General features: G+C 40.5%; 3 protein-coding genes across 3 annotated transcripts; 2 read left to right on the forward strand and 1 right to left on the reverse strand.

The window, feature by feature from the left end:
* Nucleotides 1-25,068: 25,068 nt before the first annotated feature.
* On the forward strand, nt 25,069-27,297 carry LOC109218536. Its single transcript, XM_019382911.1, has 7 exons — nt 25,069-25,099; nt 25,177-25,261; nt 25,346-25,481; nt 26,080-26,243; nt 26,319-26,439; nt 26,504-26,698; nt 27,145-27,297. The coding sequence occupies exons 1-7, from the start codon at nt 25,069-25,071 to the stop codon at nt 27,295-27,297; spliced, it is 885 nt and encodes a 294-aa protein (XP_019238456.1).
* Nucleotides 27,298-28,600: 1,303 nt separating this feature from the next.
* Nucleotides 28,601-41,721, forward strand: LOC109218537 (protein HAPLESS 2). Its single transcript, XM_019382912.1, has 18 exons — nt 28,601-28,774; nt 28,886-29,029; nt 29,943-30,031; nt 31,465-31,504; nt 31,963-32,020; nt 32,120-32,180; nt 32,483-32,561; nt 34,657-34,791; nt 35,744-35,938; nt 36,481-36,561; nt 36,637-36,737; nt 37,588-37,705; nt 38,437-38,469; nt 38,554-38,647; nt 38,730-38,818; nt 39,723-39,835; nt 40,879-40,985; nt 41,073-41,721. The coding sequence occupies exons 1-18, from the start codon at nt 28,601-28,603 to the stop codon at nt 41,591-41,593; spliced, it is 2,232 nt and encodes a 743-aa protein (XP_019238457.1). The 3' UTR covers nt 41,594-41,721.
* Nucleotides 41,722-41,831: 110 nt separating this feature from the next.
* LOC109218538 (cytochrome P450 87A3) lies at nt 41,832-44,804 on the reverse strand. Its single transcript, XM_019382913.1, has 9 exons — nt 44,150-44,804; nt 43,714-44,035; nt 43,482-43,631; nt 43,106-43,357; nt 42,939-43,028; nt 42,763-42,841; nt 42,557-42,663; nt 42,304-42,431; nt 41,832-42,225 (listed from the first exon to the last, which is right to left on the reverse strand). Exons 1-9 carry the CDS (start codon nt 44,347-44,349, stop codon nt 42,123-42,125), a joined length of 1,431 nt encoding a protein of 476 aa, XP_019238458.1. The 5' UTR covers nt 44,350-44,804; the 3' UTR covers nt 41,832-42,122.
* Nucleotides 44,805-72,089: the final 27,285 nt, after the last annotated feature.

Here is a 72,089-nt window from a genome sequence, read left to right on the forward strand (position 1 = left end):
TTTGGAACCCATCACACTCATCATCAAATTGCTCGGAATTCCCTTGATTTTGTTGCCTCCTTTGCCTTCTCTTGTTGGTAAGCAAATTAACACTTTCCATAGCATTCACTTGGCGAGGGTTTTGGACTTGTTGCAATTGTGCCTTAGACAATTGATTCATAGTAGTTGTCAACTCCGCTATAGCATGTCCATGGTCGTGTAACTCCTTATGCAAATGAATAACCGTAGGGTCGCCTTGAGGAACATTGACCCTACTTTGCCAAGCCGAAGAAGTGTCGGCCATCTCATCAAGAATATTGCTAGCTTCATCATAAGACAACTTCATAAAATTACCCCAGGCCAATTGATTGACTATGCATTGATTTGTAGTATTGATGCCCCGATAGAAGGTTTGTTGAATCATCGCCTCGGTCATATCGTTGTTTGGGCATTCTTTCACCATTGTTCTAAACCGCTCCCAAATCTCATGCAAATGTTCCGTGGGTTCTTGCTTGAAAGCCAATATCTCATCTCGAAGTGCCTCCATGTGCTCGGGTGAGAAGACTTTAGCAATAAATTTACCCGCCAACTCATCCCAAGTTACGATGGAATGATTAGGGAGTCTCTCTAACCAATCCAATGTCTTTCCCTGGAGTGAGAACGGGGAAAGTCTCAACCTAAGAGCATCTTCAGACACATTCGTCTGCTTGCTACCCCAACATGTATCCACGAATCCTTTTAGATGTTTGTAGGCGTTTTGATCCACAGCGCCCGTGAAATACTCACGCTGCTTAAGTAAGGTCAGCATCACATTGGTTATCTGAAAATTGCCCGCCCGGATTCTGGGAGGGACTATAGCACTCGCGTACCCTTGATTTGGTAGCACTCCGGGAGCCACTCTTGGAGGTGGCGGAGGAGGGTCTGGAACATTGTCATTAGCATTGGCCTGGCGGCGTCGTCATGGTCCTGGAGGTACATGAGGCACCTCATTGTCTCCAATATCCTCAACCTCCTCCCCCGCAAGCACGTTTCCAAGAGGGTCGTTCGCGTTTAAAGCCATTGGGTACCTGTAGTAATCACACACACAAATTAGTAAATAAGAAGGAAAGAAGAACAACACACAAAACTAACTAAATAGATAGCCAAAATCGTTAGCTCCCCGGCAATGGCGCCAAAAAGTTGATCACTGCCAACTCCACGCTACAATAAAGTAGGAAGAGAGGGTCGCAATAGCTTTTACCCGATATGAGGGTCGGGATCGAATTCTTGAGAGAGCTAGAAATTGGAGCTGGGTATCTATCTAGACTAGAGTCGTGTAACTGTTCTAAATGTCACTTCCAACATTTTTGGTTTTTTCAATTATAAACTACTATTATCAAACTACTATTGAAACTAGATTATGCTATGAAATAATTGCTAAGGTTGTATCTAATGGGAAGAAGGGCACTAGGGTCGTGACCTTACCTAGGTGGCTAATTGACGGGCAGATGTTACTAAGGTTCGATTGACATAATTGGGGCTTATGCTATAACCGTTGCATAATTTTACCCACTCTCACACCTCTCGGTAGAGAGAGTGATTTTGCCCAATTGACTCTCTCGAGACCAAATGGGTAGGCAAATTAGGTCAAGCAACTAGGGTTCAAGTAGGGTGATTACTCTCTCGAGGTTTAACTCGTTAATTGGGACTATCATTTCTCATGAGTCCATCCCAATTCCTTGTTGGGTCAATTTTGGAGACTTAGACTCTCTTTCTCAAGAATAGTCAAATCCACAAAGCACAAATCAGTGTTTGCAACCACCAATTTATAGATTAAAACATAAAATCAACCCAAATAGCAAACACCCATAGTCAATCTAACCCTAGATGGCAACACCCATCAATTACCCACACTAGGGTTGAGCCACAACCCTAGCTAATGGGTTTAGCTACTCATGCTTGAAGGAGAAAATGAAGAAATAGATGAAGAACAAGACATATTAAATAAACACTAAATTAAAGTACAAGAATCTGTCGTTAATTTGAATCTAAGAAGCCAAAAATGGCTACAAAAGTTGTTCTCACGAGCGTAGCTCAATTCTGATACTAGCTGATGACCTAAAAATGGTAAAACGTTCTTTTTATACTAAGCTGGAAAAACTGGACAAAAATTATCCCTGCGGGGTCAGTGCGGGCCGTACAAAATGGACCGCGGCCGCACAAGGCTCTTGGATTTCAAAACTTGGCTCTCTGAAGTTGGGCTCCGCGGACCGCGCAGAATGGACCGCGGCCGCGGAGGCAGCTAGCGCGGTCCGCAATGGCTTGGAATCTGGAAATTTCAACTCTCTGAATCTCTACTCTGCGGACCACACAAAATGGTCGTGCGGCCGCGGAGCCTTCACCGCGGACCGCGCAATATGAACAGCGGCCGCATTGCCTGAAGCTCGTAAATGCCAACTCTCTGAATCTACCTAGTGTGGACCGCACAGAATGGACTGCGGCCGCACTAAGTGTTTTTCCTTGAATCATACTCTCTGAATCTACCTAGTGCGTACCGCGCAAAGTCGAATGCGGCCGCACTAGGCCTTTTTATCTTCAGTTTGCCTTTGTCTTTTATACTTGAGCAGGTTTCACTCCCTTTTGAGCCGATCCTTGACATTTCATCACTTTCTCGATCAAACCTGCAATCAAGCACACTTATGAGCCTTTTGGGACTATTTTGTAACAATTTATAACCAAAGCGTAAGCAAGAAAGAGCATAAAACATGGCAAAATCCCTAGTTATCACTTGTCCTTAACTTTTGAACTTGTAAGACTAAGTTCATGACCTATTGTCCTTAACTTTTGAGCTTGTTAGTCTAAGTTCAGGACCCAGTGTCCTTTACTTTTGAACTTGTAACTGTAAGTTCAGGACCAAGTGTCCTTAACTTTTGAGCTTGTTAGTCTAAGTTCAGGACCTATTATCCTTAACTTTTGAGCTTGTTAGTCTAAGTTCAAGACCTATTGTCCTTAACTTTTGAGCTTGTTAGTCTAAGTTCAGGACTTCAGGACCTATTGTCCTTAACTTTTGAACTTGTAACTGTAAGTTCGGGACCTATTGTCCTTAACTTTTGAGCTTGTTAGTCTAAGTTCAGGACCAAGTGTCCTTAAATTTTGAACTTGTAATTCTAAGTTCAGGACCGAGTGTTCTTAACTTTTGAATTTGGAACTCGAAGTTCAGGACCAAATGTCCTTAACTTTTGAACTTGTAACTGTAAGTTCAGGATCATCCCTTTAAAAAGTGATTCACGTCTTTGTATCTGTTAAGGTTACCTTCATCAACTTTGTAGCAGCGCCTGAAAAAGTCATCACATCTTTGTCTTTGTCGGTCTTTTATACCAAACCAATCATAGAAAGAAAGAGGATATATCCTTTAAGCTACATTCGAGTTAGTATTAGGTGTTGTTATTCGACCGCTATCGTACGTCTTCTTCTGCTTTCTCTATTGCGACAAACTGTGTTATGCCTCTGCTTGCACATTTAGCTTCAGACCTCGGTTGATGTCGAGTTCATTGATGGAGCTACCTTGCATCTCACTATTTGCTCTACAATAGATTAAAACTAAAGGTGAAGGGCCATGTTCTTCTCCCTAAAATGAAAGAGATAGAAGAAAGAGTAACACAGTCTTTTCATATTAATTTTAATAGACTAGTGGCTACTATTGCTAAGCGTTGAAAATGCTAGATAAAAAGTAAATACCACTTTAAAAAGTGGCTACCCCACATAATTTTTACCCTAAAAGTCCCACGACCTCTCCACCCAAGGCCCAATCAGTTAGAACTAGAAATATTAACACATAACACAAACACTATAGACATTGATCAAGTACTCTGCTCAAGTAAGAGTTGTTGAAAAGATCATCAAATATTTTCTAAACTGCATGCAGCTTCCTCAAGGAAATAACAAGCTCATCAAAACATGAGAAAAAGGAGAACATTTGGACATGCCCGAATTGTCTCCCATCTCCCAAATAAACCAAGTAGAAATAGTTAACGGAAAGCAATTGTCACGACCAAAAATCCATTAAGGGTCGTGATGGCGCCGGACATCACTGTCAGGCAAGCCAACACCAAATAACTAGTAATTTCTCGTTTTAATATTTTTTGAAATAATCACCTTTAAACATTTAAACAATAAATAATAAACTTCACTGAATAAATAGCGATGTCTTTACGAAATTTAACCGCTGAGTAATCCCATAATTACCCCAGAACCTAGTGTCACAAGTGCATGAGCGATTTCTAGGAAAAACAAGATGTAATACAATAACTGTCCGGAATACAAGTGGACGAAAGGGAAAATACAATACAGTACTCTGAAGGAGACTCTGCCGGCTGCGTGTCGTCTTGAGAGGTGCAGCTCACCTAAGTCTCCGTATCGCACATGCCGCTGCGCCTGACTAGGCCACTAGTCATACATGTGCATGTGTAACAAAAATGCACAACAAATATAGTATGAGTACAAAAACAACGTGTACCCTGTAAGTATCCCGTCTAACCTCGAAGAAGTAGTGACGAGAGGTCGACTCCGACACTTACTAGTAATCCAATAATATCGGATACAGTAAAGCGGGAATAAACATAAGACAGAGTAAATATGTGAAATAAACAAGTATAAAATAGGTGATACAATTCCCCTATTTATAATTTAACTCAAGCTCTCAACTAACAAGTTTCCTCCGTAACTGGAGCATATATATAGATATAGTGGATCTCATTAAGGAAGTAGTCATAATTCAAATTAGGAAAAAATCCCTCAGATTTCACTGGCTTCTAGCCAAATATCACGCACGATTCCATGTAAATATATATATATATAGGAAATGCCGAGGCGTACGGCCCGATCCAACATAAAAGTAAACTGTGCACTGCCAGAGGGTCGAATGACGCGAACCATAGAAGCATCTATTAACCTGCCGAGGCGATCGGCCCGCTCCCATGAGAGTAGTAAAAAGTAATACCCTGCTCGTGAATCATACGTGCGGCGCGGTCAAATATAATTTAAGGGACTTCCCCACTCGTGAATCATACATGCGACGGGGTCAATCATAGATTTTCTTAAGTTATTATGATATTTATCATTTCTTTCGAAAATACGAAGTTTAATGGAAACTCTTAAAATCTCAAATTCCTCAATTCAATTTTCTTTCAACCTAATTATCACGCAACCTTAATCTGGTTTCCTCTCAACAAACAATAAACATAAATTAACAACAATATCAATCAAGGCATGATATAAGCCTAAAACTCCCCGGACGTAAGTATAGTTAGTAGCTACGTACGGACTCTCGTCACCTCGTGCGTACGTACCCCCTCAAATAGAAGCACCTATTTAATTATTTCACCTATGGGGTTAATTCCCTCGTTCAAGGTTAGAAAGGAGACTCACCTTGCTCCGAAGCTCCATAAGCGGCATCCAAGCCCTTCCGACGACTCAAACCGATGCGCAACACTCCAAAACTAGCCAATAATCAGGCAAACCCATTAATATACGCTCGAATACTCATTATAACCCAATTTATAACAATTCCTAACCCCGATCGAAAAGTCGGTAAAAATCACCCTCGGGCCCACGTGCCCGGATTTCGAAACTTTTCGAAGATAAACTTTACTCATACCCTCACGAACTCAAATATATAATTTATTCTCAATTCCATGCCCAAAATCGTGGTCAAAATCCAAGAATGCCAATTTCTAGGTTTTTCTTCAAAATCCCAAATTTCTACCAATTTCCATGTTAAAATCTATACATAATCAATGTATTTAACTCATTATAGGTGAGGATGACTTACCTTTCCATCGATGATGAGAACCCCTTCTTGAAACCCTCCAAGAATCGCCCAAACCAAGAGAGAAATGAAGGAAATGGGCCAAATCCCGTTTTTAAAAGAACACACTGCCTCCAGCCTTTCCGTACCTGCGGTCACTTGACCGCTTTTGCGGTTCCACAGGTGCGGCCCCCCTACCGCATCTGCGGTCCTTCACCAGGCCCTCACTCCGCTTTTGCGCTTCACCTTCCGCAAGTGCGGTCCCACTTCTGCAGCAAGATGACCACATCTGCGGTCCCAGCCTTCTCCCTTCTCAACCACATCTGCGCTCCTTTGGTCGCTTCTGCGGCTCCGCACTTGCGGCCAAGACCTCGCAGGTGCGGTTACACCAGATGACAGCAGGTTTCAGCTCTTCCTCCCAACTCCAATTCGATCCATTAACCACCCGAAATCCACTCGAGGCCCCCGGGACCCCATCCAATCACACCAAGCAGTCCCACAACACAACGCGAACCTACTCGAGGCCTCAAATCACATAAAACAATGCTAAAACCATGAATCGCCCTCCAATTCGAGCTTAATGAAATTTAGAATTTCAAACTTCTTCATTCGTTGCCGAAACCCCAAATCACGTCTGATTGACCTCAAATTTTGCACACAAGTCATATTTGACATTACGGACCTACTCCAACTTCCGGAATCGGAGCCTGACCCCGATATCAAAAAGTCCACTTCCGGTCAAACTTATCAAAAACCTTCAATTTCTAACTTTCGCTAAATGACTCCAAAATGACCTACGGACCTCCAAATCGACTTCCAACCACGCTCCCTTTACCAGAATCGCCATACGAAGCTATTCCCAGACTCAGAATCCCAAACGGACATCGATAACACTGAAATGCACTTCAACCCAAACTTATGAAATTCTTCCAAAATACTAACTTACACAATAGGCGCTGAAACGCTCTCGGGTCATCCAAAACCCAATCCGGACATACGACCAAGTCCAAAATCATCATACGAACCTGCCGGAACCTTCAAATCCTGATTCCGAGGTCGTTTACTCAGAAATCCAATCTTAGTCAATTATGCCAACTTAATGCTTTCGAAATGAGAATTTTCTTTCCAAATCAACTCCGAACTTCCCGAAATTCAATTTCAACCATGCGTACAAGTAATAATACCTGAAGTGAAGCCGCTCATGGCCTCAAACCGCCGAAGAACGCGCTAAAGCTCAAAACGACCCCTGGGGTCGTTACATACTCTCCCACTTAAACATAAGTTCGTCCTCGAACGTGCTAAGAACTGCGCTGGAGTCGTCTAAAATCACTATTAAGCACCTAATGCACCTACCCGTGCTACCACCACTTAGTTGAGCACGTTAGCTCGATCAAATCTGAAGATATTCTCTTTTATTCAAGCAAATAAGCTTAGAACCCAAATTTCAACACCTGAAACTCTCTGCCAGGCTTGCTGCCAACTTACGAACACCATATCAATCACCACACGCTGCACCAATACATGATTGCATACCTTTGCTGAATCCACACTATGCGCTACATCATTCACGGACCATAATAACCTTCTCTGATCATACTAACCGACATTTCCTGAATCAGATGCTCACAATGCACCTCATGACATATATAAATCTTGTCCTAACTTTTGCAATACCGCCACGACGGAGGGGAGGTGTAGAAATTCATAACCTACTGCCGAGTCAGCAATTCATTGAGTCTATACTCTTGACAAGAACCATTACCTCATTCTAAACCAATTAATGGTATTTTCTCTTTACAATACTTCATATAATCCGATCACACTGATCCTAGATTCAATAATCTAGCCTCACCTAGTACAAATTGTTCAGGCAATAAACCACCCCAGATATGACCAGAAGTCTCATATAATGCCACAAACTTGAACGTGATACATAAGGGAAACGAACTCTAGAAGGGACTACTCAACTCACGCAACTAATATGAACTTTCCTCAGAAAATGGGAAACAAAACACAAAAAAAAAAAATCAGAATATAGAAAACTGGACCCATCATCACACTGTTGCGGCGTGCAACCCGATCCACACATAGAACTCATATAAGGAGATACACACCGAGCTAAATTGCTCATTACCACTAAATACCGAATATCGGTTGCAAGCACGCTAAGTGCATAATACCATCCCTGGGGAGACAGATAGCGCCATAAGCTATAAAACTTAAGTACAACTGAGGTGCAATATATAATCTGAATCACAAGAGTCATCCTTCTCACATAACAACATCGCTACGCAGAACCTCAACACATAAGAAATTTATCAAGCCGTTTCAAACTCACACGGCCCAATATAGCATTACATGAAATAGCCGACGACGAAATAGCATCCAACGTCTGAATACTCCTTCATAAGGAGCGCTATGCTGAAATGAACACATCCAGCTTGATATAGAGCCCACCTTCATATTTAAATCCATCCACAGACCTCAAGCCGATTCTGATCGCATCGAACTAGGCAAATAACCTTCCAAGGGTCCACAATAACCCCCTCTTTCTCATAACACACAAGAACAACCATCATAACCGGAGCAAACCTCCACAGTCCACAACCCAATAAACCGAGTGTCCTCCAGGCATAAATTCTCAAATTAGTGGTACTATCACAATTTTCACACTTGGTTTAAATCTTTAATGAATCAAGGGACTACATGTCGCTCTTATACAATTTTCCCATGAGATACGCTCCCACGACCTTCCGCATTAGGTAACAATTCTGCACACCCATACCACCGGTCACACTAACGATGTAAAGCAAATCAAGAATCCATAACCAGGATGCAAATCCTCTTTCACAAAAACACCGATCTCAGGTGACGCTAAAGACAATACCAGCTTACTCTAAATATTCAAATCCTTTTTTCTACTGATCCGAGCTCGTGACATCCTTTCCAATACCGAACCGCAACTGATGTTAGGCTAGAAACTCGTGTTTCAGCCATAGTATTACATTCCAGTTACTGCATTTTTACGTGTGCTTGAGCTCAAATGATAGTGAATTACACTTAGTACGTGCTTTATGCCTTGCATGAAGCGATCCCGAGTACAAAAGTTGATTTGGAGCTAAATCGATCAATCTGGAGCTTTGAAGTCTGAGTAAAAGTCCAATACATTAAGTCGGGATCGTGTTCGAAGGTCGTGTACCAAGTTTGGATGTCAAAAGAGGATGAAATAATTTCACTCTGAGAAAATTACACTGCTGTGCCGCACGGGGCGCCGCATGGCGCGGCGCAGCAGTGTAAATAAGTGGCCTGACAAGAAAATGTAAGCCTACTGAATAACTTCACAAGCGTGCCGCACAGTTCGGCGCAGCGTGCGCCGCGTCTTTGGAATTTTCCAGCAGTCTGTCAGAAACAACTCTCTGAACTTCCCCACAAGCATACCGCATGGTGCGTCGCAGCGTGCGGCGCGCCCGTACAAATTTTACAGAGCCAAGTCCTATTTCGCGCAGGAAAGGGTATTTCGTCTAGGCCCGACCCTACTTGGTATAAATACATATAAAAACTCTATTTTGACGACTTTTGAGACATCTGAGACCGAGGGAGACTATTTTGGAAGGGAGAAGACATTTTGGACAATTTCCGGAGGAGATTATCATCGAATTCTTCATTCCTTCATCTTTACTTTGTAAATTAGTTATGCAAATTATTTGGGAAATTGTTACTATGAGTATGAGTAGCTAAACTCATAATCTAGGGTTTTGATGGAACCTGTTGAAGGATGATTTTCTCGTTATGCTAATATAGATTTGCCATAGTATTATCTCTATTTGTTCAACTATATGCTTATTGTTGTTGATTGAAGGGCCCTCAATTAGTTGTTCCTATTTAGTGTGCATTACTCGGGAGAGAGTGTATATTTAGGTAGTTGTTGAACATCATCACTCCTAACGTATATGAGGGATCAATATGAAGGGTTTAAAGGTGGAATTAGGGATAACGAAACCTTGGGTGCAATCTAAGTGAGTTGTACTTAAAGCTAGCTAGCATAATTCGGGAGAATATGTCTAGTATATTTTTGTAATTACTCGGGAGAGAGTTACGACAGTCATAGTGCTCATGATCGATAGAGAAGACTTAGGCAAATTTATAGCAAATATAGCGGAAAGGATTCCGACAACAGGGGAAATCAGAACTTTAGATCGTTCCCATTCTTGCTTACAAATCGTTTAGAGTTAGTTCTTAATTACTGCATTTATATTACGTAATATTTAGTTAATAAACGTCCAATTTTTTACTTAAATATCTCCGAAGATTGAATACGTGAATTTCTATGAGTTCAATAGCTGTGATTGATAGGTTAATTCCTTGTGGGATTCGACTCCGGACTTATTAACCGGAATATATTTATAGTGACCGCTTTGTCCTTTTTATAAGGCATAGTTGGGCATGATCAAATTTTGGCGCCGTTGCCGGGGAATTAACGGTGTTATTAATTGCAGTTAAAAAGAAGTGCAAAAATTCTTACTGTAGTCAAGTTTCTTCAACGTAAACTATCATTGAAATTCTAACGTTTGTAGTCTTGGGTGTTACAGGTGCATGCCTAGAAACTCCTCAAGAACTGGTGAGTTGTTTGAAGCATTATCAGATCCTGAGAAAGTTTTCAAGGCATTGAATCGTGCAAATAAGAAAGCAAACCACAATAGAACTCATCAGAACAAATCGAACCAGACACGGAAGACGATCATCTAAACAACAGAAACAACATGAATGACCCAAACGATCAGGGTGTGGTGCCTCTTGTGCCAGAAGCAGAACTATATGATTGGGCACAACCCACCGCTGACAACTTAGCAACTGCCATTGTAGTTCCTCAGATACAAGCAGATTCATTCCAGATCACAAATAACATGCTACATTTATTGCAGAACAAGGGATTATTCTCTGGGTCATACGTTGAAGATCCTCAGCAGCATCTGAAGAATTTCTTGTCTATCTCTGCCACGCAGAGGCAACATAACGTGATATCAGAAGCAATACGGTTGTTGTTGTTTCCATTCTCAGTGACGGGAGAAGCTCAGACTTGGCTTAATTCACTCCTCATAAACTCCATCACTACTTGGGAGGAATTAGTCAAGCAATTTGTGAACAAATTTCACCCACCCAACAAGAGTGCTCAGCAAATTAATGAGATATTGAGCTTCAGACAGAAACCAATAGAGACGTTATAGGAAACGTGGGAGAGTTCAAGGTTCTGCTGGTTACGTGTCCACATCATGGTATTCCGGAGCAGATGTTGGGGTAGAGATTTTACATGGGTTTGGCAGATAGCTTGAAGGCAAATGTTGATGCTTTAGCAGGTAGAGCATTTTTGAGCAAAACTTTCAGTGAAAGTAAGATCCTACTTGTCAAGATGGCACAAAACTCTGGATGGACAACAAGAAACGCTCCAATCATTCCTGTAGTTCACACAGTGGCATTAGACCCAACTAACTCCATGGCTAAAAATATGGCCACTCTACTGACACAAATGAGCATCCTCACCAAAAAGGTTGATGAATCAGTCCAGAAGCAGCAGGTACACATAGTTGATGCAACTAATGGGGGTTTATGTACATCATGCATTAGTCAACCATATGTCTGCTCGTGGAGTGCTGAAGGTGATAACCACCAATATCAGGAGAACATGAATTATGTGGCCAACTATCGGGGATCGAGACCAGGTGGTCAGAATTGGGGTCAGCAGAATCAACAATATAGACCGGCTCAGCAGCAGTACAACAACAACAACAATAACCTTGGGGCTATGCGACCACAGGGTCAAATGGTGCCTTACCAAAGGCAACAGGGTTATAACCAGCATAATCAGCAGTAGACTTATCAACAACCACAACAACAACAGATGATGAGACACGAAGATGGGTTTGCTAAACTTGAGGGAATGATGCAACAAGTGATTGGGTCCACTAGAAAACTAACTGACAGAGTAGACTCACATGAATCAGCGATAAGAATATTGAGATCCAATTAGGACAGATTTCTATGGCCTTAAATAATCGTCCCTACGGGACGTTACCTGCAGACACCCAAATCGATCCAAAAGAGCAAGGCCCGAAGCAGTTGATGGCAGTGAGTCTCCAAAATGGTAGAGACTTAGATCGGGAGCAAGAAATTGCTTGCGAAAGCAGACCGACTGAGACACTAGTGCCAGTACCCATTGAGATAGATGATTCAGCAAGGTTAACAGAGGTGGCGGTACTGTATGCTAAGAGAACACCAACAAAGAAGAAGAGGTTGCACCAGAACCGACAGTAGAATTAGTGCCTGAACAAGAAACAAATCAAATCACAGGGAAGAAGCGACCTCCAGCGCCATTCCCACAGAGATTGGCCAAGTATCAGAAAGATGAGCAGTACAAGAAATTCTTGGAGATGTTGAAGCAAATTCAGGTAAACATTCCATTGATAGATGCTTTAAAGGAGATGTCTGGTTATGCGAAGATGATGAAGGACTTGATGTCTCGCAAGTTCGACTTTCAAGACTTGGCCACGGTTACACTGACTCAGACCTGCAGTGCTGTTGTGACGAGACCCATAGCTGAGAGGCTGTCTGACCCAGGGAGTTTCACAATCCCTTGCACAATAGGCAACTTTGCATTTGCTAAGGCACTGTGTGATCTGGGAGCAAGCATAAACCTTATGCCCCTGGCTATCTACAAAAGGCTAGGCATTGGAAGAGCTAGACCCACGTCTATGTTACTACAGCTGGCTGACCGAACAGTGAAGAGGCCCTCTGGGATTCTAGATGATGTATTGGTACAGGTTGGGAAGTTTGTGTTCCTAGCAGATTTTGTCATCCTTGACTGTCGGGTTGACGAGGAAATTCCCATAATTTTGGGAAGACCATTCTTGGCCACTGGGAGAGCTTTAATTGATTGTGAAACTGGAGAGCTCAAGATGAGATTAAACAATGAAGAGATAACATTCAATGTGCAGAAATCTATGCGGAGACCGAGTGAATTTGGCAATTGCTCTCTAATAGATGCGGTGGATGTAGTTTTGGAGGAAGAAGATGAGGCACTGAACATTAAAGACCCTCTAGCAGCCTGTCTCATGAACTTAGATGAAGCAAATGGAGAAGAGTTGGCAGAGTGGGTACCTGCTCTTGAAGGCCAAGGTTTTTGGAAAAGGGAGCTCGAATTTGAGCCTTTGCACTTAGAGGAAAGAAAAACTCCTCCAGCTAAGCCATCAATAGAAGAGCCACCAAATTTGGAACTGTAGCCACTGCCATCCCATCTCAGGTATGCATTCTTAGGACCTGACTTAACTTTACCTGTTATTATCTCAGCTAGTTTGTTAGATGTGCAGGCAGAACAACTTTTGCAGGTACTGACTGAGTGCAAGACTGCAATTGGGTGGACCATTGCAGACACTAAGGGGATCATCCCGGCCTTCTGTATGCATAAGATCCTGCTGGAAGATGGGCACAAACCTTCTAGAGAACATCAAAGAAGGCTGAACCCCAACATGAAAGAAGTGGTGAAAAAGGAGGTGATTAAATGGTTAGATGCGGGAATCATATTCCCCATCTATGATAGCAACTAGGTTAGCCCAATGCAGTGTGTACCAAAAAAGGAGGTATGACGGTAGTGAAAAATGAGAAGAACGAGTTGATCTCTACACGAACAGTCATAGGTTGGCGAATCTGTATGGATTACAGGATGTTGAACTTGGCTACCAGGAAGGACCATTTCCCACTACCATTCATTGATCAGATGCTAGATAGATTGGCAGGGAGGTCTCACTTTTGCTTTCTGGATGGGTACTAGGGGTATAATCAAATTTCTATTGCCCCAGAGAATAGAGAGAAAACGTCGTTCACCTGCCCTTATGGTATCTATGCCTTTCGGAGAATGTCGTTTGGCCTATGCAACGCACCCGCCACATTCCAAAGGTGCATGATAGCCATCTTCACAGATATAGTAGAGGAGATAATGGAGGTTTTTATGGATGACTTCTCAGTGGTAGGGAATTTATTCGATGATTGCCTTGTGAATTTGAGAAGAGTTTTGAAAAGGTGTATCGAGACTAATCTGGTACTCAACTGGGAAAAGTTCCATTTCATGGTACAAGAAGGTATAGTCTTGGGGCACCTAGTGTCAAGTAAAGGTATTGAGGTGGATCGTGCAAAGGTTGATGTGATAGAAAAGCTTCCACCACCCACCTCCGTCAAAGCAATCAGAAGTTTTCTTGGGCACGCCGGGTTCTATAGGAGATTTATAAAGGATTTTTCTAAAATTGCTAACCCCTTGTGTAAATTTCTTGAAAAAGATCACCCTTTTGTGTTTTCTGATGACTGCAGGGTAGCTTTTGAGGAATTAAAGAAGAGATTGGTAACAACACCTTTCATAGTTGTGCCCGACTGGGAGCAACCATTTGAGCTGACGTGTGATGCGAGTGACTATGCTGTGGGAGCGGTTCTTGGGCAGCGAAAAGATAAGATCATGCATCCAATATACTGTGCAAGTAGAATGCTGAGTGGAGCACAGCTAAATTACACTGTGACCGAGAAGGAGATGTTGGCAGTGGTGTTCGCATTTGACAAGTTCAGGTCATATCTGATAGGCTCGAAGGTAATTGTTTATACTGACCATGCTGCTCTCAGGTACTTAATTGAGAAGAATGAGTCAAACCCGCGCCGATTCGATGGGTGCTACTGTTGCAAGAATTTGATTTGGAGATCCGTGACCGAAAGGGAACGGAGAACCAAATAGCTGACCATTTATCCAGGCTGGAAGGAGCTGAAAAGAAGGTTGAGGTAGAAGAAATTCTGGAAACTTTTCCAGATGAACAACTGCTAGCCATGAGTCTCGAGGAAGCGCCATGGTATGCAGACATTGCAAACTACCTGGCGAGCAGTATTATTCCTTATGACCTTTTATCTGCTCAAAAGAAAAAGTTCTTTCGTGATTGTCGCATGTATTATTGGGATGAGCCTTAGTTGTTCAGGATTTGTGTTGACAACATGATCCGGAGATGTATCCCCGAGATAGGCCAGTCTTCTATTTTGCAAGCATGTCACGCATCACCATATGGTGGGCACTTCGGGGGAGTAAGGACAACTGCGGAAGTCTTGGAGTCGGGGTTCTACTGGCCAACACTGTTCAAAGATGCACATCTATGGATAAAGGGCTGTGACGAATACCAACGAACCGGGAACATTTCCCGCAGACATGAGATGCACATGAACCCAATTCAGGAGGTAGAAGTGTTTGATGTATGGGAGATCGACTTCATGGGGCCTTTCGTCAGCTCATATGGCAACAAGTACATACTCGTCACTGTGGACTACGTGTCCAAATGGGTAGAAGCTGCAGCACTCACTACAAATGATGCAAAGGGGTAATTGATTTTTTGAGAAAGAACATATTCACCCGATTTGGCACCCCAAGGGCAATAATCAGTGAAAGAGGCACTTACTTTTGTAATCGAGCCTTTGCAAAGTTGTTGGAGAAGTATGATGTACGCCACAAGGTGGCCACCCCATATCATCCACAAACAAGCGGGCAAGTGGAAGTCTCGAATAGAGAAATAAAGAGTGTGCTGACTAAAACTATGAATGCAACTAGAACAGATTGGGCAAGGAAGTTAGATGATGCACTTTGGGCGTATCGAACCGCTTTCAAAACTCTAATTGGCATGTTGCCATACAAGTTGGTGTTTGGGAAGGCGTGTCATTTACCAGTAGAGTTGGAGCATAGATCTTGGTGGGCATTGAGACAATTGAATCTTGATAGTGAAGCTGCAGGAACAAGTAGAGTAACGGAGTTGCACGAGCTTGATGAGTTTAGACATCACACTTTTGAGAGCACAAGATTATACAAGGAGAGAATGAAGATGATACATGATAGGAATATTATTGAGCGGAATTTTAAACCTGGAGATACGGTATTGCTATACAACTCATGTCTGAGGTTATTTTCGGGCAAATTGAAATCACGATGGTCAGGACCTTTTCGTGTGGTTGAAATTCACCCCGCGGGTGCCGTGGAGATTGCTGCGAGTGATGAATCTCGCACGTTTAGAGTCAATGGGCATAGATTAAAACATATGCGGGCATAGAGGAAGCAAAGGAAGTGTCAGTGACCCATTTGATCGAGCCTCCAAAGTTGAGCGTACTTTAAATACGCTTATCTGCGTCATGCCGCGACGCTAAATCAGGCGCTTCATGGGAAGCAACCCATTGATTTGTTGTATTGTTCGTGCCGCGACGTTAAATCAGGCGCTTGTTGGGAGGCAACCCATCAAATTTTTTTCACTTTGATCGGTCTATTTAGGTGCAGGAACGAAAGCATGCGCAGCGGAAGGGCTCGGGGTGACGAAAGTATCCCGGAGGAGGCAAAAATGCGAAAAAAGCAAAAAAAAAAAAAATCTTGGACGCCTAATCCGCGGTCGCGGATCTGACCGCGGATCAATTGCGGATTTTGCAAGACTTCTGTCCGCAGCCGNATGTTACTACAGCTGGCTGACCGAACAGTGAAGAGGCCCTCTGGGATTCTAGATGATGTATTGGTACAGGTTGGGAAGTTTGTGTTCCTAGCAGATTTTGTCATCCTTGACTGTCGGGTTGACGAGGAAATTCCCATAATTTTGGGAAGACCATTCTTGGCCACTGGGAGAGCTTTAATTGATTGTGAAACTGGAGAGCTCAAGATGAGATTAAACGATGAAGAGATAACATTCAACGTGCAGAAATCTATGCGGAGACCCAGTGAATTTGCTAATTGCTCTCTAATAGATGCGGTGGATGTAGTTTTGGAGGAGGAAGATAAAGCATTGAACATTAAAGACACTCTAGCAGCCTGTCTCATGAACTTAGATGAAGCTAATGGTGAAGACTTAGCAGAGTGGGTACTTGCTCTTGAAGTCCAAGGTTTTTCGAAAAGGGAGCTAGAATTCGAGCCTTTGCACTTAGAGGAAAGAAAAACTCCTCCAGCTAAGACATCGATAGAAGAGCCACCAAGGTTGGAACTGAAGCCACTGCCATCTCATCTCAGCTATGCATTCTTAGGACCTAACTCAACTTTACCTGTTATTATCTCATCTAGTTTGTTAGATCTGCAGGCAGAACAGCTTTTGCAGGTACTGACTGAGTGCAAGACTGCAACTGGGTGGACCATTGCAAACATTAAGGGGATCAGCTTAGCCTTTTGTATGCATAAGATTTTACTGAAGATGGGCACAAACCTTCCAGAGAACATCAAAGAAGGATGAACCCCAACATGAAAGAAGTGGTGAAGAAAGAAGTGATCAAGTGGTTAGATGCGGGAATCATATTCCCCATCTCTGACAGCAACTGGGTTAGCCCAGTTTAGTGTGTATCAAAAAAGGGAGGTATGACGGTAGTGAAGAATGATAATAACGAACTTATCTCCACACGAACAGTCATAGGTTGGTGAATCTGTATGGATTATAGGAAGTTGAACTTGGCTACCAGGAAGGACCATTTCCCACTGCCATTCATTGATCAGATGCTAGATAGATTGGTAGGGAGATCTCACTTTTGCTTTCTAGATGGGTACTCGGGGTATAATCAGATTTCTATTGCCCTAGAGGATAGAGAGAAAACGTCGTTCACCTGCCCTTATAGTATCTATGCCTTTAGGAGAATGCCGTTCGGTCTATGCAACGCACCCACCACATTTCAAAGGTGCATGATGGCCATCTTCACAGATATGGTAGAGGAGATAATGGAGGTTTTCATGGATGACTTCTCAGTGGTGGGGAACTCATTCGATGTTTGCCTTGTGAACTTGAGAAGAGTTTTGAAAAGGTGTATCGAGACTAATCTGGTGCTTAACTGGGAAAAGTGCCATTTCATGGTACAAGAAGGTATAGTCTTGGGGCATCTAGTGTCAAGTAAAGGTATTGAGGTGGATCGTGCAAAGGTTGATTTGATAGAAAAGCTTCCACCACCTACCTCCGTCAAAGCAATCAGAAGTTTTCTTGGGCATGCCGGTTTCTATAGGAGATTTATAAAAGATTTTTCCAAAATTGCTAACCCCTTGTGTAAATTGCTTGAAAAAGATCACCCTTTTGTGTTTTCTGATGACTGCAGGGTAGCTTTTGAGGAATTAAAGAAGAGACTGGTAACAACACCTATCATAGTTGCCCCCGACCGGGATCAACCGTTTGAGCTGATGTGTGATGCGAGTGACTATGCTGTGGGAGCAGTTCTTGGGCAGCGAAAAGATAAAATCATGCATCCAGTATACTACGCAAGTAGGACGCTGAGTGGAGCCCAGCTAAATTACACTGTGACCGAGAAGGAGATGCTAGCAGTGGTGTTCGCATGTGACAAGTTCAGGTCATACCTGATAGGTTCGAAGGTAATTGTTTATACTGAACATGCTGCTCTCAGGTACTTAATCGAGAAGAAGGAGTCAAACCGCACATGATTAGATGGGTGCTACTGCTGCAAGAATTTAATTTGGAGACCCGTGACCGAAAGGGAACGGAGAACCAAGTAGCTGATCATTTGTCTAGGCTGGAAGGAGCTGAAAAGAAGGTTGAGGTAGAAGAGATTCTGGAAACTTTTCCAGATGAACAATTACTAGCCACGAGTCTCGAGGAAGCGCCATGGTATGCAGACATTGCAAACTACCTGGCGAGCGATATTGTTCCTTATGACCTTTCCTCTTTTCAAAAGAAAAAGTTCTTTCGTGATTGTCGGATGTATTATTGGGATGAGCCTTATCTGTTCAGGATTTGTGTTGATAACATGATCCAGAGATGTATCCCCGAGATAGACCAGTCTTCTATTTTGCAGGCATGTCACGCATCACCATATGGTGGACACTTCGGGGGAGTAAGGACAGCTGCGAAAGTCTTGGAGTCGGGCTTCTACTGGCCAACATTGTTCAAAGATGCACATCTATGGATAAAGGGGTGTGATGAATGCCAACGAACCGAGAATATTTCCCTCCGACATGAGATGCCTATGAACCCAATTCAGGAGGTAGAAGTGTTTGACGTATGGGGGATCGATTTTATGGGCCCGTTCATCAGCTCATATGGCAACAAGTACATACTCGTCGCTGTGGACTACGGGTCCAAATGGGTGGAAGCTGCAGCACTCCCTACAAATGATGCAAAGGGGGTAATTGGTTTTTTGAGAAAGAACATAATCACTTCCCTTGTAAACCACCTCTGTACGAAGCATAAATCCTGAATCTTCCCAAAGCCAGAACATGAGTCAATAAGGCCAACTATAGCACACCTTTATCAATTCCTTTGCTCAAATTACCACTTATGTTCTTTTCCTTTAGCTGAAATAACTTACCAATATGCCGATAACCCGAAACCTCACAAGAAAATAACCATGCAACCCAATCGTAGGCGGTGGGACTCTCCCACATAGCTTGAAACCGCCATTACACAACTCTGGAACCCCATCCAGATTCTTTCTTCATCATTGACATGATCCTGCACCACCAACTCGCCAAATTCCTCTAAATCCTTCTGTTTGACCTTTCATGAACACTCGGAATCACTAACCACATTCACCTACCCGACCTCTTACTGTATCGCCGGTAGAATTTTTTGCCTAAGCTTCGTCAACACCACGCGACCGCTAACATGCTCACAGGAGATAACCCACCTGTGGAAATTACATGCCGACATCTCTCAGTGACGCTGCATTGCGCAATTACTATGGAATCCGTAACCCAACCTGAGCCCATGCTCGTTCGCTAGCTGTACAAGCCCATTCACTCCTCATGGACATCAACTAAATGTGCGACAATACTTTCCAATCCAAAGTCATGTTGTATCCTTCTTCATATCAAGCAGCTCATTTCTGTTGTATCAAATCTCCCGCCGTATAATAGCCGATATTTCAAATTAAGTCCATAGACCCAGTCATTGTCCACCCTGAATCTCAAATCACTCTAGACGTTTTCTCTGGGTGTGTAGTTATCTTGCCAATGAACTCATATTCTACTCTGCCGCTCTCCCACTTTGGCCAAACCTCTCTTCTTTAAGCAACTACTCGACTTCCGCTTCTTACACCTGGCCTTCTAGGAATTTTAACAACCGCATGACACTTCCCACATGTCCTTCCTCATCCTTTGCTGCTCAGCTGATGCCTTAGATCAAAACCTATCTCGATAGCACTTGAACCAACAGACCGCTACTAACTTAACCTTTCTGAAGTTCATCTTTCCCGAGCCGTCGACATTAGGAATGCCGATTCAATCCCAAACCACCGTACCCTACTATTTCTGACAACCGCTTCTTCAGTACTATCTCACAATATCCTGCCCCAAAGGCGAATTGTAGAAGATCATAACACCGGCAAACTTAACACATTCAATCGAGGACGACGACACCACGTCGCAGATAAAAATTCCACCACACTGGAGAACACCAAGTATCGTTACCCTATTCACCCAAACCTGATCATCTATATTTCGATTACCTTTCCTCCACCGGAAATAAGATACTGGATCTCTGAATCATACACTTAGTAAACCTCCTTTCAAGTCATCACTGCCCGACACATAGGCAAGCATCCCACCATCTCATCAATACTACACGATAACTGCTCGTGAGCATCGTAGCAACATGTGCATAGCCTCAAAGCTCTCAAAAGTACAACTGCTGAACTGAATCGAAAGAATATCCTTCCGCAAGGAGACGACAATAGCCCAAACAACCACGCAGGGAGATACATCCCGCACCACATCTGTAGTACCATTACAATTACTCACTCCCCGATTCATAACCAGCGCTTCACGTCGCATAAGATTGAATGGAAAGGAAATGAAGGCATAAGCCTCAAAGGGATCAAATCGCACGATGAAGAAATCAAGAAGGGAAGTGCTCCTAACAGCCCTGTAGCCTCTCGAAGATAAGTACAAACGTCTCCGTACCGATCCGCAAGAATCTACTAGACTCGCTCATGACTCGTGATACCTAAGGGAACCTAGTGCTCTGATACCATGTTGTCATGACCCAAAATCTATTAAGGGTCGTGATGGTGTCGGACACCACTGTCAGGCAATCCAACACCAAATAACTAGTAATTTCTCGTTTTAATATTTTTTGAAATCATCACCTTTAAACATTTAAACAAGATGACCGCATCTGCGGTCCCATCCTTCTCCCTTCTCAACCGCATCTGCGCTCCTTTGGCCGCTTCTGCGGCTCCGCACTTGCGGCCAAGACCTCGCAGGTGCGGTTACACCTGATGACAGCAGACTTCAGCTCTTCCTCCCAACTCCAATTCGATCCGTTAACCACCTGGAACCACCCGAGGCCCCCGAGACCCCGTCCAATCACACCAACCAGTTCCACAAAACAACGCGGACCTGTTCAAGGCCTCAAATCACATCAAACAACGCTAAAACCATGAATCGTCCTCCAATTCGAGCTTAATGAACTTTAGAATTTCAAACTTCTTCATCCGATGCCGAAACCTATCAAATCACGTCCGATTGACCTCAAAATTTGCACACAAGTCATATTCGACATTACGGACCTACTCCAACTTCCAGAATCAGAATCCGACCCCCGATATCAAAAAGTCCACTTCCGGTCAAACTTCTCAAAAACCTTCAATTTCTAACTTTCGCCAAATGACTCCAAAATGACCTACGGACCTCCAAATCGACTTTCGAACGTGCTCCCAATACCAAAATCACCATACGGAGCTATTCCCAGACTCGGAATTCTAAATGGACTTCGATAACACTGAAACGCACTTCAACCCAAACTTATGAAATTCTTCCAAAATACTAACTTACACAATAGGCGCTGAAACACTCTCGGGTCATCCAAAACCCGATCTGGACATACGCCCAAGTCCAAAATCATCATGGGAACCTTCAAATCCTGATTTCGAGGTCGTTTACTCAGAAGTCCAACCTTAGTCAATTCTGCCAACTTTCCGCTTTCGAAATGAGAATTTTCTTTCCAAATCAACTCTGAATTTCCCGAAATTCAATTTCGACCACGTATACAAGTCATAATACCTAAAGTGAAGCCGCTCATGGCCTCAAACCGCCGAAGAACGCGCTAAAACTCAAAACGACCGATCGGATCGTTACATCGATACATTTAAAAGGAATCTTATTCGCAGAATAAGAGTTGCGCATTAATTATATTTGTGGAGCTACAGTTCCCTAAGCATCATATCATAAATTGAACTAATTATGTTAGCGAGCCTACTAATATCATAATTACGGAATTATTTATCATATTAGTAGGATCCCTAATTTAGTTAGCTATACAAGCAGGGGCAGGAAGGGGGTTCGGAACCCCTGTGCCGGAAAATTTTAAATGTAAGGTAAAATTTGTTTTGTTCCTCCATATATTATATTTTGAATTCCCTTGACACAGTCTAAGAGCATAGCTCAGTGGTAAGGGGAGTCAAGACTCTGTGAGTTGTTGGTCCATTGGCCATAGTTTTCTTTTAATATTTTATCTTTTTTTTTAACCCTCTTAGTGATAATTCTGTCTTCTGCCACTGTACACAAGGATTAGCATTGCAGGGATTAGTAATATGATGTGTGCTTAAACATTTATTTAAAATTTAAGTAAGACTAAATATTTAATCCAACATAATCTATCTATAATTAAAAGCAAGGGATAAAAGCCTCTCATTAAGCCAAATGGCAAAATGCAATCACGACACATGGCACCTTCGGACATGACTCCTACATATTAGGAATTAAACTAACGAACTACAATCTGACTTACATTAGGTATTTTCGATAGAAGTTATTTACTCACATTTTTTTTGTAAAATTCTTCCAAAACCGCCGCTCAACATTATCTTCGAATCTATTAATTTAAATTTTTTTAAAATCATTAAATGAACGTGGGTAAAAGAAACAAACCGTGTAAACTTAAATTTTTTTGCAAAATTATTCCATAACCGCCGCTCAAGATTCCCTTTGAATTTATTAATTTAAATTTTTATAAAAGCATTAATTGAACGTGGGTAAAAGAAACAAACCGTTCAAACTTCCCTTAATATATCTAAATTATATTTTTTTTAATTTTAAAATAAATTTTTCCTTCAATTAACCCTAATTCTCTCTGCAAAGTCATGTTATGCTGAACTGTCTAACCCACGATTAACTTTACTGGGTAGCAACTGCTCAAACCTCAAAATATATATTTCTTCCACACCTACAACTGCTTCAATTCTAATGTTCGTTCTTCTACCAAGATTTAAACAAAACTTACGAATTAGCCAAAACATGGCCGCTAACAATGATTTCATCAAGGATATAACTATTTCAAAGATGCAATGGAAGTTGAAAGTTCGCGTTGTCCGTATGTGGGAAAAACCGGATCGTTTTAATCCTGGCTCTATATTCTCCATTGAATTGGTTCTACAAGATGAAAAGGTATTTTTATTATGGTATTGCCTTGCTAATTCCTTTGTGTTGTTCGAAAATTAAATATCAATATCCATAGATTTGTTTTGCTCTTCCAGATTGTTATCCTTTGTGCTATTCAAAATTTAAATGTCAATATCTATAGATTTGTTTTGTTCTTCCATACTGTTGTTCTTTGTATTTTGTTTAGTTCTAACTGTAAAACAAGTATGATTTAGCATGTTGTAAAAGAAGGTATGATTTAGCATGTTGTCGATGTTGTTCACTTTATATAATAAAAGGTATTTTTATTATGTTATTGCCTTGCTAATTCCTTTGTGCGCTTCGAAAATTAAATGTCAATATCCATAGATTTGTTTTGCTCTTCCACATTGTTATCCTTTGTACTCTTCGAAATTTAAATGTCAATATCTATAGATTTGTTTTGCTCTTCCATACTGTTATCCTTTGTATTTGGTTTAGTTCTAACTGTAAAATAAGTTTATTACCAATGCTCGGCTTTAATAGAAGGTATACATGTGGATCATTTTTAGTATTTGTTGTAGCTTATAATTTAGTTTAAGTTATTACCAATGCTCGGATTTAACAGAAGGTATACATGTGGATCATTTTTAGTTTAAGTTATTACCAATGCTCGGCTTTAACAGAAGGTATACATGTGGATCATTTTTAGTTGTTGTTTTCCTTAGACAATCGCACGCAATTTATTATTTGTACATCAGGGACATGGTTATGGAATCACATTGAAGGAAAGAAGACCATATTAGTATTTGTTGTAGCTTTTAATTTTGTTTAAGGTAACAACAACAAATCAGAAAAAGAAACTTTATGAAGATCCTAATCATATAACTCAGTATCAAAATCTTCAACTCCAACAGATTTCTCAAAAGGATTTCCCTCAGCATTAGTGTTATTACTTGTGAAGTTGAATTCACTACCAAATCCTCTTGACTGTTGCAGAGACTGAGCAAAATAATGGTATTTTAAAATATCCAATTCCTCAATATGGTATTTTAATAAAAGTAATGTCAAGTCCACTTTAACCTTCTGTTAACTTTGCTAGATGTCTCAAGTCTACGTTGTTAGAAACAGGTGATTTTCTTAAGCATGTTTTATAAAGATTTGCATGACTTGCAAATCTGCATTTTTTGTGGAATTACTGTCACTAATTAAATTGTTTAACTCTACTGTTTAAAAGTAAAGTTAATATAAATACTATACTATACACATTTGTACTATCTTTTATGTATTGTAATTTCTTTGTAGGGCGATCGTATACATGCTTCTATTGGCAAGTCTGTTTTGCATATTTTCAACAAAAAAATTAATGAGCTTGGATTATATCTTATGGCGAACTTTATCGTCTGCCAAAACAAGGAGATGTTCAACACCACAAAACATAGATTGATGCTGACGTTTACTCAACGGACAACAGTGGCTGAAACAATTGATCCACTATTTCCAATGAATATCTTTGATCTGCGACCATATCATCAATTGATAAATAAAGTTGATGTCAACGAGAGTGAACTATTTGGTAATATTTATGTTTACTTTAATTTAATTTTACATATTTTTTTTTGTAATAGATTGATGCTACTTATTTTAACATCATTTTTTTTCTTTAGATGTTATCAGAGAAATTGTCAATTTTAGTGAGGTACAAATGCAAAAACAAGGTGAAATTAGTAGGAAGTATATGGATATCGAACTAGAAGATGATGAGTAAGAATAAACAGACAACCATTGATTAATGATAGATTTGATAAATACATATACTAAACATTATACACTATTTCTATTGGACAGGAGGAACAAGTTATCTGCTACATTCTGGGGCGAATTTGTTGATCAAGTTATACCTCACCTTTTAAGTTCTAACAACCAGCGTATTATTGTTGTTATGCAGCTCATAAAAGCCCATAAATTTCAAGGTAACATGTAACTATTAAATTTGACATTACTTTTTCTAACTTATTCATTACCGATTACAAAAAATTATTTTTTGCAGATTCATATTCAGTGCGCAACACTTGGAATACATCAAAGTTGTGGATTAATCCTACATTTCCTCAATCGGAAGAGTTTAAATCACAGTTAAATATATTTAATCATGTATCTACCCTCATATCTATCTTTTCACGTATAGTTCTAACTGTAATCCTTATTTATAAATATAGATTAAATGTTGTTCGGGATACTTGCTCTGAAAGGCTGACTCCAACCATCTCTCAACAAAGTTACTCCGTTTCGGATGAGTTAGACAAGGGCATTGTTGAAGTTAAAACAATTGCCCAATTAGTGGAGTCCATGCAAGTGAGTAAACTCTTTTTATCTTATTTCTTTGAATTTTTAGAAGACCATATTTTGGGCAATTGTTTTGTTCTTATATTTCACCCTTTGCTTCTCCTATTTTAGTACATTAAATTGTCGTTAAATATTTCTAACACATGTCATGGAAATATAGTAACCAATCTTATCATATTGATAATGTACTTTAAACTTATTCATTATCACTGAATTGGATACCTGATATTCCATAAGAACACAAATATAATGTATATTTGCTATAAATTAAAGAGATCTTTCATGAAAAAGTTAAATTATTATGAATATATGATCATTACTAGATGGAAACACAAACATATAATATATGTTGGTCTGCCCCTGCCCCACATTTTATGCAATCTTCCAGTCCCGTTTTACACACAATATATTCTAATTTTCTTAAGCATTTTGTCCATGCTAATTTATGGATGTCCTACTTTATATCTTCATCTCTCATATGACATATTGGTTGAAATTTTTAATTTTTGTAATATAAAGATGCAAATTACTTATTATTAGTTTTGATTTGCACATATACCCTCTCTGTATACATCACGACCTAAAGTTTAATCATTTTATTAAACAGGAAGGTCCCTGTTGGATTGTTGCAAGTATAGAAAATTTAGAACTTGGAAAAGGATGGTCGTATGTCAGTTGCAAGAAGTGTCAAAAGAAGGTGGATAAAGTAGGAAACATTTTTCAATGCCCAAACCCCAAATGTAAAAATGAAGATTACTCAGCACTTATTAGGTAAAAGCAGCAACTCTATTTGCTTAATTCATAAAAAATGTACATTTATATCTTAAATGTTTGCTGTGCAATTAGGTACAAGCTTCAGGTTAGGGTAATGGATAGTACAGGATCTATTTCCCTATTGCTTTGGGACCGCGAAGCCATGTTTCTCATAGGCAAATCCGCAAAAGAATTGAAGGAAGGATTTCTTGAGGTATATTAACTAATTATATTCATATTTCTTTTTTTAACAATTCTAACGCAAAATGTCATTCTAGAATACTGGAGGTGTTGATAGGTATCCATATCCAGTAGAGCTGAACAATGTTCTCCAAAGAAAACTCATGTTTAAGGTTATTGTCAAGAGTGAGAACATTCAACTGCAAAAGAAAATTTATAGTGTTGTGAAGCTTACGGATGAGGAGCAACTGATAAAGAAATATAGTCCTGATACACCTACAAATGACTTAACTGTATGTCATATTTGGTTAAAAACTTCATAACATATTTAATATGGTAATTTCTTATAAATTGCATTATTTGAATCATAATTCCAAACTCATTTATTTATCATTTTGTGATATGACCCTGACTTCAATAATAACCAAGTCTTTGATGGAGACAAGGAATGCAAGGTAAATACATCGCTCACTTTTAATTGTTCCTTTAAGATGACACATACTTACATCTAGAATGATATGTTTCCGAATAAATATACACATCTGGAGATTTTTTAATAACTTTAAAAGTTGTGAATGTTCACTTTTTCTATTCTATAGCAAGTTGCAAACTCATTATTATTATTTTTTTTACATTATTGAGTCATGTATAAAAAAAATTCCCGTTATAAATTCATAAAGATATACAAACTGTCATTTCCCTACTTATTTTCACAATTTTGATTTTTATGTATATGCAGGATTCTACTGAAGAGAATGAGTTAATCGATATTGCAAATACACCTGCCAAGCTAAGTTTACCAAATGTTGCAACACTGGTTGAAGAAGATCCGAATACACAGTTGTCAGGAAATAAAATCAAAAGACCATTTAAGAAGAAGAAAACAGCATAAGGTGTTTGCAAATGTAACACTTGGAGAAACCAAGAACTATCTCATTAGTCTTATTAGTAGTTTTATTAGTTATGAACAATGTATTTTAATCATTTCAAGTTATTTATGCTGTTTCACTTTTATGTTTTAGTTAGTTTACAAATTTTATACTTATGGACGACATATTTCAACCATTTAATGTTTCTTTCTGGTAGTAAAGTCTGACTATTAAACTGCGTTTATTGTTATTTGGTTAACCTTACTATTTTATCTCATTTTAGCATCTCCTTGCTCAGTGAAACGTTCTCTGTTGCACAAGTTGTCAAGGTAGTCAAGAGTCTCCAAGCCTTCCACTCTCACTTCACTGTCATAAGAGCAGTTAGTTTTAGCTCTGTTTTCAAGTTCTGAATTGGGAGACTGTACAGTATAGCATGTCAACCTATAAATAGTATTGAATCAAAATGTATTTGATGATGCTACTTTCAAAAACAGGTTCAGCACCAATCCAGTAATGAAAGCTTAAGTATAAAATAGTATCCCCACTCCTACCTGCTGCCTGAAGTAATGAAATATATAGATCAGCACTGCATCTCAAAGTCAACCAGTAAGCCATGGCACTCCTAAAATACATAAGATGCACAAACTATGGTCTTATAAAAAGAGTAGAGGAAAAATGTATACTACGGAAAAGACCAAATGAAAAAGGTTAAGCGAATGAGACACAAAGATAGTAATTGCTAACCTCTTCATGAAAATAAAAAGTCCGGAAATTCAAATCATTAACCTGAGAAACTTCTTTTCAAGAAACAAAATAAGTCGTGTAACTAATGAAATCATATTCTGTCTCAATAGCTACAAAAGCAAATTTGAGTGAACCAAATTCAACATGCACATATGAGGGATGAGGCAGCTTCAAATTTCATTAATTATATGAATATTTCTGATTTAATATGTACGTTCAGATTTAATTTGTTGTATGTCATGGTCGTATAAAATAGTACCCCCACACGCAGTTGCTACATCATGGTCGTATGTCGCTTAATATTGTTACGCCATCATCACTTTATACATACTTTCTCTAACACTGCGCGGGTACTATACTAGTAGTAAATTAAACGCCATAATTTCAGTTATGGCTTAAGATAGAAGATACAAAAGGCTTTTCATGACACTTTTAGAATTACTGGAATCTTAGAGGGCCTACCTGCAAAACCCAACAGTTGGGTGCAGTTACAGGCGCGCCAAAACCGTGCCCACTACACTATATATGCACTGAAAATTGCCAGTTTCACAATTTTAACACTCAAAAATCAAAAGTGCCACAATGAAACCGCTCGTTCTTCTTATACTCTTCACTCTGTTCTTTCTTCTTCAATACGCTTCCGCAGTACAAATCCTCTCGAAATCGAAACTTCAAAAATGCGAGAAAGTTTCCGATTCGAATCGCCTAAATTGCACCAACAAAATCATCATCGACTTGGCTGTTCCCAGTGAATCGGTAATGAATCTCTCTATCTTCTTCTAGAAACTTCTGATTTATTAATCGATTGTTGTAGATTAGCGAATTATACGTAAATGCGAGTTTGATATCTGAGTTTATTTATTCTAGAGTGGAAATGAGGCTTCATTGGTGGCAGAGATAGTTGAAGTGGAAGATAACTCTAGCACTAACATGCGAACACTTCGAGTTCCGCCGGTGGTTACCATTAACAAATCCGCCGCATATGCTTTGTATGAGTTGACATATATACGAGTACGTTTTAAAACATTTTGTGTTTGACTGGACAATGAGTTTGGACCTTTGTATTTTTTTAGTAATTGTGGAAGAAAATATACAAGTGATAAGTGAAACGTTAAGTTTGATAGAGGAGCTCTGCATCAAACGTTAAAATTTGAATCTGAAAAAAGGTTAAAATTTGAATATAGTTAAATGAATTGAATTCTCAAAAAGCTGTTGGAATTGTTGAAATAATTTTGTTAATGGAATTTTTGTCAAATATTTGTCTCCTTTCCTTTCTTATGTATAATGTTTGTGGAAGTATGTTTTTGCTGTTGAATAAGTGAGTGGAACTTTGTTTCATTCAGTAATGCTTCTGAATTGCATCCTGCAAATATTAAGTAGTTGTGATAACTCGCTGGAATTTTCGGAATAATTTATTTTCTTATACTATGTTAGCAGTTTGAAGCTGGAGGCCCCTAGATTACATCTTTAAGCAAACTTGATTGTCGTGTGTATATTACAGTCCATCGGATAGATTTTTGTTTAGCAATGTCTATATCCAAGCAATCCTTCCATATATGTGATCCATGTAATTCCCCCAAAATGCACTCGTGTTTTTTGGTAGCACTTATTCCTGAAGAAGCTTCTCTATTGCTATATTTATTATCCTGTACACTTTTATTTCTCTTATGACGAATAATTGACTCGTCTAATTTGCCAAAATGGTGGAACAACACTTGCATATGTACGTCGGAGTCATTGTTATATAAGGCCTATTGTGGCCTAGTATTAAGGACTATAGTCTTGTACAGAAACTTGTTTAGGCCACCAAATAGTAGGACAGTTGGAAAAGGAAAGCAAAAATAAAGATAACACGTCCTATCCTTGTTTGAGTTTAATTCCATGGTATTGCTTTCTCTCGGTTCAATTGACTTTTCCCGTGTAGGATGTTGCTTATAAACCACAAGAATTCTATGTCAATACACGCAAGTGTGAGCCAGATGCTGGGGCAGATAGGGTGAAAATATGTGAGAGGTAATTCATTTTGATAGTGTTCTTTTCCAAATTGGACTTACTTTAGGCGATTTTTCATTTTTCATCAACAATCTTTGTTTGTAATTCTATGTTATCTGAATTTGGTTAAGTCAAAGTATCCGGTGATTAAATAGTTCTGCTATTGAATTTCATAAATATCAGCTTTGACTTTTCTATCTTATGGGTAAGTCCAAATTTGGCTCCAATTTCCATCTTCCTAAGAAATCTCGAAGATGATATGCAAGGGATACCAAAAGAAAAAATAATTATTAGGGAATCTAGGCAGATAGTTCCCCTTGCGCTTCACTGCCTTAAACATAGATAAATTCAGAAACTTTATAAATAAATACGACCAGAAACTTTGATAAAATTTTTAGTCCTTGATTGCCTCAAAATGTTATTCCTCAGCGGTCCGTGTTCAGAGGTAAGATGCAAACTTGTCTCCAAGCCAGCTGTGCCTTATAGCCTTCCATTGTTGTATTTGATAGAGAAAATGAATCGGTAGATCCGATTGGCTAAAGAGACAGTTCCTAAACCAAACGGGTGTTTAAGATGGATTTGATGATTGACATAAACCTGCATTTACTTTAAGTTCTATTTATAGATAATGGATGAATTACAGCATGTATTTAGAGTGTAGACATCACATGGATTCACACTTATACATCAGTAGCATAATCTATAATCAAGCTCCGGAAGAGCTTAGTACCAAAGGCCTTTTAGTGGAAATTCTAGGAGCCATGATGATTGAAGGCTTATAAGGATGATAAGTTAAGTAGCCTGAAGTGTTGAGGATGTGTTTCCAATCTTATTAGAGGATTCCGTTTCCTCCTAAATCCGCACCATTTGATGGGAATCAGATTGAATGCAAAAGGAGATAACTGTGGCTGCAAAGGATGGCCTATGTGGATTTGAGATAGTTCCGTGATATTGGTCACAGAAATTAATTGACGCTCACACCACAGTGTTCCACATACTTCTTCAATTTAGTATGACCAGACTTGCCACTATCAAGTAAATAACAATTTATAACTATCTCATTAGCTGCCAGAAAAACTCATATTGATAGATAGAAGAGTACAACCATCTAAGTATCTTCATCTTAGTATTCGTCCTTTGAATTTCCTCCAACTGAACAGGTATATAATCTTGAGAAATGATTGATGGCCTGTGGTTTATTTTTGAATATCTGAATTTGCCTCCTTTTTTCTATGGTGTGAGTATGCTAGGTTTAGACCAATATTCATGTCTCCCTGTCTGTAGAAGTTTGGATCTGACGTTGCTTCTTGACAGACATTTCATCTTTATGCTATCTTTCCAGCAACTCCTCCGCTAACACTTTTTAAGGCTTAAATGTTTGTATTTTTTTTTATATCTAACTTTTCGAAAGTGCTTTCTGTGTCAGCTCAGTAACTTCTTGATGTTTGTAATAGGTTGAGAGATGAGAACGGACACATTATCGAGAACACTCAGGTAACATGAGATTTTTAATTGTTTCTTCATCTTGGTAGAATTGTTTCTTGTTATAGGAACATGACCCACTGATACATTCATCAGCTTGCCAAACTTATGATGACTATATCTGCAATCTGGGCTGGTTTTTCAGAAAAATTTCATGCCAAAGAAAAATAAAGGAGAGATATATCCAATTTCTTAATGACTGATAATTAGAGCTCTAAGGAAATTTGCTGCCAATCATAATACCTAAGAGCTGTCTTTCAAATTGAATTTTTAAAGGTAAGTGGAAGTCGACCATTTAAAACTGTATTTAGGAGTATTGTAGAAAAGGCAAATGAATATGTTCAGCTAATGTAGAACATATTATCTACTGATAACCGGAAGGTCTACTTCACAATATTTTCTCCCATTGAAATTTTCCTTTATTGATTTATCCTAGCACAGGATGTAATCCTTCTATTATATCTTCTCAGCCTACCTGTTGTCCTTGTGGAGATCAGCGGAGAGTTCCTTCATCATGTGGAAACTTTTGTAAGTTCATATCCAGTTTTCAAAGAATCTTTCATCTTCAGTGCATGTTACAGAGTAAGCAAGAAATGGTTTCCTAGCTGATATAGTTTCTTGATTTAGTTGACAAGATGATGCACGGCAAGGCAAACACAGCTCACTGTCTTCGGTTTCCAGGTGACTGGTAAGGCCTTTATAAATCTCCATTTTGTGTCAATAAATCTCTATGGAAAATTGTGTTATGATTTGAAATCAATTAATTTTGGAAGTCATCTAGCTTCTTGGATCAAAATTGTTTTGTTGCAGATGTTAAAACGTTAAAATGGTTTTCTGAAGATGCTGTTCTAACATGGCTTTTTATAACATTTCAGTTTCCATATGTTCCTTCTCTACAAGTGATATATTTTTATTGTTACTAGCTTTATGCAAGGTTATAGTGACGTGTAAAGATTAGTTAATATTGCAAACAGTTCTCTCTACCTTTAGGTTTCATGTATTTGGCATTGGGCAGCGCTCAATTGGATTTACCATCCGAATTGACGTTAAGAAGCAATCTCAGAATTCGGTATTTGCTCTGGAAATCCTTACAAGTATCTTTTATATTTTATGCTCCATATGGAGATAATTTTATCCAGGGTCATTGAACTTTTGTGTTTGTTACTCAAAAGTCACTTTTCTTTTTTTTTGTTACGTAAAAATCATTCGACTTTGTGTTCATTACACAAAAGTCACTTTTCTTTCTTTTGTTACACAAATATCATTTTACTTTGCTCTAGTTATCACAAAAGTCACATTTTTACTTGAAAAGTCCATTATGCCCTTGATATTATATAAACTTCATTTTTATGTAATACCTTTTATATTATATACTATATAATATATTTTAACTATGTATTTTATTTATAAAGAAAATAACTTAATATTATTTTATTTATTATTTTTATAATATATTCGTATAATTAATTTTTTTTCTTAACTTTAATTTTCAAGATATATTAGTGGCGTTATAAAACAACTTTTTCCAGCAATTCTTTTTTTTGGAATTTAATTGACCGACCAAAGTTGGTCGGTAATTTCCGACCAACTTTGGTCGGTATGCCCTTCCGACCTTCAAAATACCGACCGCACGTTAATGGTCACGTTTTGGACGGTTATTGGCCATTACCGACCAACTTTGGTCGATTTTTTTGGACAGTTTTTCCCGAATTTCTAATAGTGTAATTTCCCAAATAACCAATTGCACAGGTAAACCCCCAAGAAAATATCCCCAGCTAAATTCGCATGTAGTACCTAGGGATTTTCCTTCAGATTAACATATGATTTTTTTTTCATTTTCTTTGTTTGTTTACCTGCGAAGTTTTCACGGAAATGTACTTGCCGATTTATTTCTCTACTAATATATATTAAAGTTACTAACAAATTTAATAACGTTACTATTGTATTTTGAAAATTAACTGTAAGAAAAAATTAAATATACGAATATATTATAAAAATAATAAATGAAATAATATTAAGTTATTTTATTTATAAATAAAATACATAGTTAAAAATATATTATATAGTATATAATATAGAAGGTATTACATAAATATGAAGGTTTATATAATATCAAGGGCATAATAGACTTTTCAAGTAAAAATGTGACTTTTGTGATAACTAGAGCAAAGTAAAATGATTTTTGTGTAACAAAAGAAAGAAAAATGACTTTTATGTAATGAACACGAAGTTGAATGGTTTTTACGTAACAAAAAAAAGAAAAGTAACTTTTGGGTAACAAACACAAAAGTTCAATAACCATGGATAAAATTAACTCTTCCATCATGCATACTTGTTTCACATTTAATTTCTTAGCATACAGCATAACAGCACTCATTTCCTTTTTATTTTGTTTTTAGTGTCTAAGGTATGGTGGTGTCTTGTATGCAGGATCATTTCTTTGAAATATATTAGTTATAAAACATCCAACTTTGTATGGGATTAAAGCATAGTTGATTGATTGATATTAATTATTAGAAAGAGTAGTCAGCAGCATGAATTGGAGAAAGACCAATTTTGCAAAATAGTGTTGCTTTGCTAGTCTTCAGCACTGTGCTTTATCCCCTTTACATGTTTTCATGTACAGCTAGTTCAGAATTGATTTATCTGTCTTTCTGGGCATTAGCTAAAAAATCAGCTATAGACATGGCAGTTTCCTTATCTTCACCAGTTCACCTTTCACCATTTCTTCTCCATATTAATATTGACTAATTCATACTTCTACATCTCATTTGTTTGACAATATTCAGTTTTTGGGATGGAGAGTATATTTTGTTCCAGCATCCTAAAAGATTATGAATCACCAAAACTAGTATAACTAAACTAGAATATGTTGTCAAGCTAACTCCTTTGGTCATCTCAATGATGACTGTTTAAGAAAAAACAATTGAAAAATATACTATTTGCTGTTAGTATGGTTACGGGTTTTAGATACTTCTATCATTTAACTACTGCCTGCAAGAGTTAATATATGGTGCAAATTTGAATATAGGAATAATTAGCAGAACCAATGACAAAATCAAAACCATGCCTTTATTTTTGGTGGAATGATGATATTCCACTCACTTTTGCATGTGAAGGGTATAGATGTTATAGTTGATTCATTTGTGAATTATTGGCGGCAGGAAGTGATTGTCGGTCCGGAAAATAGAACTGCTACATCCAGTGATAATTTTCTGCGGGTTAATCTGGTTGGAGACTATGTTGGATACACTGATATTCCGTCTTTTGATGACCTCTACCTTGTTATACCAAGACAGGTAGATCTTGTCACTCATCGCACTCTGAAAGAGAACTCCTTAACAGTTTTTAATTTTTGTAAGTATCTCATGTAGTGCAAAATTATATGCACCTTTTTGTGATGGTTTTACAGGAAAGAAGTAACTAGTGGTAGTGTATAAGATTAAATATAAGATTTATTGTTACTAGACATTCAACTGCAGAATAGAGAGTTTGACTAGTGTATTATACTTGAGATATATGGAATATGTTCATTTTTATTACTGAAGCTTCCGGATGGAATTTCACCACATTTGCGTGTTGTGGAGCATTAAAGTTTTTGGAGTTAATGGAAGCAGTAAAATCATGCTATGGCAAGTGTTATACACTCTACAATCTACATAAACTGTAATAGGAAAAAACATTCAGCTCCCTAGGCCTATGACATCCCAAAGCTAAATTGGCTACTATAAGTTGGGAAGGAGAGAATCTCAAGAGATGAATGTATATGGAACTTTTCTGCGAAGCTGATGTTAAACACCAACTCTCAAGCTGATGCGCTTTTAAATGCAATGCTACCTGTGAATAGAAGTGGACTGGGTAGTAGAGAACGATGGGCATAGCTGTAGCATTTCAGTCTTAATTCCCCCCTTTTTCTGGTATACCTGATATAAATCACTGAGAATATGCTATACTAGAAACTAGAAAGCACTCCTTAAAGTGACGTATTATGCAAATTTGATTCTTGAAGGACAAGAATAATGCTTATTACTTCCTTATCAGGAAAATAAAAGGAATACTGCTTATTACTTTATTGCATATGCAATTGCTTACACCTAGTTACTTTTGGCCATGTGTCTTTCGTTGATCATGCAAGCATTTCAATATGCTCACTGCAATTTGTTTCTTCTTTCCGATGGACTTTTTTGTTTTCCATTCTTGGGTACTCTTGTCATTTGTGATATTAAGGTTTTTGTTTCCTTTTTGTTGAAGGGTGGCCCAGGTCAACCACAAAATCTGGGGAGCAATTTTTCCATGTGGATGCTACTTGAGAGAGTGAGGTTTACATTAGACGGGCTTGAATGTAACAAAATTGGTGTAGGTTACGACGCGTTCAATGCACAGCCAGATTTTTGTTCAGCACCATTTTGGAGTTGCCTGCACAATCAACTATGGAACTTTTGGGATGTCAGTAAATTTAAACACTACGCTCGTTTTCAAAAATAGGATTCTATTTGTCTAATAAATTCCCACGTCATTCGAAACCTTATTCTACTGCAGTCGTGCCCTCTTTGTTTTCCTTCTTAAGTAATTGCATTGCAAATTTTCTTGCCACTACAACATTTGCACCATAATGATGGTCTTATCCAATTCATATATTGTCTAATACAATTCATATATCTGTCTAAACTGCCTGAAAGAGACATCTTTTAGATTTCTGTAATTGTTTGTTATCTGTTTCTATATTCTACAGGAGTGTGTTTTCCCTTTTTCTTTGTTGCTTGTGTTTGAAGACATTTTCTCCCTACATGTCTGCTATTCCAGTGGCTTGTACAAATTATCTTTCTCAAGGAAAAGTACCGATTTGAGAATCAACCAGCACATTTATACTAAAAGTAGATATAAATAACTTGGGGAAAACGGTGGTTGACTGTGGTTGAAGTACAAATGGACCTTAGAAGCAATTCACAAAATTCCGGACTTGAATTCTGAGTAATTTTATCTTGCAGGCTGACCAGAATAGAATCAGTAGAAATCAGGTGCCGCTATATTGCGTGCAAGGAAGGTTTGAAAGAATCAACCAGCATCCAGTTAAGTTTCGGGTTTAGATTTTGTGTCTGCACAGATGTCTTTTGCTTCTGCTTGTAATTTACAAGTGTCTGCAGAATGCAGGAAGTCATGCATTCTCTATTGGAATTACAGAAGTCCTGAACACAAATCTCTTGATAGAACTGAATGCAGATGATATAGAATATGTATATCAAAGGTCAGTCATGTTATTAGGTATTAGTGCTTTGTCTTGTGGTTCTCCTTGGCATAGTTTTTAATACGTGTTCCCCTTTATCTGAAAAATGTGAGCTTATTTGATGGCCGATTTTGTATCACCTCCAGACCGAGCCTGCAATAACAACGACAGAGACATAATTAGATAAGGGACCAATTCCTTAGTGTTTCTTCATCAACTTTTAAAATTTGTTTAAAGATTATGCAATCCAGAAAAAGATATCTCAAATTACCTTTTGATATTTTTCCTATCAAATTAATTTAGGCAGCATTTGATAATCAGTCAGTTGAGACAAATTTGATGCTTTAGACTTCTTCTTCGATTTTCAGGAGTAAGATAAGTAGCTCTTTTGAGTAAGATTTTTTTTCTGTTTGTACGATTAATCTGCTATTTTTGTCCTTGCAGCTATTATTATTTGGAAGCTCCTATAGATTTTATATTCATAATGGAGATTGTTTAGTTTTAGTTGTGGTCGTATCCGTATATGACATCTTCTTCTTCTTCTTCTCTTTCGCTACTATTATTTATGTTTCTTAATAAAAAACAATTTGTCCTTTATTAAGAATGCCATTTACTAACCAAATTACAATTTTAAGAAGCATAGTACATCAAACTTTTAAGGAACAACAAACATTATCAACTAATAGGTAAATGAAGAGAAAAGCTGTCCCTTCTAAGCTTGGAACAATTTCTTAAGTATGAGGATATGTGAATGGAAAATTGAAATACCAAAAGATTAAAACAGAAAATTCTTCATCTATATAGATCAATTTGGACGGACTATTAGCATACATTTGAACATTTTGAAGATTGATTTGGGCCTTTTATGCAGGAGCCCTGGGAAAATTATAAGTATTACAATCCCAACTTTTGAAGCTTTAACTCAATTTGGATCAGCAACAATTACAACAAAAAATATAGGTGAAGTGGAAGCATCCTACAGCCTCACGGTAGACAACTACTTTATGTACTTTATGTTTAGACAGTTAAAATACAGCATGTGTTTTATCTGTTCATCAGTTTAATGTACCGCCATGCTATTTAATAGGATAAAGTTTCATATTCATATCCCAGAATTAAGTCGCCAATAGGAGTTGGCTCAGTTTGTAAGGATCGAATGCTTGCTTGAAAGGTCTTGGTTATCCCCTCTGCTGGACCACCTGTACGTCCAAAGTAAGTCCTCTTTGAGGCCTGCAGCATGCTTTGGCCCTGGACGAGTCCTCCCCTTACTGATATGTTCCATAGACCACCCACACAGCGAATCCACAAAGGAGAAAATAAGGAAAAAAAAGGAAGTCCATAATAAGTCATGCTACATCATTGTAGCATTATCTTGGTTTATATTTGCTTTGATTTACCAACTTGATAATTTCCTTTGTACTACCCCAGATCTAATCTAAGCAAATTTCACCAGTGGACAATATTAAAATATCTGCGAGATCCTTTGGTGTATCATTTCCTTTTTTTCTCTTTTATTCAGAAAGTTCACAATTTGTTATGGGATTCTAGAAAAGCACACAGATGTTCGAGAACAGAAACTTTATTAAAGCATCACAAGCCTGTAGACTTAATTCTAATTTTAGCAGGTCAATTTGCAGTTCTTGTACAATCACAGATATACTTCAATTCGTCTGCTTGAATAATTTGTGAACCTTTCATAATTGACCTTTTCATCATGCAGTTCGAATGCTCAGCCGGTGTCAGCCAAATGGAGGTTATCATACTTATTTCTGATATATGACACGAAGTCATGATTATTTCAGAAGAAATAACTTTAGTAAACCTTATGGTGCTGCAGGAACAATTTTATATAATGAAGCCAAATGAAGTCATGACTCGAGCATTCAAGTTGTACCCAGCAAGTGATCAAGCTGCAAAGTATATCTGCTCAGGTAAGATATTAATGAGGAGGGCATGAGATGTAGTGGATCATTCCGGAGATGCCACATCTTCTATGTTTACTCTTTGTTGCAGCAATACTGAAGGACTCAGATTTTAATGAAGTTGATCGTGCGGAGTGTCAATTCACAACCACAGCTACTGTTCTTGATAATGGATCACAGGTCAGCTGTAGTTTATGCTGGAAATCTTGGTGCACACTGTGTTTGTGCATATATTTTTCTACCATTATTAAAAAAGGAAAATAACAATGATATAATGGGCTAAATGGTGGGGAGAGTGGAGTGGAGACACCAAGACAGTTTCTCTTCTTCCTGCATAGTGTACAAATTCAGACTGATAATAGTTGAAATTAGTAGTCTGACATGGGGCCTGGTATGAGTTTATGCCTTTAAGAGAGAAGGTACTTCATTTCAAAGGATTTTTTATCTGCACATGTTGGAGTTTGAACCTTCAGCACCTTGGATGATTAGTTTGAGGGGGCAGAAACTTGCCTAACAGGAAAGAGAGTGGCATATGTGCTTTTCAATAGGACTATGTGTGTTGCTGGAAGCATTTGTGTAGCTTCTTTCCATTTGTAATTATCTCTGCATTTTTCCTTATAGGTGTCAACCTGGAAAGAGGTTTGGTTTCTGCTATCATTGGATGAGATTACAGTGTGTTTAAATCGCAAAAGGGTAGAGATAATGGAATGGAAAAGCTTCCTTTCTTCCTTTCTTTCTTTCTTTCTTTTTTCTTTTTTTAGTAAATAACTGCACTTTCAAAAACTGCTCCTATCCCGTCAGTTTTGCCTCCCAGGGCTCCAACAAAGTTTCAGTTTTAATTCCCAGAAAGAATAGCTTCGGTGGATTCCAATTAGTATATTGTTAAACTAGCTCTTGAAAGTATGCGTTCTTTTTCTCCTCCTACCTGTATCCGTTTAGCCATTAAATTATCCTAAGACTGATTTCTCTAGGATTTAGGTTTCTCAACCATTCGTCAGAGAACATTGTTGGTGAGGCTATCAGATAAACATGCAATGTCCTGCACCCACTCTTATTTGTATCACACGTCATCTTCTTAATGCAGATTCCATTTCAACCTCCTAAGACAAGCATCAATGGTTTCTTTGAGAGCATTGAGGATCTATGGAAAAAATTTTGGGAGAATTTGACAGATTTTATCACTGGGAAAAGTTGCAGGTATGTAAATCTTTTGTCTATTTAGTGTCAAATGATCACCAATGAAGCATATTATAGATATAGACTCTTGGAAGACTTGTATCTCAATCGTGGTGTTTCCATTGAGTTTCACCAAAGTTTAAAGCTCGTAATTGATTTCACTAAGGTTATATACTGACTTGAGTGCTCTAGGCAGGAGTTCTAGATATCTATATATACCCTCAATGTTAAGTTTCCATCTGTCTTGCTTTGGTCTCTGGATAAACCATGATAAACTATAGGCAATCAAAGGATTTATTGCATCCACTTAAGGTTTTTGAGTAGTGTTGTATTCCATTCATATGACTTCAGTTTTCATATGAATTTTCTGATTAGCTTTTCTTTTGATAAAATAATTTCCGGAATAGATTTTAGTCAACAAGTGTATTTAACTAAAAGAGTTGTTAGTCTGCTACATATATTAAACAAACATAATTGGTGATAGTGTATAAATTTGAATTTAGGAGACCACCAACATCTTTTTTCCAAACTGAACTTAAATAGCTACTTAGGTTCTGTTACCGGTTCTTTCTACATTATGATGTAGCAAGAGCTATTGCCTCTGCTTTCTGGACCAAAAGTGATATAGTCTTGGATTTATTCCTGAATGTTTCTCTCATAAGCATAGCGGACCAATTGATGTTTTATTTGAGAAATTGATGCATCTCTTCTTGTAGACTTCCAATTCTCTCTTTTGAATTATCCTATTCTTGATTAGGGCGTTTAATTCATATATCGGCTATTTCCATCATGTAGAGCGCTTGAAAATATCATGTACCATCCTAAGGACACATTTCGTCTTCTGAAGAAGAATGCTGACTACCATAATCTCATGCTGAGTGAGGAGGACATACAATTGCACGAATTTTATATTTGATATTTTGTTGTTTGATTTAGTTTTCTGATGTTTGATGCGGATGTTATATTTCGCTGAAAGTAAGAGTAATTCCCGTCTATTTCCTGAGAGAAACTAGCTGTGCCCAAGTTATTTTTTGGATCTGATTATGCAACCCTGATTATCCAAGTTACAGAATGAAGTGCTCTGGATTCTTCGACTTCAGCTGCCATATACAGTACATCTGCATCACTTGGGTAGTAATGTTTTGTCTGTTCTTGGCAATTCTTCCAACAGGTTTCTTGCTTACTTGACTCTTGTGCTGATCTTTTAGAAGTTGAAAGCAGAAACATTTTGACTCTATGTTACTTTTGTGACTTGTAGTGATTGTACTACTCTGGCTTCTTCACCAGAAAGGTTTATTTGATCCTCTGTATGACTGGTGGGATGATCATTTTTCAATTACTGAAGATAATCATATGAGTCATTGGAAGCATAGTTACACTCCTGACTCATTAAGAATTCATCATAAGAAGAAAAGCCACAAGAATGAGCCAAGGCATCATAAGCATCATGCACAAAGGAGGCACACAAAGCTTCACAATGATCCAAGGCACGAGAATCTTTTGAGAGAAACTGATTATCATTACTACCTTCACCATGTGCACAAGGATAAGCACAAACATGGAAAAACCAAGAGCTCAGGCATTACAAAGCCACTTCGTTCAAGGAAGGGAGAGGATGACCACTTGAGACATCACAGACGAAGAAAAGAGAGAGAAACTTTGGGAGGACTTGTCATAAACAAGAAGCCAAGTGCTGAAATTCAAGAGGAATATCTAAGGCACAAACATCCCATCTTAAATGACACACATCATAAGAGGCAAGTCAAGTGGAAAGACTGACTAGAACTGGTTTGACAGTGATTGCCAGAGCCTTGCAGCTATGTCATGTAGAGAAGATGTTAAATTTGGTTTTTGTCTTCTTTATAACGTTCTTTTGACCCCTATTAGAGTATCTCTAGTTCAAACTAAATACTCTAGAGATATTCCGCGGGGAAGAACAGGGTTTTGAAATATGGGGGAGCAGGAAATAGTGAACTTTGCAAATTATTTTGCTCTCAGATTCTAGGAGTTCTTAATTCAAAACTGTACCATGTATTGAATATATGCACACTTTTGTTCTTTTCTTCTTCAATAACAACTACACTTTGTGTTGGAATCATAAAAAAGAAAAGAAAAGAAAAAATATATGTATAGATGTTGATATCAGTAAATTTTAGCAAAATTTCCCCAGACTAATGATTTGCTGAGTTCTTTCTTTCTGTCCCAGCACTCTGTCTGTCAGCGACATTATCTTTTGCTGCTTTGAGAATATCCGGGTAAGTTTGTATTCTTGGACACTTCTACTGATTTCCTCATTTTTTGTTGTTGGCTATTGTATCTTCTCATCTTTTTCCGAAAGCCTAATATGGTAACCGTTGGGAAATTGTAGACCAGGAGTCCGCAGTGTGTCTCCTCCTTGTATTGTTTCCCACCTGACAGTTTTCGCCATGTATAATATTAGCTCCCTCTCTTTTTTTCCTCAAAGATATTACTGTGAGTTATGTTTTTACCTGTATTTGGTCACGAGGGAGTGGAGAAAGACAGCCATCTGCACCTTTGTGAAATCTGTACCAACACAAAATCTCATACCACCTCCAAAAGCCATGAAATTTCGAGAAGCTCCATTCATTTCTACTCCCTGTATTCCATGAATATTTCATTAAGACTTGAGGAAATTACACTATGATAACACGCAACCCATTTCATTTTCTGTAACCTCCAGTATCGTGCAAATAAAGTAACAATAAAGCTTGAAAGGCTCACCTCCCATCTCCATGGATTGAATTCAAGGGGATCTTGATATTTGGCAGGGTTTAAGTGCACAGCCGGAGGACAAACCATAATCGCCCAACCAGCTGGAATGGTATGCCCTGCATCAGATGGAGTATTATATTAAGGTATGTTCCTATGAGTAAATCTGGAGCTTTATTCACAAGAATATGTTGGTAAAGAATTTTAATCATATATACCTTTGAAGTTGACATCTCTTAGTGCTTTTCGGAAAATTGCTGGAACAATATTTGCCAGTCTGACAGTTTCATTAATAACCTACACATACAGTATTCATGTTAATGTTAATGAAGAATGTTCTTAGTTCTGGTTACTAAGGATTTTGAAAATGGAAAAACAATTTTAAATAAAGTACCTGAAATGTGAATTTCATTGATTTATATTCTTTCCATGTAAGTCCAGAAGCTGGATTTTCCCTTCTTCTAATTATCGCCTCATGTTCCTCCTGAAAGCATTATAAACCCGTTATTACTGGCATGTAAAAACGAGGCTGATTAGTTGAACAAGATTAGTCACACTTACTGTTAATTCTTTTAAAGCCAATGGATGGTCGTGAAGAAATTTAGTGGCTAAAGTTATAGCCAGAGAGGTGGTCTCGAAGCTGGCAAAGAGCAGTACAAACATCAAATCTAAAGCTATTGCCTCCGTGAGGATTGTGTCCTTCCTTTGAAGTTCTTCTAAGACATAATCAAAGAAATCAGTTTGTTCCTTCCTAGGCTTTGCTCTTCTTTCCTCTAGCAGTGTCTTTAGCATCTTCATTGCCTTCTTTCTTCCCTGGTGATGACCTCCAGAATCAGTTAATCACTTCAACAAGTATATGGGCACACCATTCTTACGTGAATTTGCAGAACAGTATACTTGTACCAGATGGTTAAGTCTAGATATGTAGTGTTAATACCTGTAAGCACTTGTGATAGGCAGTTCCGGGAATGTCAATAGGGAAGGAAATCAATCCCTGTATAAAAGCGACAAAACTTTCTCGCAGATTTTCCGATGAGTTGTCAGAATCATAGCTGATTAGCTTTTTTGCAGTTAGATCAAATATCATCTGTAGAAACACCAAGAGATTAGCTGATTAAAATTGAGAACGTTTTAGCAAATCACTGAAGGGGAAAGTTTGGATAACTTACGTTGGCAGTTGCTTCCTTCATCTCGACACTTGTCTGACCTGACCACCTCTTCAATTTATTTTTCGCTGCCTCTTCAACCTCAGGCATCATCTTTTTCAGACTTTCAGGACCAAAAAGGTTTAGTACCATGTTCTTTAAATACTTGTACATGAAACCATGCAAGGAACCTACATTCTGCCTTCCAAATATCTCAGTGAATGTATCCGGATACCAGCTATGAAATAACTGTCCCTCTTGCTGAAAGATGAAGTAATTAAGGTCGGGGTCTGTAGATACTATAACAGGACGTCCCACCACACTAGTTCGAAAAATCGGCCCATACCTAAATGAATTGCCAAAAACTTGTTTATTAGGATTGTAAAATGAAGTCTGGTAATGTCAATTTGTATTATTATTACTATATATAAAACCAAAAAGAGTGGATTGTAGCAACCACCTTTGCATCCTGTCCTTCACAAAGGGGGCAATATCTGATGTTGTATTGGGGGCAAAGAACTGAATGGTTTCGCCAAGTAATGGCCAGCCCATTGAACCTGGTGGGAGTTTTCCATTGCATCTGGGATTCCTCCAGTTGTAAACCCAATGTATAATGATTATAACAAGAAAAGCTCCAATGCACATACCCATTGATATCATCTTAGTTAATATGTATTATCTGCCTCTGTGTATCTATAGATGAGAGGAATAAGAGAAGTTGGAGATCTTCTGAAAGTAAGAACTGTAGGGGGAGGCAGAAAGAACTTCCCAAGAGAAGGAAGTGGAAATGTGTTTGTAGGCAGGTATGAAAGAGCTTGAGAAAAGGCTGCCCAAAGAGAAGGAAATATATTGGTTTATTATCAATAAAATAGTAAGTGGGAGAGTAATGGTAGGAGATGTTGTGAGAAGAAGATCAGTAGAATGAGAAGAAACTGCTGTCATGTACTCCATATCCACGAGGAGGAGTTCTTAAATAGGCAGGCTAGAATTACAACTAATTAGAATAATAGTTCCATTTGTTTTTTCAAGTTGGTTGCTCAAAAGAGCTGTACAAGTAGTTGGAGATAAGAATAGTATAGCCAGAATTATTTTGAGTTGAGAACACCCTCATTCCTTTGTCAACGGGCACATATAAAAAATTCTAAAGAAAAAAAAAACTAAAATGACGATTGAAGCTACCACGAAGCTGTCCTCTCTCTGTTTCTTTCTCTCTCTGTACATTATCTTTGAAAGGTCTAAACACACAAAACTGAAGGAGCACTTGCAAGAAATGTTGCATATCTTTAGGAGCTTTAATTGGGATTTAAAAAAAACCATTTTCACAGATTTAATAGGGTTAAAATTGGATTTAAAGGCATCTCTTGCTTGCACTTGGAAGTATGAAATCAATCATCAATATGAAATTACAACTACAAAATCTTATGGTTGAATTTGCTGCAGCAAAATCTTGCCAGTATCTAAGTTAAATACTCTTATGTCATTCAAACAGACTTAATGTAAAGAATCAAGATAGATGCTACACATGATTGATTGTTCTACTCCTCAATTTTGCTTGTCAAGATTTAGATCTTATCCTAGATCTTATTCTTTAGTTGTAGTCGGTTATACCATGTCAAATTTTGAATCTTAATTACATAAGCAGTGATTCCAAGAGTAGTATTCTAGATATTGAGGCAACTACTGTATCAGGTTCTCTACTAAACTATTCATCCATTATCTTATCTGACAAGGGAAAAATTAACTATTCTTTTGCCTTATAGTAACCCTTTTTCGTTTTCAACACATAGAGCACCACCCCCACCGTCGAGCCGCGGGCTTAATCCCACTAAATAATGAAGTATAGGTAGGTTTACTGTGGATTATGACCAACCATTATTATGCAGCTTAGCTTGCTTCTTAATACTAATCCTGCATTTGTTTGTACTTTAGTGGTATAATAATGTAATAAGATTCATGTGTTAAGACAGCAGAATTGGATTATGAGTTTAAGCAACTGTTTAAGTCTTAATCTAACAAGCGCGGGAATCAAAATCTTTGTCTGGTTCTGGGATACTTATGATTAAAATAAAAGAACTCGTGTGCAGACTGAACTATTTGGGTCAAAGGGGGGTCCATTTTGCCAAAAAAAAAAGGCTCTATTAGGTTGTTAACGTTTCAATTTTTTCTTTTTAAAGTGTTCTTTTTGGTCACTATTACATAGAAATTTGTTGTTTTCCCTTTTAGAGAAACCTCAGGGAAAGTCCTAGCTATTGTTGGAATGGTGTCACTGGTGCTGTACCATTGTACCAATTTTCGGTGATTTGTTTTAAAGGCTTTTTAAGTCGAAAAGTTTCAGTGAATACAGAGTAAAATGACCAATTCTGAATGGACTGCTTAAGAGGATGACACAGATAGCTCAACTGCCTTTTGCCCTTAGGCTAGAGAAAAGGTCTTATGTGGAGGTGCAGAATAATGACAGCTCAATTTGACTCCTAGTTTGAAGCTTTTTAAAATAAAGAATTAGTACTAACTGTATAGATTAGACAGAAAAGGAAGTGATTAATGAAGTCAAATTCTCTGGACCTTGGCGAGTACTTATTTTTTAATAGCTTAAGAGTAAGGAACTTTTTCTTATGGGGCTTCTAAGAACCGACATTAAAAGGTCCTACTTGTCTTGATGGTGTAAAGCACAGATCTGATATTTGGGACCCACCTATTTTTAAGGCAAAACCTCTCCACTCCACCTGGTGTCATTTTATGTACTTTTTATGTTGTGACTTTTGCATCTCCAATTAAACTGTTTCTTTAGTTTACCCAAGAATCCACAGTAAATATTCTTTTAATTATTTGATATTCTAAATACATTGATTTGACTATCTAGATTTGTGATAAATAACTTCGTTTGGTACGAAGGATAAGGGATAATTATTTCCGAGATTAAATTTGAGATAAATTTATCCCACATTTGGTAGGGATAAAATCATAGTATAACTAATCTCGGGATTTAGGGGTGGACATTCGGGCAATTCGGATTGGATATGAGAATTCCGATTTGGATTTTCGATTTTCGAATCGAAGAAATGACAATCCAAATCCAACCCAAATAAACTCGGATTGGATCAGATTTTTTAAGTTTGGATTCGGATTAATCGGTTTGGATATTTTGAATTTTCGGTTTTGAGCTTATAAGTTGAGATGTTTCGTCTTTCTACGATAATGAAGATCCAAATAAAGTATTCATGTTAAATTACTTAAAAAGTTCCTCATTTCACCGCAATCATCCAAATAAAGCATTCAAGTAATGAAAAGCAAATACAACAAAGACATTAGTAAGGCCGATAAATAGTAGCAATAGTAAAATCATGTCCAAATATAAAGTATTCTGATAGTAACTTAGTAATTAGTATTGAATATATGAGATTATGCTTAATGGTTAGGATATTGGACTTGTTACCATCATACGAATAATGGACTAAATATAAAATATAAAAAATTTGGATTTTTGGATATCCAAAAATCTGAAGTACCAAATCCAATATCCAATCCGAAATCCAAAAATTTTAAAAATTAAATCCGAAATCCAATCCATAACCCGAAAATCGAAACTAAAAATTCAAATAATTCGGATTTCGGGTTTGTCCAAACTATACTCATCTCTATCGGGATTAGTTACCCCGGGATTGTAGTGTCTTTTATCCCTATGGGAGGATGGGATGATTAATCATAGGATAACTAATCCCAAAATAATTAATTTGGGATAACTTGTTTCCCAGCCAAATGACCTCTAAGGAGGTAAATCTCTCCACCGAAAGGTTTCGAACTCGAGACCTAGATTAAGAGCAAAGAGTTTTAGCTGTTTCACCATGCTATTTGTGGTAGAGGTGTCAATGGATCTTTAAAAACCGACTAAAACGATTGAACCGTATGGAACCGATTATTAGGTTTCTTTTAATAAAACCGTAGGTTTTTATATAAACTTATAGTCGTACGAATATAGGGTAGGTTTTTAATTCTATTAAAATAAACCGAAAAAATACCGAACCATTCCGAATAAATTTATATATGAAAAATATATTTTAATATACTAAGTTAAAACTAACAAATTATTAAGTTTTTTTTCTTGAGTCTTGGATTATGGAAATGGCTACGAGTGACCAAATAATTAATATCTAAACTCCCAACTTCCAAACGTATTCTACTACTCATAGAAACTAAATTAGTTCTAACATCATGAGTTGCTAGCACTAGGTATTCAGCGATCTTCAGATGCAAGCGAAGGTATTGGATATCTTTCCTCTCATATAATTTAGATTTCTCTTATTGGATACTAACCTTCTAATAAGCTCTATTCTTGAGTCCCAACTTGATTAGTATCTTTCCACTCGTATGATTTATATTTCTCGTCTTTGCTTAATTTATTTTACGCTACCATGGAATAGTGTGGTGAATCTCTATTCTGCACATATTTCATGTTCCTTTGATCATTACTTTTAAAATAGTAAAAATATCTAGAGAGTTTTGCTAAAATCCTATACAAGTACATACTTATCACATTATAACTTCGACTAGTGACTCTTGCATGACGTTTTAAAAAAATACCGAAAAGTTAACCGAACCGTACCGTTACTAATATTGATATCGAAGAGAAACCGAGATGATTGTGACTGTTTCGATAAGTCTATTTTTGGTTATACAAAATGGAATAACCGAAAAATTAATGTGATATAAATTTTATAAAATAATCGGCCGAACCGAACCATTGACACCCCGAATTCGTGGTACAGAGCAAAAGGTTTAATTCTTATTCCTATACAAATTTAGAAGTGGGAGCAAATTTTTTCCACTCCATAAGAGATAATTAGTCCGAAAATATCCTTTCAATGGATAATTTTCTTCTTCTTGACAAAAGAAGTTCTCCCTCTTTTTGTTTTTTAAAATGCTTTTCACCCCCTTAGCCTGTAATAAATTTGTGCTTACAAGTTACAACCTCTGAACTTATTCTCAATTTTCTTGTCTCCCTATCTCGAGCGCCCTTACCCAACCCTGTTTGTTTGTCCTTTTTTTAAAAGAGAGAATCATCATTTACCCGTTTCCACCCCATCTTTGTTAAATTTCAAAATTGATGCACTATGGGATATGTTATTGCTAGATTGCTAAAAAGGGAAAAAGAAAAAGGAAAGGAAGAAGACAAAAATGAAGAGATAAAGCTAGAATTTTAAATCATACTATTAAAGTACAAGACTTGATCCTCATTGGACTCTCCTATTGTCCAACTCCGGGGTCATCCTAACCACTAATTAAACAATGAAAATTAGAGGGAAACTGAGAGAGGGAGCCTAGCTAGAATGTGCATCCTTTTAATTTGTTAATTTGAAAAAAGATGTGACATCCTCGTGCAAGTCATCCTCTAATGAATCCAAGTTATGTCCTTGAGCAAGGTTTCATCTCATGCATCGTAGAACATGATTCGAAATTTATAGGTTCGATATGCTAATTTGTTTAAGTTAGTAGTTTTTAAGTTAATAATTTGTCATATACAATAAAATTTTTAGAACGAATACATAGAACTAAAATTATTGGGTTCTTTCCAACCTATAAGCTACATTCCTAGAGGCGAACGTCTTTTAGAAAAATAGTGATATATTAAAAGTAGATATCCTATATACCATGTAGATTTGGTTGAACGCAAAAGTGCAATCGCGACCTTCAAATAACTTGGTCCACCGCCCCTATTGTAAAAGCCACATGAGGCTACGGATCTATAAATGTACCACTTATTTCTGATGTGTTAGAAGTGCTAATTATGTACTTAATTGTTGAACGCATTGCTATAGTCAAACTCGAACTTCACACCGACGTGCTAGGGCTTAAGATAAGGATAGAACTCGTTTGGATGGAAGCATTTGACCTTACGTATTTCAAACTCATAAATTTAAATCCTTTGGTGTGTATGGAAGTATGTAGATAAAAGAAATTGAGATATATACAGTAGGTTGTCTATTTGAATTAATCATGGGGTGTGTTTTGGTGCGAAGTAAAATATTTTTCGAAAAATATTTTTCAATTTTTCCATGTTTGGTTGGTTTAAATATTTTAGAAAATATTTTACTTATCAACTCATTTTCCTCCAATTGGAAAAAAATCTTTTCCCTATCAAAAGGTGAGAAAACATTTTCCAAAACTCTTATTCAACCTTCTTCATCCTATTCCCCATGCCCACTAACCCCCACCAACCCACCCCACCCCCAAACCACCCCAACCCCTACCCCCTCCCCCCGACCACACCCCCACCCACCCAACCCAACCTCGCCCATCACCCACCTTAAGTAGAACTATTATTAAGAGTACTTTCTTTTCATGTTGTAGATAGAGTTTTTTTATTTTTAATTTCAACAAAATGAGTATATTCTTTTCATGATATTGTAAAAGTATTTTCTTTCAATTTAACAAAACGAGTACTTTTATTTCATGATGTAGAAAAAAGTATTTTCTTTTATTTCAACAACGAGTACTTTTTGTAGAAAAAGTTTTTCATTTCGACAAACTAAGTATTTTCTTTTCCTAGAATAGAAAAAGTATTTTTTTTTCAAAAAACGAATACTTTCTTTTCATGATGTAGAAAAAATATTTTCTTTCATTTCAACTAAACGAGTACTTTCTTTTTATGATGTAGAATTTTTTTTTCTCAGTTCAACAAATTGAGTATTTTCTTTTCATGATATAGAAAATTATTTTCTTTCATTTAATAACATGAGTAATTTCTTTTTATATTGTAGAAAAGATACTTTCTTTTTCAACAAAATAAAGTATTTTCTTTTTAGTTATCGAGCTCAAATTTTAACGTTGTTCTTGTGTGAATTATATCACTACTAGAAATTCGGCAAAAACTGACCAAGAAAAACCGACCAACTTTGGTCGGTAAAAAAACCGGCCAAAAACCGACCAAAGTTGGTCGGTTTTTCAAAATATTTTAATTTTTAATTTTTTTTTTACGAAACCGACCAACTTTGGTCGGTTTTTGTCACGACCCGAATTTTCCACCATCGGGAGTCGTGATGGCGCCTACTGTCGGAGCTAGGCAAGCCAAGTATTAAAATATTTTCTGATAACATCTCGACGATATAAATAAAACGGGTCATTTAAATAAAAGCGGAAGTCTTAAAAACATAGATAACTGAAAACCAAATGCGGAAGTTTAAATACAACTCTACCCAGATCCGGTGTCACTAACTCACGAACTACTAAAGAGTGCTAAAAACAAGTCTGAATAGAAGTACATCAATGTTTGTCTCGGTACAAGGAAAACAAACTAATAACATAGAAGGGACTCCGGCCTGCGGACGTCAGCTAGGCTACCTCGAAAGTCCCTGGACTGAAATCAGCTCCCGATCAAATCCTACTGCTGAGGCCCAAAAGCTGCTCCAGGATCTGTGCAAAAAGATGCACAGAGTGTAGCATCAGCACAACCGACCCCATGTGCTGGTAAGTGCCTGGCCTAACCCCGGCGAAGTAGTGATGAGGCTAGACAGGACCTACCAAAAACAACCTGTGCAGATATATATGTATATACAAGTACAACGAAATAACAACAGAAAATACCAATTAAGGCGGGGAGGGGACATGCTTAGGGGAAATACAGATGAAAACAATGTATCAGAAGTAAACACGAAACTACATCAGATCTCATAATCTATATAAGTGGTCGGCGTGCCACACGATCCCATTTCATAGTATAACTAGGTGGTCGGCGTGCCACACAATCCCATTTCAGCAAATATAAGTGGTCGGCGTGCCACACGATCCCATTTCATAATATATAAGTGGTCGGCGTGCCACAGGATCCCATTTCATAATATATAAGTGGTCGGCGTGCCACACGATCCCATTTCATAATATATATAAGTGGTTTCCCGGCAAGGAAGAATACGACTAAGCAGTTAAATCCCGGCAAGGGAGCAACAACAATAACTTACACGTCCCGGCAAAGGAATAATCACATCTCTTTCTCTTACGTTCATTTCTTACTTTTTAATCAAGTCAAAAATCGAGTCAACGCTCCAAAGAGTTTACACATCATATTTCCTTCTCATTCTCTTCATATCATATAGAAACCATCAATTAACAAGGAAGAGTCACTACAGAATCCCAATTAAGCACAAATAAAGACCCACGGTCATGCTAGACACCGGTGTATAGATACTCGTCACTATGCCTATACACCGTACTCAACATTTAGCAATTACCAAATAATACTCTAATCCTATTCCCTCAAGCCAAAGTTAGATCAAACACTTACCTCGAATGCTCCAAACTCAACTCAAGCCTCTAGTATAGTTTTACCCCTCGAATTCGGCTCCAACACAGTCAAATCTATGAAATAATGACCTTAAAATATTAATAATAGCTAAACAAACTAAACCCAATGCCTAAATATGAATTTCTAAGCTTTCTTCCCAAAATTCCAAAAATCGACCCCGGGCCCGCTTGGTCAAAACCCGAAGTTCGAACCAATTCCATGTCACCCATTCCTCCACGAGCCCGAATATACTATTTATTTTCAAATTCGACCCCAAAACGAGGTCTAAATCAAAGAAAATTGAAAAGCCCTAGTTCTACCCAATTCCCCCAATGTACACCCTAAATTACATGATTTAGGTCTAGGAATTTGATAAATGAGGTTAGAAAATGAAGAAAACGAGTTAGAGAATACTTACCCAAGAAGCTTTGGTGAAGAATCGCTCTAAAAGTTGTCTAAGGGCTGTGGAGAAGAAGAGCTCGTGAGAAAATTGGGAATAAACCCGTCTCTGATCTATTTTTGAACTTTAAAAATCACTGAAGGGTTTTACTCTATGCGTTCGCGACACTGGGGTCGCGTTCCCGAAGAAGGCAGGCTGGGAAGCATCGCGTTCGCGATGAGTAGTATGCGAACGCGAAGAAGGAAAAACTGGGGGGGGGGGGGGGTTCCAAGGATTGGCCTACGCGAACGCGACAGGCTATATGCGAACGCGTTGAAGGGGTTACCAGAACTATGCGAACGCGGGAAGGGTACCGCGAACGCGAAGGAGGGGAGACACAAGGCAGTGCGAACGCGAGCCTTAGGCCGCGATCGCGTAGAACAAAAAGTCTGTGAAAAAAATGCAGAAAATCTGATCTCTTCCTAAGTTCCAAAACACCCCGAACCACCTCCGAATCACTCCCGAGCCCTCGAGACTCCTAACCAACCACACACACTAACTCAACAACATCATACGGACTTAACCGTGCGATTAAATCGCCAAAATAACATCATAAACGAGGAATCAAACCTCAAAATCATCATTTTTCATTCTAACTTCTTAAACTTCCAATTTTAGATATTTATGTCCGAAACACGTCAAATGACGTCCGATTCCAAGCAAATTTCACAGGAAGCGCTTAAACCACATATAAGACCTGTACCGGGCGCCGGAACCAAAATACGGGCCCGATACCAACGCTTTCTAATCCATTTTCATTTCAAATTTCCATATAAATTTCAGAAAAACAATTTCTTTTAAAAATTCATTTCTCGGGCTCGGGACCTCGAATTTCGATTCCGGGCATACGCCTGAGTCCCATATTTTTCTACGGACCCTCCGGGACGGTCAAATCACGGGTCCGGGTCCGTTTACCCAAAATGTTGACCAAAGTCAGCTTTAATCATATTAATATCAAAATTCATCAATTTTTACACAGAATTCATATTTAAGCTTTCCAGCTACGCGCCCAGACTGCGCACGCAAATCGAGGCAAGTAAAAATGAGGTTTTCAAGGCCTCGGAAGCACGGAATGAAAGAGAAAACAGGTGATGACCCTTTGGGTCGTTACATTCTCCACCTCTAAAACAATCGTTCGTCCTCGAACGGACAAAAGAAAGAAGTACCTGAGTCGGGAAATAGATGGGGATATCGGCTCCGCATATCAGACTCGGACTCCCAGGTCGATGCCTCAGGAGGCTGACCCCTCCACTGAACTCGCACTGAAGGAAAACTCTTCGACCTCAACTGTCGAACCTGCCGGTCTAGAATAGCTACCAGCTCCTCCTCATAAGACAGATCCTTGTCCAACTGGACAGTGCTGAAATCTAACACGTGGGCTGGATCGCCGTGATACCTCCAAAGCATGGACACATGAAAAACTGGATGCACGGCGGACAAGCTAGGCGGCAAGGCAAGCTTATAAGCCACCTCCTCCACACGGTCGAGAATCTCAAATGGACCAATAAAACTAGGGCTAAGCTTGCCCTTCTTCCCAAATCTCATCACGCCCTTCATAGGCGACACTCGGAGCAATACCCGCTCACCAACCATGAAAGCTACATCTCGAGCCTTACGATCTGCATAACTCTTTTTCCGCGACTGAGCCGAACGAAGCCTATCCTGAATGATCTTGACCTTATCCAAGGCCTCCTGAACTAAATCTGTGCCCAATAACCGAGCCTCTCCCGGCTCAAACCATCCCACTGGGGACCGACATCGCCTACCATACAATGCCTCATAAGGAGCCATCTGAATGCTGGACTGGTAGCTGTTGTTGTAGGCGAACTCTGCTAAAGGCAAAAACCGGTCCCATGAGCCTCCAAAATCAATGACACAGGCTCGGAGCATGTCCTCCAATATCTGAATAGTCCGCTCGGACTGACCATCCGTCTGAGGATAGAACGCTGTGCTCAACTCAACCTGGGTGCCCAACTCTCGCTGAACTGCTCTCCAGAAGCGCGAGGTAAACTGCGTACCCCGGTCCGAAATGATAGATACCGGCACCCCATGAAGGCGAACAATCTCTCTGATGTAGATCTCAGCTAACCTCTCGGATGAATAGGAGACTGCCACAGGAATGAAATGTGCTGACTTGGTCAGCCTATCAACAATAACCCATATCGCATCGAACTTCTTCCGAGTCAACGGAAGTCCGGTAACGAAATCCATGGTAATCCTCTCCCACTTCCACTCGGGAAGCTCAATCCTCTGAAACAAACCACCAGGCCTCTGATGCTCATACTTAACCTGCTGACAGTTCAAACATCGAGCTACATATGCAACAATATCCTTCTTCATCCTACGCCACTAATAATGCTACCGCAAGTCCTGATACATCTTCGCGGCGCCCGGGTGAATAGAATACTGAGAACTATAGGCCTCCGCTAAGATCAACTCTCGAATCCCATCAACATTGGGCACACAAACTCGCCCCTGCAATCTCAAAACACCATCATCATCTAAGGTCACCTTCTTGGCACCTCCACGCTGCACCGTGTCTCTCAGGACACACAAATGGGGATCATCAAACTGCCGATCACGGATACGCCCCAATAATAAAGAACGAGCGACCGTGCAAGCTAACACTCGGCTAGGCTCAGAGATATCCAACCTCACAAATCGATTGGCCAAAGCCTGAACATCCAAAGCAAGCGGCCTCTAGCTGGCAGGAATATAAGCAAGACTACCCTTGCTGGCGGACTTCCTACTCAATGCATCAGCCCAATACGGGAAGCATCACAATAAACTGTATAAGGCCCTGAGCATGTGGGCAAAACCAATACCGGTGCCGTAGTCAGAACTGTCTTGAGCTTCTGAAAGCTCGCCTCACACTCATCCGACCATCTGAACTGGGCACCCTTCTGGGTCAATCTGGTCATCGGGGCTGCGATAGATGAAAACCCCTCCACGAACCGACGATAGTAGCCTACTAACCCCAAGAAACTCCGAATCTCTGTGGCTGATGCTGGTCGAGGCCAGTTCTTGACTGCCTCTATCTTCTTCGGGTCCACCTGAATACCCTCTGCTGATACAACGTGACCCAGAAATGCAACCGAACTCAACTAGAACTCACACTTGGAGAACTTGGCATATAACTGACTATCCCTCAGAGTCTTGAGAACCACCCTAAGGTGCTGCTCGTGCTCCTCCTGACTGCGGGAGTACACCAAAATATCATCAATAAAGACTATCACGAACATGTCTAAATATGGCCTGAACACTCGGTTCATCAACTCCATGAATGTTGCTGGGGCATTGGTCAACCCAAACGACATGACCAGGAACTCATAATGCCCGTACCGAGTGCGAAATGCCGTCTTAGGGACATCAGATGCCCTAATCCTCAACTGATGGTAGCCAGATCTCAAGTCTATCTTTGAAAACACCTTCGCACCCTGAAGCTAGTCGAACAAATCGTTAATCCTCGGCAGTGGATACTTGTTCTTTATCGTCACTTTGTTCAATTGCCGGCAATCAATGCACATCCTCATCGAACCATCTTTTTTCTTCACAAATAACACCGGCGCGCCCCAAGGAGAAACACTGGGTCTAATGAAACCCTTCTCAAGCAAATCCTGCAACTGATCATTTAACTCTTTCAACTCTGGCGGGGCCATGCGATACGGCGGAATGGAAATGGGCTGAGTGCCCGGAGCCAGGTCAATACAAAAATCAATATCCTTGTCGGGCGGCATACCCGGGAGGTCTGAAGGGAAAACCTCGGGGAACTCTCGAACAATAGGAACAAAATCAATAGAAGGGACCTCTGCTCTGGAATCGCGAACATACGCCAGATAAGCTAAACACCCCTTCTCGACCATGCGTCGAGCCTTCACATATGAGATAACACTGCGAGTGGCATGACCTGGGGTCCCTCGCCACTCCAAACGGGGCAAATCTAGTAAATCCAAGGTCACGGTCTTGGCGTGACAATCCAAGATAGCATGATACGGGGACAACCAATCCATCCCTAATATAACATCGAAATCCACCATGTCTAAGAGCAATAAATCAACACGGGTCTCAAGACCCTCAAACACTACCACACAGGAACGATGAACTCGGTCGACCACTATAGAATCACCCACTGGTGTAGATACATATACAGGAACACCCAAGGCATCACTAGGCATAACCAAGTAGGGTGCAAAATAGGATGACACATATGAATACGTAGACCCAGGGTCAAATAGCACTGAAGCATCCCTATCACATACCAGAATAGTACCTGTAATGACTGCATCTGAAGACTCAGCCTCTGGCCTGGCTGGAAGAGCATAACACCGGGGCTGGGCCCCAACTCCCTGAACCATATCTCTGGGACGATCGGCTGCTGGCTGGCCTCTACCTCTGGCGGTCTGAGCTCCAACTCTATGATCTCTACCTCCACCTCTATGGCCTCTACCCCCGCCTCTAGCTGGCTGGGCGGCCTGTGGATCACCTGATGCCTGAATCATAGGACGAGGACCCTGCTGCTGAGAGCTGTCAGAAGCTCGAGGGCAATACCTAGCAATATGTCTCGTGTCGTCACACGTGTAACAATCCCTCGGCTGCTAAGAATAACGGAGTGGTGGTGCGCTGATAGGTGCTGATGGTGAACTGAAAAGCTACCGGTCAGAAGACTGCGGCTGAGAGCCACGACCACCTGAAGTACCATGTGAGACCTGTAGGGTTGACTGAAAGGGCCTCGGAGGATGGCCTCTACCATAAGAATCCCCACCTCCAGACGAGGTACCACTGAATCTACCTGCATGACGGGGCCTCTTATCTGACCCATGACCACTTCCCCGTGCAAGAGCCATCTCAACTCTGCGGGCCGCAAGGGAATAATCACATCTCTTTCTCTTACGTTCATTTCGTACTTTTTAATCAAGTCAAAAATCGAGCCAACGCTCCAAAGAGTTTACACATTATATTTCCTTCTCATTCTCTTCATATCATATAGAAACCATCAATTAACAAGGAAGAGTCACTACAGAATCCCAATTAAGCACAAATAAAGACCCACGGTCATGCTAGACACCGGTGTATAGATACTCGTCACCATGCCTATACACCGTACTCAACATTTAGCAATTACCAAATAATACTCTAATCCTATTCCCTCAAGCCAAAGTTATAATCAAACACTTACCTCGAATGCTCCAAACTCAACTCAAGCCTCTAGTATAGCTTTACCCCTCGAATTCGGCTCCAACACAGTCAAATCTATGAAATAATGACCTTAAAATATTAATAATAGCTAAACAAACTAAACCCAATGCCTAAATATGAATTTCTAAGCTTTCTTCCCAAAATTCCAAAAATCGACCCCGGGCCCGCTTGGTCAAAACCCGAAGTTCGAACCAATTCCATGTCACCCATTCCTCCACGAGCCCGAATATACAATTTATTTTCAAATTCGACCCCGAAACGAGGTCTAAATCAAAGAAAATTGAAAAGCCCTAGTTCTACCCAATTCCCCCAATGTACACCCTAAATTACATGATTTAGGTCTAGGAATTTGATAAATGAGGTTAGAAAATGAAGAAAACGAGTTAGAGAATACTTACCCAAGAAGCTTTGGTGAAGAATCGCTCTAAAAGTTGTCTAGGGGCTGTGGAGAAGAAGAGCTCGTGAGAAAATTGGGAATAAACCCGTCTCTGATCTGTTTTTGAACTTTAAAAATCACTGAAGGGTTTTACTCTATGCGTTCGCGACACTGGGGTCGCGTTCCCGAAGAAGGCAGGCTGGGAAGCATCGCGTTCGCGATGAGTAGTATGCGAACGCGAAGAAGGAAAAACTGAGGGGGTCCAAGGATTGGCCTACGCGAACGCGACAGGCTATGTGCGAACGCGTTGAAGGGGTTACCAGAACTATGCGAACGCGGGAAGGGTACCGCGAACGCGAAGGAGGGGAGACACAAGGCAGTGCGAACGCGAGCCTTAGGCCGCGATCGCGTAGAACAAAAAGTCTGTGAAAAAAATGCAGAAAATCTGATCTCTTCCTAAGTTCCAAAACACCCCGAACCAACTCCGAATCACTCCCGAGCCCTCGGGGCTCCTAACCAACCACACACACTAACTCAACAACATCATACGGACTTAACCGTGCGATCAAATCGCCAAAATAACATCATAAACGAGGAATCAAACCTCAAAATCATCATTTTTCATTCTAACTTCTTAAACTTTCAATTTTAGATATTTATGTCCGAAACACGTCAAAGTAAAAATGAGGTTTTCAAGGCCTCGGAAGCACGGAATGAAAGAGAAAACAGGTGATGACCCTTTGGGTCGTCACAGTTTTCTTTGGCGCAAAAATGCGGGAAACTATTTTTGAGTCCCGCAAAATTTATTTTTCAAGAAACCGACCAACTTTGGTCGGTTTTTGCAATTAAAATAAATAAAAATCAATATTAAAAAAACCGACCAACTTTGGTCGGTAAATCCGGCCGGTCATTTTAAAAAATCGACCAACTTTTGTCGGTTATTTTCGTGCGAAAATACAATTAAAGAGTATAAATAAAAAAAAAAAAGACAATCTTAAAACAAAATGCACCAATGGTCTAGTGGAAGAATAGTATCCTGCCACAATACATACCCCGGTTCGATTCCGAGACGGTGAATCTTTTGATTACATAATTAAAATACCGACCAACTTTGGTCGGAAAAAACCGACCAACTTTGGTCGTTTTCTTTTTTTGCAATATTTTTTTTTTGAATTTAATTTACCAACCAACGTTGGTCGGTAATTTTCGACCAACTTTGGTCGCTATACTAAAGCGACCACAAAAATACCGTCCAAGCTTATTTGATCGCATTTTGGTCGGTAATTGGCCATAACCGACCAAAGTTGGTCGGTTGTTTTGGTCGCTAATTACCGGATTTCTAGTAGTGAAAAAAATAAAGTCACAGTAGTTCCTTGTATTTTTGTGAATTTTGAAAAGAATAATTAAATGCTTGAAGAAAGTAGAGTCCAGAGGAGGGGGGCAGGAGTACAGGAGAGATGGGGATTTTGGGGAGGTAGGTTGAGGAGAGTACCATAAAAAATTATTTTCCTAAAAATATTTTATACTCTCTGATCAAACACTAGAAAATATTGTCCGAAAAAAGTTTTTCACTCACCAACCAAATAAGGAAAAATAAGTCATAAAACTACTTATTTTCCTGGAAAACATTTTCCTTCGTACCAAACACACCCATAATCTTTTCATTTTGAGATGTTTCAAAAATGTCTGACGATATCCATGTTTATTTATTTTCAAAACTTTTAAGAATTTAATTTCATTAATATATTTAAAATGTAATATGTGATGTGATATTTTATCTATTAAATTAACTTTTCAACCATATACTAGGAGTAATATATTAGTTTGGTAAACATGTCACACTTTGTTTCTAGTCTCTCAACATGTAGGAGAGCATACCCTTATTCCAAATTCATTCCAAACGATCCTAGAGAAAAAATTGTTTGAATCATAAACGAAAATTATATTGAAGTTGAAACCCTCTCCTGATTTCAAATGTTACCACCCAAAAACAATGATGAAGGTTGGACCTAGTTTACAAGAATTTTGTATGTGTGTGAAAATCCACTAGAACTAACTACTCGCATATATTAAAAATAAAATTAAAAACTAATCCAATGCATCAAGAGTGCAATTTGATACAATGCAAGTCAGGACTTTGAGCATGTTCATATGTTCGGGATTTTTACATCGTAGAGCACCTTTGTGAGACTATTTATATAAAGGAAAGCATTTTTCATTTATTCCAAATTTAGCAGATTTATTTAACAATAGAGTAAATTTTGAAAAATTAAACGTTCATGACTTTCCCACAAATCAAGGGATCAGTTTTGTTCCATTTTAATTTGTTAATCTTCTATCACACTATTTGTTTACCGTGAAAATGGTAACAGCAATTAAATTTATTAGATGAGACTCTAAAAATACGTGATCTATTCCCAAGCTAGTTTGTTAGAGCAGATGGTGCTAGTATTATGAATTTTAACGATGGGGTGGAAGATAAACGAGGTAACGACCGAACCAAAGGGTCTGCTACCCAGGCGTAAGCTTGGTCGATTGGGACTTCGAGGTCGACCTCGAGGCCGAGCTCGGGTTGTCAGGGACCCTCAGGGGCAGTATAACAGCTAGAGATATAATCAAACGAAGCTACTTATAACAGAAATTGAATTGTACGATGAAGAATATATGTAGAGACAAAGAATATTGAAGTATCCTTAGTATCAGTGAGAGCAAATGAGTTTCAGTAAGAAGAGAGAGAGAGATATATATATTATTGCACTTGTAGAATTATGGGAGCAACATCAGTCCCTTACAAGGTAGGGCGAGTTCCCTTTATATAGGAGAGAAAACTCGGAATACATGTATATTTAATTCATGAAATACGAAGATGTGATGGCTTGACTCGACGCCCCAGCATAGGCTAGGGATAGGCCGGTCCTGTCAGACTCATCCGCGTGCCTTGGGGGCTTCCTTTCTTTATCCCGATCTCAGCCTCGAATCAGATCTTGATAGACCCCGAAGAAAAGGACTAAATTGTGGCTTCATACCCTCGGGGTCTCGAGATATCTTACCGAGGTGGCGTTATGTCCTCAGGGTCTCGAGGTACCTCCCCGAAGTGGCTTTTTGGCGGGGAATCAGGCCCTCTGATTTCACTGCGTACAGATAGTCTCCGCGTTTTCAAAGACAAAGTAGTAGGAAACGATACTGAATCGTCGTCTCGAGGTTATCATTGCTATGATGTCAGTTGTCCAAGAGCATTAAATGCCACTTCTCAGCGGACCGTGCAGGGCCGCCGTCAGATGCGGCATTCGAGGAACTATGAACTGCTGCAGGTTTGCTTTTCCGCTTCCCTAGCGGTTACTATAAATGCACCGGTCATTCGGGCCTTTCTATCCCCACAATTTTTACCATCCCGCGAACCGAAATTTCGCTATTTGATATCCTCCCTCTTTTGTAAAAGGATTTTTACCATTCTTCATGGCTAGAACTTCTAGGACGGTCCCTCGTTGGAACGACACCGCGTCGTCTTCCCGGCCACTCAGGGGGACAACAGGTCGACTCCTTCTTTAAAGCAATGGATTCCTCCAAATATTGATACGTCGAAGGATTTTGACGTCGAGACTCCCTCGTCTACACCGGGTCGGTGCGAGCATGTTTCTCGATATGTCAGCGTCGTGATCGATGTTGATAGCGTTAGGAAGGATTGCCGGTGGAGCGAGGCAGTGAAGGTGGAGATTCCTGGCCCCGATGATAGCATCACCGACTTCAAGGATGGCTTTCTCCACGTATACACTTACCCATTTACCCTAGGCCCTGATAAATCCGTAGAAGCTCCTTCGTTGGGAGTTGATCCGGTTATTCTTGACTTCTGCGCCCGATACCAGGTGACTTTAGGCCAGATCTATCTATCCTTTTGGAGGATAGTGTTGATGCTTAGGCCTTTTACCGAAGGGGTCACAGGCGAGGTTTTTACCCTCAACCATTTAATTAGACTGTATCGCCCTCGGCTGTATCGGGGCTTGATCAAGCTCCGCCACCGGTCCAAGAAATCTTTTTTTACGAGCGTTGATGATGGGAAAGACCGAGGGTGGATGAGCAGGTTCATCCAAGTGAGAACCTCAGACATCATCCCAGCCTGGAGGATGCCCTTTCCGGAGCAGTGGAACGCTCAGCGTAAGTGAATTTCCCCTTTAACCGCTCCTTGACTCCCCTTTCTTTTGTCATAATGGCTTCTTTGCGCTTTCTGCAGCCGTTGCCTGGTACCCGGAGGTGATCCCGAATTTGCCGGAATGGATAAGTCGTTTGGACAGGAAGTTCCCGTACCATACTAGGTCTTGGACCGTCCTGGCTAAGGGTCGTTGGGTGGCCAAGAATCATGGTGAGGCTCCGTCGTCGCCTGTGCTTCATATTTCGTGTTTCCTTCCGAACCTTTAGTGGAATCGTATAATGATTTTTGCGTTGGTACAGGTCTTGGCAAAAATATGCAGATGAGGCCACCCCCGGCGGCAAAGTAAAGGCCCTGGAGTCCGATACGAGCAATAATAGGAAAGGCAGGGCAGCCGTCGCTCATTCCGACAGGACTGTTGCTCTAACTTCTGGGTCGAACCCTGATGTTGAAGGGGAGGACGACGAGGGGAGTCCGTTGAGGAGGAGAGCAAAGCCCAGCGCGATGGATTTGCAGGTGCCACGATCGGAGGCTGCTGAGTCCGGCACGGCTGGTTTCGGTCGAGCCGATGGGTAAAGGACCCTTGAAGAGAATGCTGATGCGGCCTCGAATCGTGTGGTCGGATCCGGCGCAGCCCTCAAGGGGAGAACTGTTGGAGCCGATATTGAGAGACTGGAGCTCGGGGCCATTCGGGAGAGCGGGTCGCTATTTGGAGAAATTGGCGATTTGAATGATCTGATCTCGAACTATCTGATCTCTTTCGGGGAGCTGAGAGATGCCGAAAGGATGGTCGGTGCCAAAGCCGGGACTTCTCCCAAAGGGGGGAATTTCATCGCCGATATTTTTGACGGCGTGATCGATAGGGCCGACCTCGATATCCCCGGTGCTGTTAGTGCGGCGGAGAAGTCTCTGCAACAGGTGATAGTCTTCCCTTGCATGTCTTCTTTCCGTTCCCGGATATTTTCTCGGCGCCTTGTTTATCTTTCCTCATTATGTCGCAGTGTAAGGAGATGTACGATCACGCCATCCTTCGACTCCAGGGGAGCTTTCTTGCCGTGAGAAGGAGTGTGACAATCTTGCTTCGAAACTTCGGGACTCGGAGGCGCGTGGTGCCCAGGGAATAGAGAGTTGGGGGAGCTTCGGGGCGTTCTAGAGGTGGTGCTCCAGGAGAAAGATGCTCTTGCTGCTCATGTATTCTGCCTCGTTCATACTCATCCCTTTTCCCCTCATTCGCGCATATTCTGGATTTATATATTTATCAGTCTGTCCTTCCTCGCAGGTCGAGTAGAGTAGCTCGCAAATTTTTCGGCTGGAGGCGGAGATTTTCGGGATGGAAGAGCGAAATGAGGTTATAGCCGGGGAATTGGCGACATCTCGAGACCTTCTTGCAGACGCTCGTAGGGAGAACGTTGCCTTGGCTGCGGCCAAATTTGAGGCCGAAAAAGATGCTGCTACTTATAAGGAGGATGCGACCACGGCGCATATGATGGTTCGTGATATGTCCATGGCAGCCGACCAGAGACTAACTCGAGCCGTCGAGTATTCCAAAGCGTAGGCCAAGAGGGAAATCCTGGAATAACTCGAGACTAGAGGCTTCGAGCTGTCTGTCGATTTGGAGGAGGCTCGTGTGATGGAAGAAAAACCGGTGCTCTTGAACACTCCCAATAGGGGCGAAGATGATAGCAGCGAGGAGTAGTCTCCTGGCCTTTTGTGTATCCCCTTTTGCTCTATGTGTTCCCTTCTTGGGAAGCAAACAGTGTACAGACGTTTTTACCTTCTTGTTGTCATGTATAAAAAAAGGGTTTTTGTTCTGTCTGTTCCTCCTCTTGCTCCCCTATCTTTGCGTTCCGGTATCGGTCCTTCGGGGCTCCGAGGGTGGCCGCATCCTGAAGAGGATTCGATAATTTCTCCGAATCCAATTTTTGTGACGTCGGGGATCTCCCGAGGCTCTTCGATCTTACTAGTCATGCGGGCGCCTGGCGTGATTCTGCCAGTGCACTCCCCAAGGAGAAGGCGATGTTAATGTGGCTAGGATTAATTGGCCCCTTTGGACAACCGAGTGGCTGTCGCTCAGCCTTTATATATTTGCTCATCAGCCCTTCAAACGGTGATTCCGCAAATTTTGATAAGCCTATCTTCTCTGCAGACCCTTTTGCTTTGTGCGAGTTCTTCCGCTCCCCCGCCTCAGAGAGTTCTTGCCAGGATCCTCATCTTCTTTGCCTTTGTCCTGCTGTAGTCATGGATGCTCCCTCGACTGCTGATCCTTGGATGGAAAAGGGTCCCTGCTGCGCTCCGTCTTTGGTTGGTACCGGTGGATCATTCCCGACGTCGGGGGAACAAGATCTGGGTCGCCCTGTCTCGAGGAAAGTCGCCACATCGGGGAAACCCCCCAATGTTCTAGGTCATCAAGAGCATGTGTCGAGGATCACTTCATCGGTGAGGGAGGAAAATCTCGAGATGATTAGGAAAGAATGTGGATGGGGGGAGGGTACGATCTTGCGAGTACCCTCTCCCGAGGAGAACATAACGACATACGCTGAGGGGTTCTTGAGTGTGTATGTCCACGCTTTCGCGCCGGGTCCCCCGGATCGGGTCGTGCTTGATTTCTACCGGAGGTATCAAGTATCGTTGGCGCAGGTTCATCCCTTTCTTTGGAGAATGGTGCACTCGATGAGATACTTTGCTTACCGGGCCGGGATAGAATTCACCCTTAGCCATCTCGTGAGGTTGTATCGGCCATTGTGTAATCGGGGCCTGATCACTCTCTAGTGTAGATCCGCTAGAGTTCCTGGGATTGGCAGCGAGGGGGACGAGGACTGCGGATGGATGAATCAGTTCGTGCGAATTCGGACGACCGATGTTATACCCGAAGAATTTTTGCCGTTTCCTGAGAGATGGAACCTCACGTGTAAGTGCTTAGTTTGAACTATTTTTTAACTCAGCATGGGGTTGGCCCCGTAACGGCGTCTTTTTGCTCTTTGTTCATAGCAACTCGCTGGTTGCCCGGTGAGAACCCCGACTTAGCCGAATGGTCCCGTAAGCTAGCAGCTTGCTCGATTTACGACAGGCGTCGATGGCGAGATCTATCAAAGGGGAGGTGGGAGGCGAAGCGCCACGGTAAGTGTTCGGCGTCTTGGCTTGTAAAGGAGCGACTTCCTTCTTGCTGGCTCATTTGGTTTATCTGTTGCAGGTGCCAGGAGTCTCTTCGAGGTGAGGCCGAATTCCCCGAGGGAGGAAAAGAGAGCGTTGACCCCGGAGCTAGAGAGCGTCGAAAAAAGGAAAGATGTCCCAGGGCGCGAGGAGGCATGTGATGGGGCGACCTTTTCGCGGCAGTTAAGGGGAAATGATGCGGCCGATCGGCAGTTTCCCAGGGTTGGGGTATCGTCGGACGTTGCTTCATCCTTCGGCGAGGCTCATCGCTTTGGCCTGATGGTGAGTTTCGGTTGTTGTAAGGATGTTTCGGACTTACGTCCTTCCCTTTTCTTTCTGCCCACCTGACTTTCTTTCTCAGGTTTTTGACAGACTCAGAGCCGAACTACTTCGTTGTGAGGCCCCATTGCGGGATGCTCGGGAAAGGGAGAAATCCTTATGACGTCTTTGTGCGGCAAAGGAAAGCGAGCTCGTCTCTTTACGGCATGAGGTTGACCGGAGTCGGGTCCGGGAGGCCCTTTTGGAGGAACAGGTATCCTGCATTATGTGCTGAATTGCACTCCCTTTTTGCCGTCTTGACGCGTTGTTGTTTCAGTTGGATGACAGGGTGAGTGAACTGGAGCAACTTTGGGGCAGAGTAGGCAAAGCCAAACGTGACTTCACCGAGCTACAGGCGCGCGTGAATATCCATTCCGAGTCAAAAAAGAGGGCTCAGGCCAGGGTTTCCGCCCTTGAGGCGCAAATTCAGGCTGCTCGTGCGAATGACTCTGCCCGGGCGAAGATGATCATGAAACTGTCATCCGATCTTTCGAGGGCAAAAACCGAGGCGGTGAATGCTCGAGCCGAGGTGGTGATGCATGATACCAGGTCAGGGCAGAAAATGGCGGCTTACTCGAGGAATGCCGATAACGCTATAGTTGAGTTGCAAAGAGTATGCGAGGTGCAGATCCCGGAGGGAAACCTATGAGGAGATTCACGCAAGGGGCTTTGATCTTTCCAGGGAGATCGAGCAAGCCAAAGGAGAGGAGCACGATGGCAAGTTCCCATTGTCCAATGCTGAGGACGATTAGGAGGAAACCACTGGGCTATGACTGCCGGAAAAAGCGGAATGATCGCTTTTTGCCTCCTTTGTTATGTATGTATGGTTTCCAATATTCTGCGCAGTTGGGGCCGCGCCTTGTCGTCAATACGTAGCAATATAAGAGGGGGAACCCCGCAACTTATATTCTTTGTATTTCCGTTTGTTGGAATTTCAATTGGGTCGATTCAATCCCGGATTTGCCCTGAGGCTTGTATGCTTTGCTCGTTGTCGGGTCCAGTCTCCGAGTCGGGATCTGACTCGAGCTTGATTTACCCTCGAGATTGGCACTCGTCTGGGTTGGCGACGTCGACTTTTATTTCTCGCCTTCGGGCGTTTGGTCGTTTTAACTTATTTAGGGTCCAGTCTCTGAGTCGCGTTGCGATTCGAGCTTTAATTGACCCTTAAGCTGTCAGTTTCGGCTGGCGACAAGGGCTCTTACGCTTTTTGGTCGTAGAGGCCTTTTGATATGTGGCCCGTAGGCTTGTTTAGTTAACTATTTTGGATCCGGTCTCCGAATCGAGTTACGATACGAGCTCACTTTAATCCTCAAGTTGTCAATTTGGCTGGCGACAATGGCTCTTACGCTTTTTGATCGTAGAGACCTTTCGATATGTGGCCCGTAGGCTTGCTTAGCTGGCGACAATGGATCTTATGCTGTTTTTGCCCGTGGGCTTTTTGTAGGCTTTGTTTTCTGCTCGTTAAGGTCTTTTTTGTAAGATTTTTGCCTGACCCGTCGTCGGTTCTAGAAGAACCTCGATTTCAAGTCGTAATCTGCGATATTTCGAGCACCTCGGAAGGTTCATAGCCCGTTGTTTGCCTGTTGAGGGAAGCTTGTTTTAACCGGTTCTTTCCGAAATATATTCGAAGTAGTGGCCTGCGATTTTAGCGACGGTCGGGCATCCCCGAGTCGCGTTATTTCGGCTGTATCAGCCGTTTTGACCATAGTCATGTGCGTTTGGTCGTAGCCATTTTTGATCCTGGGTGATAGTTTAGGCGTCTACATCGAGGGTATGCCCTTTCGGGATTCTTACAAGTGCGACGTATAGCCTAAATTTCTGGATTTTCATGCCTGTTGAGGTCTTACAGTTTGTCATGCCTATTGAGATCTTACACTTTGTCATGCCTATTGAGGTCTTACAATTTTTTTGGCGATGTAGTATGGCGATTGTCGTCCGTCTCCGAGTCAGCAAGTTATTTAAGCGTGAAGACCGCTTCTTGTGAACTCGGAGCTGTGTTTTTGGGGCTTTACGAGCCCGGAGTTCCGGTCCTGGAGTTTGTGCGAGTGCATGCATTAAGTCTCCGAATATTTCGGAATATTTTTGTTGGAGAGGCCCCTGCTGGGGATGCATTTGAGATTCCCTTTTCCAAAGTATGAAATGCCAACCAATATTCTTTACTGCTTGGCGTAGATATATGCTGTTTAATACATGTCGTTTTGTTGTTTTGGGTCCGGCCCGTGCATTTATTACCTATTGGGGCTTTGATCATCATTTTGCGGCATCGGACCGGCCGTAATAAGGATTCCATAGGCTTGTTAGGGCCTTCTTGGGAGGAATGTCGATGTTGCCTCGTTAAAAACCCCTGCCGGTAGAAAACCCATTATGGGATAAAAATCCGATCAAGGGAAAAGAGTGCTACGGTCGTTTCGAAGCCTCGGAATCTTCGAGCCGGGATACCATCCTGATTACCTTGGTTACTGCCCTGCACAAAGGCAACCGTGAAGCAGAAGATGGGGAGAGGGATAGGCGCTTATACCTCGGCGACGGCGCTTCCCGGACTTTGGAGTTTACTTAGCGGTTGCCAGGTGGTTCTTTATTTGAACGTGCTCGGGTGGACCGTTCAGAAGATCGTGGGGGCAACGTCCTGAGGCTCGTCCGTTTTGTTCCCCTTTGCCATTCTTTCTCCCCGCGATTGACTTTTAGCCCGGCTGTTGAGGAATTCCCGAAGGTGCCCGTCGTTGAGCAATCGGGCCACTTCCTCTCGGAGTTGCCTGCAATCTTCAGTTCGGTGCCCGAGTGAGTGGTAAAACTCGCAAATTAGGTTGTAGTTCCTATGGGAAGGGTCTGAATGCAGAGGTCTGGGCCATCTGGCGTCTCCGATCTTGCTAATGGCGAACACGATGTCTGGCACATCGACGCTGAAGTTGTACTCCAATAAGTGGGGCGTGTTTGTTGGTGCTATGTTCCGATCGATCCTGGCTCTGATGACGAATCCTCGAGGATCCTGTCCTCGATCTATCCTTCGATCACTGTGAGGTAGGTTACGTCTCGGGATATCCCTTCTGTCTTCGGGGTACGGCTGGTACCTTTCTTTGTTTGGTCTCGCTTCTCTCACCGGGGGTCTGTTCGGGTATACTGAGACCGAAGGGGCTCCCAGTTGGTCGTCCTCGGCCCTGATCTTTGACTGGTATCGCTTATGGACGTCTGACCAAGTCACGGCCGGGCATTCGATCAGGTTCTGCTTCAGCTGCTTCGAGGCCATCGAGCTTCGTTCGTTTAGGCCTTGGGTGAAGGCCTGTACCGCCCAGTCGTGGGAGACGGGTGGCAGTTCCATTCGTTCCATTTGGAAGCGAGACACGAATTCCCGCAGCATCTCATCCTCTCTTTGCTTGATTTTGAAAATATCGGACTTCCTCGTTGCCACCTTGATGGCTCCCACGTGCGCCTTTACGAAGGAATCTTCTAGCATGGCGAATGAATCTATGGAGTCGGGATCCAAGTTGTGATACCACATCATGGCCCCCTTCGAAAGTGTTTCCCCGAATTTTTTCAGCAACACGGACTCGATTTCGTCATTTTTTATATCGTTGCCTTTTACAGCGCAGGTATAGGCGGTGACATGCTCGTTGGGATCGGTGGTGCCGTTGTATTTGGGGAGCTGCGGCATCCTGAATTTTTTGGGAATGGGCTTCGGGGCCGCTTCCTCGGGGAACAGCCTCTGTACGAATTTCTTTGAATCCAGACCTTTTAGGATCGGGGGTGCTCCCGGGATATGGTCCACTCGAGAGTTGTAGGTCTCGACTTTTTTATCGTTGGCCGCAATCATTTTTTCACCCGATTCGATCCTTTTGGTAAGGTCCTCCAGCATCTTCACTATGGTGGGGTCAGCCGTTGGCCCGATGTCATTTGATCTTTCGTGCATTTGCTCGGCAGGGGGAGCTGCCTCCGGTGCTGGTGTGTTGGGAGTTCTCGGATGGCTTTGCAATTGAGCAATGGCCAGTTGTTGTGCCTGCAACATTTCAAAGATAACGTGAAGACTAACTTGGCAACTGTGTCGCACGCTTCTGTCGGCGTGAGAAGTTTCGTTGACTTGTTGTGCGTCCTGTGAGTCCGCGTCCGCTAGTATTGGTCCGGGTGCGTTATCGGGATCCTGTAGTGGTGCTCCGGCGGCCGGGATAGCTACACCAATTTCCCCGTGATCTTCGAGGCGGTCGTTCTCAGCTCTGTTCACCGAGCCAGACATTTTTACCTGAAATCAAAGGATCTTGGACAAGAAAAAGTGTGAAAAATGATATGCGTTTGGGCGATGAAACTAGCAAGAAAATAATCACTATTATTTTTAGCCCCACGGTGGGTGCCAAACTGTTTACCGTGAAAATGGTAACGACAATTAAATTTATTAAATGGGACTCTAAAAATACGTAATCTATTCCCAAGCTAGTTTGTTAGAGCACATGGTGCTAGTATTATGAATTTTAACGATGGGGTGGAAGATAAACGAGGTAACGACCGAACCAAAGGGTCTGCTACCCGGGCGTAAGCTTGGTCGATTGGGACTTCGAGGTTGACCTCGAGGTCGAATTCGGGTTTTCGGGGACCCTCGGGGGCAGTATAACAGCTAGAGATATAATCAAACGAAGCTACTTATAACAGAAATTGAATTGTACGATGAAGAATACATGTAGAGACAAAGAATATTGAAGTATCCTTAGTATCAGTGAGAGCAAATGAGTTTCAGTAAGAAGAGAGAGAGAGATATTATTGCACTTGTAGAATTGTGGGAGCAACATCAGTCCCTTACAAGGTAGGGCGAGTTCCCTTTATATAGGAGAGGAAACTCGGAATACATGTATATTTAATTCATGAAATACGAAGATGTGATGGCTTGACTCGACGCCCCAGCGTAGGCTAGGGATAGGCCGATCCTGTCAGACTCATCCGCGTGCCTTGGGGGCTTCCTTTCTTTATCCCGATCTCAGCCTCAAATCAGATCTTGATAGACCCCAAAGAAAAGGACTAAATTGTGGCTTCATACCCTCGGGGTCTCGAGATATCTTACCGAGGTGGCGTTATGTCCTCAGGGTCTCGAGGTACCTCCCCGAAGTGGCTTAATGGCGGGGAGTCAGCCCTCTGGTTTCACCGCGTACACTATTATACTAAAACTATATTTTTTCAGTACTCCTAATTTCTGCCATATTTTTAGCCTTCCAATTATTCTCTTCTTCGAACCTAAAAAATCTAACTTGATTTGCTTTTGTGATTTCCTTTTTCTTTCTATGGATCTCTTTCCAAAGTAAAAATGCATTAGAATATCAATTACTTCATGAAAGCACTACCAGGTTCTCCAATTGTCACGATTCGAATTTTTCACCTCCGGGACCATGATGGCGCCTAACAGCTCGAATCACATATGAATCACCCATGATACTATAATTATAAAGCTATTATTTCAAGTCTATGTCGCGCCCCCTTTTTTTCTCTTCCCCTTCCATTGGGGAGGAGTACGGGTTTCGACATTCATGGGGTGTAAAGACTCATTTCCTTTTGAAAATTGGGTATTTTGAATAGTCACCACCTAACGATTTTTAAGGTGCGTTAGGGCACCTATAGGGTTCAACTACAACTACATTTGATAACCAGAGAGAGGGTAAGGACTTAAAATTATCCCAAGGGGAAGGTGTTAGGCACCCCTCAGGATCCACTAGTGTGGTTCCCGGCCAAATAGTTTTTTGTGAATTTGACTTCCTCTCTGAGTCATGTAATTAATCACTTCAATGCCAACGTTATTCCAAAGCCTTTCTCATATTTGGGTGTGTCAGAGTTCCCTAAAGACCTCAAGGGGTCCCGGGCAGTGCTCACACCCAGATTTGCATAACCAAACAGAATGAGTGCAGTGTGGAAGGGCCAACTCTTATGTGTCCAAGTTCAGAGGGAGCTCAAGGGTCCCAAGGCAAGGCTCACACAAGAGGGGCAGAACCTAGATTCTAAGAATATAGTGGAAGTGCAGAACACATGTTGAAAGAGATTTATTTAAAAAAAAAAACTGGACTGAAAGTCCATATTGAAAGCAATTAGTGATAGAGGTGATTGAAATCAATTGTAAATGAAACTCAAATTCCCAAGATGGGATCACACACAGAATCACAGTCATACAAAAGGGTCAAGGGGTTTGGGACACACATACATCTGACTGTGAACACATAACCCCATTAAGGGTCTTAGGACTAGTTGGACCTGCACAGCAATTGCTGATACTGGCATGATCACAGGCTAGTCAGAAAGAGCATAATCACATTGAGGGAATAGGGACTTAGGATAGCAAGTTCATAGTAAGTGACAAACATAAGGGAGTGCATTAATCTAGAGGGAAAGGGGATATTACAGCATGCTAGTAATGTAACTTGACTGCAGAACCACAAGCAGAAGTAAACAAGAATGAGGGAAACTGAAACAATTAAAGAAGCATATTGTTGTTGAGGCTTGAAAAATTAACTAGGACATACCAGTAGAGAAAGCAAGG

This window comes from Nicotiana attenuata, unplaced genomic scaffold (genome assembly GCF_001879085.1).
Source record: "Nicotiana attenuata strain UT unplaced genomic scaffold, NIATTr2, whole genome shotgun sequence".
NCBI classification, from domain to species: Eukaryota; Viridiplantae; Streptophyta; class Magnoliopsida; order Solanales; family Solanaceae; genus Nicotiana; species Nicotiana attenuata.

Excerpts from the sequence above, each read along its gene's own strand:
- LOC109218537 (XM_019382912.1), top strand. The coding sequence starts at position 28,601 with ATGAAACCGCTCGTTCTTCTTATACTCTTCACTCTGTTCTTTCTTCTT. Across the intron at positions 37,706-38,436 it reads AAGCATCCTACAGCCTCACG|TTCGAATGCTCAGCCGGTGT; the intron begins GTAGACAACTAC and ends TTCATCATGCAG. Across the intron at positions 38,648-38,729 it reads TGCAAAGTATATCTGCTCAG|CAATACTGAAGGACTCAGAT; the intron begins GTAAGATATTAA and ends TCTTTGTTGCAG.
- LOC109218538 (XM_019382913.1), bottom strand. The coding sequence starts at position 44,349 with ATGATATCAATGGGTATGTGCATTGGAGCTTTTCTTGTTATAATCATT. Across the intron at positions 43,358-43,481 it reads CCTATCACAAGTGCTTACAG|GGAAGAAAGAAGGCAATGAA; the intron begins GTATTAACACTA and ends GGTCATCACCAG. Across the intron at positions 42,842-42,938 it reads CAATGAAATTCACATTTCAG|GTTATTAATGAAACTGTCAG; the intron begins GTACTTTATTTA and ends CTGTATGTGTAG.
- LOC109218536 (XM_019382911.1), top strand. The coding sequence starts at position 25,069 with ATGCAGCTCATAAAAGCCCATAAATTTCAAG. Across the intron at positions 25,100-25,176 it reads AAAAGCCCATAAATTTCAAG|ATTCATATTCAGTGCGCAAC; the intron begins GTAACATGTAAC and ends TATTTTTTGCAG. Across the intron at positions 26,440-26,503 it reads TGAAGGAAGGATTTCTTGAG|AATACTGGAGGTGTTGATAG; the intron begins GTATATTAACTA and ends ATGTCATTCTAG.